The 72,089-nt window shown below is 44.5% G+C and overlaps 1 protein-coding gene across 1 annotated transcript; it reads left to right on the top strand.

The window, feature by feature from the left end:
• The first annotated feature begins 16,966 nt into the window (after positions 1 to 16,966).
• HTR7 (5-hydroxytryptamine receptor 7) lies at positions 16,967 to 52,663 on the top strand. Its single transcript, XM_033148064.1, has 4 exons — positions 16,967 to 16,970; positions 17,209 to 18,421; positions 43,910 to 44,659; positions 52,356 to 52,663. The coding sequence occupies exons 1-4, from the start codon at positions 16,967 to 16,969 to the stop codon at positions 52,396 to 52,398; spliced, it is 2,010 nt and encodes a 669-aa protein (XP_033003955.1). The 3' UTR covers positions 52,399 to 52,663.
• The last annotated feature ends 19,426 nt before the right edge of the window (positions 52,664 to 72,089 follow it).

Genomic DNA, 72,089 nt, shown 5'->3' with positions numbered 1-72,089 from the left:
CGCAGATGTTCACCAAACTGGACCTCCGAGGGGCCTACAACTTGATTCGGATCCGTGCTGGGGACGAGTGGAAGACTGCATTCGGGACCCGGTATGGGCAGTTTGAATACCTGGTTATGCCGTTCGGATTATGCAACGCACCCGCCGTGTTTCAACGGTACATCAACCACGTGTTCCAGGACTTGCTAGACAAATACGTGGTGGTGTACCTAGATGATATTCTGATTTATTCCCGTGACCCAGCCCGTCACGAGAGTCATGTTCGGTCCGTGTTGCAGCGCTTGCGGGAGCACCGCCTGTACGCCAAGCTCAGCAAGTGCGAGTTCCACCAGCGGTCAGTGGACTTCCTTGGACACCGACTCTCCCCTGACGGGGTGCAGATGGACCCTGGGAAGGTGGCTGCGGTTCGAGAGTGGGCAGCGCCCCGGAACCGCAAGGACTTACAGCGGTTCCTAGGGTTCGCCAACTATTACCGGACCTTCATTGCAGATTATGCTCATCGCACCACCCCATTAACCCGACTGCTGCGCCCCAAGACGCCCTTCTCCTGGGATGAGGAGGCTGAAGTGGCATTTCAGGGGTTGAAAGCCTGTTTCCAGAGGGCGCCGATTTTACAGCACCCTGATCCCTCTCGTCCCTTCGTGGTGGAGACTGATGCCTCCAGTACGGCTCTCGGTGCCATCCTGTCTCAGCAACACGGACCCGATGCGCCACTGTTACCCTGCGCTTACTACTCCCGGCAGCTCCTTCCGGCGGAGCGTAACTATACCGTGTGGGAGCGGGAACTACTGGCCATCAAGGTGGCCTTTGAGGTCTGGCGCCATCATCTGGAGGGGGCACGACACCCGGTGGAAGTGAGAACGGACCACCGGAATCTGGAGTACCTCCAGACCACCCGCAAGTTGAACCAAAGGCAGATCCGGTGGGCGCTGTTTTTCTCCCGGTTCCAGTTCCGGATCCGCTACATCCCTAGCTCCCAAAACCGGAAAGCGGATGCCCTGTCCCGGAAACCCGAGGACGTCGCAGACACTGTACAGCAGGCAGTACCGACGACTATCTTACCACCAGCCGCATTCCTGGCCACTCAGGAGGCCAAGCCGCTGCAGGCTCGGGTGCGAGAACAGCAACGGGTCGACGCTTGGGCACAGGAACGGCTCCGGGAACTGTCTGACGGGTCATGCCCTCGATATCCTGGGCTGGCCCTGCACCAGGGCCTACTGCTGCACCAGGGTCGTCTATACATCCCACCAGGACCATTGCGGGCTGAGGTTCTCCAGATGTCCCACGATGCCCCAGCAGCAGGGCACTTTGGGCGGTACCGGACCACCCATCTGGTAAGCCGGGAGTTCTGGTGGCCCCGCCTGAAGGCTGATGTGGCACGCTATGTTGCTGGTTGCGACGTCTGCCGGCGGGCCAAGGGTCCTACCGGGCGACCCCCCGGTCTGCTCCAGCCATTACCAGTCCCACCGCGTCCCTGGCACACGGTCTCGCTGGACTTTGTGGTGGACTTGCCCCCATCTCGTCACTGTACCTGCCTCCTGGTTTTCACGGACCATTTCACTAAGATGGTGCACTGTGCCCCCTGCCCGTCCATACCCACAGCTAAGGAAACGGCTCAGCTGTACTTGCAGCACATCTTCCGCCTGCATGGCCTGCCCGAGCGTGTGGTTTCTGACCGCGGCGTCCAGTTCACATCCCACTTCTGGCGAGCCCTGCACCAGACCCTTGGGACGGAGGTCTGTCTATCTTCGGCCCACCACCCGCAGACCGATGGCCAGACGGAAAGGGCAAATGCGGTGCTGGAGCAGTACCTCCGGTGTTACTGCAGTTTCCAGCAGGATGACTGGGTCGATCACTTGCCATTGGCGGAGTTCGCCTACAACAATGCAGTGAACGCCTCCACCCAGCAGACCCCGTTCCAGGCCTCCTACGGCTACCATCCTCGTTTGTTCCCGGACGTGCTGCCAGCTTCCGCGGTCCCCGCAGTGACAGACTGGCTTCAGGAGCTTCAGTCCCAGCAACAATTATTGATGGAGCAACTGCGCCAGGCCAAGGACGCATACAAGGCCCAGGCTGACCGACATCGTCAGGAGGGGCCAGAACTCCATGTTGGCGATCGGGTGTGGCTCTCTACCCGTCACCTGCATCCTTCTCGGCCCTCACGAAAGCTGGATGCACGGTTTGCCGGCCCATTCACCATCACTGCGCAGGTGTCGCCGGTGGCGTTTCGCCTCCAGTTACCTCCATCGCTCAAGGTTCACCCAGTATTCCACCGGTCCCTACTTAGTCCAGTCGCCCCGCCCGACGAGTTCCACCCGGACAATCCACGACCGCAGCCAGTTTTGGTTGAGGGGGAGCCTGAGTACGAGGTGGAGCGCATTCTCGACTCACGATACCGCAGGGGGAAGCTCCAATACCTCATTGACTGGAAGGGGTATGGGCCTGAGGATCGTTCATGGGAACCAGCGGGAAACGTCCACGCACCTGCCTGCCTCCGTGATTTCCATGCAACTTACCCCAGCAAGCCTGGTCCGGCCCCTCGGTTGAGGGGGAGGCCTGGGAGGGGGGATGGTGTGATGGCCTGGGAGTCAGACTCTGATGCTGAACCTGAGGGATCCCAGCCTGCACAGGATTCCCCGCCTCCAGAACCAGCTGAGCCGGGGCCAGGGCTTGAGCCTGAAGGATCCCCACCTGTGCTGGATCCCCAGGTGCAGGCATCAGCAGAGTCTGCTCTGGCTCCTGATGGGAGGGAGGACCCATTGCCTGCAGGTGCTCCACTCCCAGCCTCTGCAGAGGAAGCTGAGGCATCCCCTGGGTCCAGTAACCCACCAGCCTCTCCTGAGCTACAGAGGCTCAGGGCAGAGAGGCGAAGGGAGTTAAGTGTCTGCAGGAGGAGTGCTCGCCTCCAGGCCCGGAGGAGAGGCGAGTCTCCGGAGGATCGGGACCGCCCTAAGCATAGGGCCAGATAAAAGCCAGCCAGACCCAGCCCAAGTTGCGTGAGCAACTTAGTTGCAAGCGTGTGCTCAACCTGCAACCTTGTGCCTGAACCTGCCTTGGACCTTGACCTGCTCCCTGCCTTGCTCCCCGCCGGATTGACCTCCTTTGGACCCCTAGACCCAGGACTGGACTTGGACCTCGCTTCATGGACAAACCCTTGGGGCCAGCACACCCTCAGACCTTGGGGGGGGGGGGCTGGACTACATTTTTTTTGGGGGGGATGAATGAATTTCTATGCCCCACAAATAACCCAGAGATGCATTTTAAACAAAAGCACACATTCTACTCATGTAAAAACACCAGGCAGGCCCCACTAATAACACAGAGATGCATTTTAAATAAAAGGACACATTCTACTCATGTAAAAACACACTGATTCCTGGACCATCCGTGGGCCGGATTTAGAAGGCGATTGGGCCGGCTCTGGCTCCCGGGCCTTAGTTTGCCTACCCATGGGCTAGATGGTCCCTTGGTCTGATCTAGCAGGGCTCTTCCTGTGTTCTTAGGCAAAGGATTTAGGGTCCTGCATTTATTTTTCTTACATGAATTTAAAAGAGCACAACGGATTGCAGTATTGATGACTGCAAAACTATTACTTGGAAGTATTCCGAAGTATGCACACTATGTGCAGATGTGTCCATCTATGCATCTAGAGAAACTGATACATAGAAAAATGACCTCCTCTCAGATCCATAAAAAAGATATTTTGATTTCCCATTCCTACACACTGAGTCAGAATTTGTTTATATCAGCAAAACCTTTATTCCGCATTTAAATTGTCAAGACGTTGAAATGTATTTTGACAGTGCCAGAGAAGTGAGTTTTATTGCCGCCTCCTTCTGCTGCAAAGTGACGGAGATTTATTTGTGCAAAACGCAGAGATGGCAGCACAGGAGACAGCAGCTGCAACATCTCTCCTGGAAGCCAAACAAGAGCTGCATTTGATAAACAGTTCATGGTGGGAATCAATATCAAGCTAAAATATGACACAGCTTCAGAACTTACTTAAGACTTTCATTTTTAAAAAATGATAAATATTTAGACAACGTATCTCCAGCAGTTTTTGTTGTTTTCAGCTTACTATTGCTCATAATGGCAAGAATTTACATAACTTTAAAAGGAATTGTAGAGATTATGTTGTTTGTTGTCAGAAAAAGGGAAAGAGGGATAGGACAAATAAAGGAGGAAAGGAAGTAAGAATGAGACAGAGGACAAACTGGGTCACCCTCACATAGAGTGGGGGGGCAGTCTGTGGAATGATAATAAACTCCCACCTGAGACTAGACAAAGCCTTGGCATTTAAGAACATTATGCTAGCACCTATAAGGAAGTATGATGCAAAGGACACTAGTTTGTCCATTGCTAGCAGCCAGGAAGCAGTTGCAGTGAAAGAGGGGATGAAGCATGATAGTTTCTCAAGTTGCTACCTCCAGAGAATCAATTCCACATTGACGTGGATTACCAAACAATCCCATAAATGCCAGGTTTGGAGAGAAGCCTCTGCTACACCAGTGGAATCACTTCCAAATCCTATACAAGACGGTTTGAACAAATTACACTGGTCCTGGTCCGACTGCACTGGCTACCAAATAGTTTCCGGGCCCAATTCAAAGTGCTGGTTTTGACCTATAAGGCCTTAAACGGCTCAGGACCTCAGGACCTCAAGGACCACCTCTTTCCATATGAACCTACCCGGACCCTGAGATCATCTTCTGAGGCCCTCCTTCGTGTGCCTCCTCCTTGAGAGGTCCGGAGGGTGACAACATGAGAATGGGCCTTCTTTGCAGTGGCTCCCTGTCTATGGAACTTCCCCAGGGAAGTTCGCCTGGCACCTTCATTATACACCTCTAGGTACCAGGCAAAAATGTTCCTTTTTAACTAGGCCTTTGGTTGATTTGATTGACATCCTATGCCCTTTTTAAAATGTGGCTCTTTTTGGGGAGGGGTTGTTATTGGGCTGCGGTTTTTATTTTGATTATATTGTGGATTTATATGTTGATCTTGTTCCGTGAACTGCCCTGAGACCTCTGGGTATAGGGCGGTATATAAATTCTAATTCTAATTCTAATTCTAATATACAAGCTCAGCCCAGGAGGTGGAAAATACACAAGAAGAAAACCCAAACTTAGTGAAGGGGAAATGACAGACATGTCCCAAGTTTGCCTGAAAATGCCACCCCTAGTCATCAGTCAGGGACTGTGCCAGCAACAAGGCCCACATGCTGCCTGCAAGGGAAGCCAATGAACTGACCATAATGGGGGACCCTCCTCCTGCATCACAACACACATGGCACCTGAGATGATGTCCTTCTGGCAGCCTCCTCCTGCTGCCAGTCCTCAGGCATCCTTGCAATCTGACTCCCCTTCTGCTCCTTCATCCTAAGCTTCTCTACAGAAAACACAAAGGGAAGGAAAGCCCACAGTATCTACAGGAAGCCTGCACAGCCTCCTGGGGGCTTTGGGTTCAAGACCCATCCAGGGAGAGAAAAGGTTCCTTTTCAACAAGCAGCCAAGGGAAAGAGGCTAGGACTTTAGGGGCGCTTGTCCTGTTAGGGCCAATCCAGACATGCATGTTTGTGACGTGTCATGTACTTGTCATGTGGCATGCTGTTAATCTGAATGCATCCCCATGCAGGAAAAGATCTAGAAGAAGATAGTGCCTTCTATTCATCAGAACCGAGAGATTACGAGGCTGGGCGGCCATTTTCTTCTTGAACTTAGAATTATTCGTAGAAGGGTCTTCAGGTCCAACCCCCTGCAATGTAGAAATGTACCTTTCCATATTTGTTTTAAAGAAAGATGAGCAGGGTAGGAATGGGGCAAGACATTTATTTCCGTTTCGATTCCGTGTAGTGATTGGACATTATTCTTTCTGCCTTATTGAGGTGTGTTGCCATGAAGCTGAAAGGAGCCAAGAATCCTAGTGGCTCCCTCCAAACTCTTGATGCTATTTTAGTTATTATGGTTGACATAGCTCGATTTGATGCTGGAGAAAACTGGAGGCGCTAATGCCTTCTCTATGGGGAGTGTTGCTTGGCACAGGATGGAGAACAGCTTTTTGGGGGATAACTTGGCAGTACTCCACACTGTTGAGAGTCTTCGGTCCCCTTCTCCAGCATGGGAAGATGCAGCTGGGCTATTCGCTGTGAGCCAGGAGAAGCATTTGGTAAACTTGCTGGAACATTAACAAATTATTCTGCTTCAGGAGCTTTGTGAAACTTGAGGTCTGCAATGGTCCGATTACATTTCTGGAGGTGGAGGCGGCAGAGAGTTGGCTCCTGGGAAGGAGCAAAGTGGATTTTAAATATCTTCAGCATTCAAGGCTTTTCTTTTAAACAAAACGCAGCTGTAGAGAGAAGGGCACTGTGAGGACAGCTCCCCTTCATTTTGATGGGGCTCATGCAAAGCAAACGTCTCAAAGGAGTTAAGGCAGATAGATTCAGAGTAGCTTGGGGGGGTTGCATCCGAGATCTGCAGCAAGATTCTGCACCAAATTTCAATAATGTACATGTGCTCCTGGAGAAAAGTCATTTTACCAGGGGAAACTGGGAGAGGCCATAACAGCTGCAAGGTCCTAAATGTGGATGTCAGTGCCTCATACTTCATGTGAGGCTTAAGCTATGCAGTAGTTGAGATAGTAGAATATACCCTTATCTTTCTAGTTATAAGGAATCACACGTTTTGCATCATGGCCAGGTGTGGTGTGTGCATCTTTGATTAGTTTTATTCTTAGGAGTCCTAACCGCTGAAATAAAAAAAGGGGGGTATCTGGGGAGTGGGTGAGAAAGACAGCCTTTCCTCTCACTTTCCTTCCTTCAAGTGGCCTGAAAGCAGAGCAAAACACACACACACAGTAACAGTCAATCCGTTTTCCTTCCTCATCTGACAGCCATAGGCATCTTGGTCTGTGCTGGGTCACCAAGAGCTCCTGTGTGAAAACAGCTCAACTAGGAACGTCAGTGCAGGTGGCTGCTGAAAGCCTGTCTTGGGATTACAATGCAAGCAGAGAAAGATGCATTTTCAACTTTGCCAGAGAGAGACCCTGTCTGCCTTGCAAAGAGGCTCCTCCTGCTGGCTTTTTAGGCTCTTGGGGGAGTGAAGCAATGCTGTTCTGAGGCTGGGACTGTCTGTGCCTGTGGGCATCCTTGCTACCCATCGATTCAACCTGTACATTATAAAGAAACAGAATCAGTCTGTCCTCCCAGGAAACTAGCCATGCTGTAGGGCAATCCCAACTACGTATTAGCTGATCGTTGGTTATTTATTATTATAATTTTACTGCACTTGTAGGGTTTTGTGCCTCAGGTACTAAAATAATTTGACCTGTCTTGGGTATCATGCACTTCGCTGGGTTGGCAGGAGGACAACATCTGTTGTTCTACTTCCGGCAGTGGAGTCTGCTGGCTGGTCATGTCATGCTTGGATTCCCTGAAACATATTACTGTATTGTCCACGTGGGGAGCACAAAATCCTAGCCTGCTTGTCAAGTAGACTTAATAATAATAATTATTTTAGTTAGTGTCAGGAACAGGTGCCCAGAGCAGCTCAGCAATAAATCACACAATGCCGTGCAGCTAACTTTTTATTTAAGAAAAAAATGTTGCCTCAAGAGGCCAGGCCTATTGAAACCAATAGGACTTGCTTCTGTAAGATGGAGCTGAAAATGTTTGTTTGTTTGTTTGTTTAAATCTCAAAGGTCCCCCCCAAGCTTGCATGGATGCAGTGCTGCTGATTTAGTGACACAAAGAACAGTCGTTTTACCTCTCTAGGTTTGGAGTGAAATGTACTGTTTTTCATTTGGCCAGGCTGGGTAGAGGGAGAATGTGAGTTGTGGTCAGCATCTGCTTCCACAATCCCCCTCGTACATATCTCTTCCCGCTCACACCACCATCATAAGAGCCACTGCTGTCCAGGGCAAGACAGGAGGGGAAACCTGAATTGGCAGCCCATCAAACTTCAAAGTGGTAGATGGTAAGCATCCTTGAACTCTCATAGCGCAGATAAAAATGAGAGCAGCTAAAAATGGGAAATTGGAGAAGCAAGCCCTGAACAGATCCATTTTTATGAAGTGCTAGAAATGTTGCCGAAACACATGGCTCAATGCAAATTGCCAAATGTAGTGCAAGGCTCCCGAGGCTGTGAAATCCCACACCTCATTCGAACCAGAGTATGCCATCCGCTATACAACGACGAGGAATATTTCATTTAAGTGTCTTCCCTCTGTGCAACGATGTAGGAGGCACAGGCTGGCTCCCCATACACCCATGTACTTCTGTCTCTTTCCCCCCTTTTAAAAACAGTTCCATCTCTCTCTCTCTTGCACCCTTCAAAATCCTATCCAATTTTCAGAAAGAAGCACTCCAGAAATTAGAGTGCTTACTGTCTGTGCACAGCTTAAAAAGGAAGACAGCAAACTACCTTACACCAAGTCAGAATCATTGGTCCATCTAGTTCAGTATTGTCTACATGATTGGCAGCAGCTCTTTCGGGTTTCAGGGAGAGAGTCATTCCTGGCCCTATCTGGAGATGCTGGGAACTGAAGTTTGGACCTTCTACAAGCAAAGCAGATGGTCTGCCACTGAGCTATGGCCCTTCCTTGCACCAGCCTGTTTTGGTGTTCCCTGCCAGACCGCAGAGAGGGAACTGAGGGTCTCTCTCTCTCTCTCTCTCTCTCTCTCTCTCTCTCTCTCCACATGCCTTGCTGCTACACAGAGCACAGAAGCAGCCCAAGGCAAAGGCGCAAAGGGGATATTCAGGTGAAGATAGATGTAACATTACATTTCTATTACTGCTTTACACGGAGCAGGAAGCTCACTCACTGCTTCTTTAGAAAAGCCACACTTTTCAGAAAAAGCAACCCTTTCCCGCTATGGCAGCAGCACCTAATTTGGGATGTCAAACAGATGGGAAACCTGTTGGACTCCAACTCCCACCCCTCCCTCCCTCTTGGCCCTGTCTTTATGCATTTTATGCAAGAAGCCCTGTGGAACGTAGTCATCTGGTGGCACAGATAACTAATAAAATCTGTACGATTTCAGAAGTGTCTGAGCCCAGATCTATCCCCACTCACTGCCTGCATAGTCTATGTCTGCTGCTGGAGGCAACATGCCTCCCTATACCAGGTCCTGCTTGGGGGGCTTCTTATAGGTAAGAACAGGGCAATTGAATTAGGTCAGTGTTTCCCAAACTTGGGTCTCCAGCTGTTTTTGGACTACAATTCCCATCATCCCTGACGACTGGTCCTGCTAGCTAGGGACGATGGGAGCTGTAGTCCAAAAACAGCTGGCGACATGAGTTTGGGAAACACTGGACTAGATTTGGCCCAATCCAGCCAGGCTGGCTAGTTGTGATGCTAAGAAATGTTCTCTGAACCTTCTCAGTGGCGTTTCATTCTCTTCCTAATTGCTCCAGGTCTGCACTCCTGGCTCACGTAGACGATCTGTGTAGCTTTACACCGGTTTGCAAACGAGAATCTTAAAACTGCCATTAGCCAGAAAGTGAATTTGAATTCTGAATGCCTCCTTTCCACTTCCTCCTATTCTGCATTACTGAAGTCCACACACTCACATAAAAAACAGCAGGAGGGGCCCCAAAAGCAACTCTGAGGCTCGGATGCCACCCCAACCCCTTTTCAGCTGGCCTTAAAATAAAAAAAGAAAGATCCCCACATTCTTTATTTGAGGTCATTGAGCCTGGCCTAAATTGATATGGAGCCATCTCACTCCCACCCTCCAAACAATGGGAGCAGCTTCGCCTCTGAAAATGCTGCGTCCACCCAGTGGCAGGCCTCTTGTCAAATACAGCCTCGCCATTTCTCCTTTTCCTTATTGCAGTGCCCTTCCCTCCTTGTTCTTCACTTCCAGTTCCTTCGCACCTTGGTCTTCAGCTGCTGGCAGGGGTGCATGCGAGAAGGTGGGGATGCTGGGCTGAGGCATCGGAATTACCACAAATCACCACCCTGTGTGACTTCCGGTTAGGTGCCGAGTCAATGGCGGACGGGAGTCCGACGGCTCCGTCCTCCGTTAGGCGATAGGGAGCTCCGTGCCTGCGCCACGGGTCCCTTAAAGCCACGGGAAGAGCGTCCCGTGGACCGACAGCTTCGTGGGTCCCAGACGTGCTGTCTTCGCTCCCGATTTACCCTCGTAAGGGGGAGAATCGGGTGAGCGGAGCCCCAGCACGGGACTGAAGAAGCGGCTGCCTGCGGAGGATCAAAGCAGCGATCCCGCCAGACCCGAGCACCCGGCACTTCCTACATAGAAACTTCCAAAGAAACTCTGTAAGTCAAAATTTTGGATTATTTCACAAGTTTAAAGAGCACTGCTTGCAGAGGAAACTCTAAAAGGAAGCCTGTTCCCTTTGAACTGTTTGCGCGAGCTTGGTAGCGCTAAAGGATCAAAGCCGCGGCTAACGGGAAAGTTTTGCGAACTCTGCCAAACTTCTTAAAAGTGATTTAAAAGTTGTTTAAAGTTTGTTTAAAGTTCCAAAAACAGTTGATATGGCAAAAGAAGAAGCCCCTCACCCTCTGGATTAGGATTCCGGGTCAGTAGCGGGCTGGGTTATATTGTTGCCATTTTTTCTTTGTTGGTGTTCCAGTGTTACAGTGACTGTTTACCAGTGGAGATACTTTGACTCTTTTACAGCCAGATACAAGTTACTTTAAAGACTTGGTGGTTACACTGCAAGTGAGAAAACAGCTACTGGCTTGGGCTATTTAAAATAGACTCTTCTTGGCTTTAAGGAATTTACAATTCTGAAAAATCTGAACTCTTTGCCTAAAAGTTGGATTAATGGACTATTGTGGACTCCTGGCTCAGCAGCCTCTTTGTTCTCAGAAGGCTAGCTGCAGGCCACCTGGTGTTTACTTTTGGGACTGTTGGTCTTCTGCTGTGAATGTCTGAGATTGTTACTATAGCAACTGGAGTGACCTTGAGACTACAGTTACAGAGCCCACAAGGAATGGAACTTAGATCTAAAGGAACTGGCTCTGAAAAAAGGAAAGGCTCTGTTTCCTTAACTCTTCAGGAACAAATGGAGAAATTGGCTGCAAGTGTTGCAGAAATTGCAGAAGGCCTAAAAAGTGTCACCGAAGGGTTGAAGCAAACACAAGAATCGGTTAATGCTATTGGTGCATCAGTGAATACAACAGTCAACTCTGCAATAGAAAAGCTCCAAGTGGATATTAAGGCTGATATCAAAGCCTCCACCCAAACGTTAGAAAAATCGATTGGACAAATTGAGGAAAACGTAAGAAAGAACAGAGACGAAATTAATAAAATTGGGCAGGAGGTGACCACGTTAAAAAAAGACTCGGAGGAAATTAAAGTGGTCAGAGAAAAAATAAAAAAGGTGGAGGAAAAATTGGACAATTTAGATTTGGAGCAGATCGAAAATATTGGAACACGACAGAGGACTGTGGAAGAGTCTCTTGCTTTTTTGCAACTACATCAGAGAGAAGGAAACCTAAGAATAAGGGGTCTTCCAGAATTGGAGGGGGAAGACCTGAAAGCTTATATTGTGAAACTATTCTCGACTTTTTGGGAGTTGGAAGAGGTAAACGTCTCAGCACGCATAGTGAAGGCCTTCAGATTTGGACCAAGAGGTTCCAGAGGAAAGAAAAGCACTAAAACAGTCAGTGACTGTTTGATTGTGCTACACGATAGGCACGACAGAGACTATTTTCTGGACTTACACTATAGAAACAACCTGGTGGTACAGCAGAATAAAGTAATTTTTTACAAGGATATCCCCAGATTCTTTTTAGATAAAAGAGCTCCTTACAACGACCTGGTGACGGAGCTAAGAAGAAGAAAAATCTCCTTCAGTTGGGAATTTCCAGAAGGCCTGGCATTCACGTTTGAAGGAAAAAAGATAAGAATAAGGTCCTTGGCGGATAAGCAAAAGTTCCTGGACAAGCATCTGGAACATTTCAAAGGAACTCCATTGGATCCAGCACAGCTCTACAAGTTTCCAGAAGTATTCCCACCACCGCCGGGACCACCAGGACCAAGCCAAGATCCAGAACAAGATAAGAAAGGACAGGCAACTGGAGGAGAGGAATAAACAAAGAAATGGCGCTCAAGTTAATGACTTGGAATGTTCGGGGATTAAACCAGAGACCAAAGAGACGCAGAGTGTTTTACAGCATAGAAAAGAAGAATTTGGATATAATATGTCTACAGGAAACCCACATAGTTCGGCGTCACAGAAGATTGTTACAGAACAAAAAATTAGGCCAAGAATTCATATCATCGGACAAGGTCAAGAAGAGAGGAGTAGTGATTTACGCAAAGGAGAAATATAGCCCAAGACAGCTATTTAAAGATGAAGAAGGGAGATACATCGCAATTGAAATTAATGTACAAGGCGAAAAATTTTTAATCCTGGGACTCTACGCACCAAATGATGGAAAGTCGATTTTTTACAAAAAAATCCATGACTTGCTGTTGGATTATTTGGACTATAAGGTAGTTTGCCTTGGAGATTTTAATGGGGCAGTTTCCACATTAATGGACAGATCTCAAAGAACAAAATTAACAAATGACGGGAAACTCCCAAAGACTTTTTTTGAAATGGTGGACAATTTGAACTTGGTAGATTCTTGGAGATTAAAAAATCCCACAGAAACAGAGGCAACGTACTTCAGTGAATCTCAGCAGTCATGGTCGAGGATAGATTACATCTGGATCTCGAATGAATTGGCTCCAAAACTACAAAAAGCAGAAATCGGTCCTAAAACGCTTTCAGACCACAATCCGGTACAGGTAAACCTAAAAATGATTTCCAAGGATTCTTTTAGGTGGAGAATGGATGATGCATTGATGAGAGATACCAAGCTAGTAGAAAGAGCGGCGAAAAAGATGAAAGAATATTTTCAAATCAATTGGAACTCAGATGTGGAGAAAAGGATTGCCTGGGATGCAAGTAAGGCAGTAATGAGAGGATTCCTCATTAGTGAAAAGGCAAAAAAGAAGAAACAACAAAGTGCAGAGATGGAGAGATTGTTGAAATTAATCAAAGAAAAGGAAAAAGAACTAAGAGGACATCCTAGATGTGTTAAAATTCAAAAAGAAATCAAATACTTGCAATCCCAATACGCTAATATTATGAATCAAGATATCGAATGGAAAGTGAAAATGATGAAACAAAGAACATTTGAATCTGCAAATAAATGTGGAAAACTACTAGCTTGGCAATTAAAGAAAAGACAAAAGGCAAATGTCATCAGTAAATTGGTAGTAAATGGAAAAAATGTAGAGAAACCGGAGGAAATCAGATGGTGTTTCCAGAGATTCTATAAACAACTGTACAAGGAGGAGAAGATAGATGACGCAGAGATAGACCGATTCCTGGAGAAGAATGGACTGCAAAAGGTCCCAGAGGAAAAACTAATAACTCTCAACCACCCAATAACGACACAAGAAATAGAAGATGCAATAAACAACATGCAACTGGGGAAGGCTCCAGGACCGGATGGATTAACAGCAAAATATTACAAGATATTGAAAGACTGGCTATCACAGCCGTTAAGAGAAACTTGCAATAGAATACTAGAAGGAGATAGGGCACCAGAGACGTGGAAAGAAGCCTTTATCACACTGATTTTAAAACCAGATACTGACAAGACTCAAATGAAAAACTATCGTCCAATATCCCTTTTGAATGTGGATTATAAAATCTTTGCAAATGTTTTGGCTACAAGGTTGAAAAGAGTGTTGAAAGATTATATACATAGAGACCAAGCAGGTTTCTTGCCAGGAAGGCAAATAAGCAATAATACGAGGATCATTGTGGACATTTTAGAAAAACTGGAGAGAGACATAAACACAGATGCAGCACTATTGTTTGTGGACGCAGAGAAAGCTTTTGATAAAGTATCTTGGACATTCATGAAAAAGAATTTGGAAAAGATGGGAGTTGGAGAAAAATTTTTAAATGGCATAAAGGCCATTTATACAGAACAAAGAGCAAAAGTTATTGTAAACAGTGTGATATCGGAGGAGATCGAAGTAGAGAAAGGAACAAGACAAGGGTGCCCTATCTCCCCTTTACTTTTTATTACGGTCCTGGAAGTCCTTCTGAATATGATTCGGAAAGATAAACAGACAAAAGGAATTAAAGTGGGAGAGAAGGAATACAAATTACGTGCCTTCGCGGACGATCTGATGCTATCCCTGCAAGAACCAGAAGGCAGTGTCCCCAGAGCCTTGGAATTAATTGAACAATTCGGACTTGTAGCTGGCTTTAAACTAAATAAGCAGAAAACCAAAGTTCTAGGTAAAAATATGAGTGCAGAACAGATCCAAAGAATTCAAGAAGCCACAGGCCTCAATTTTGTCAAATCCGTAAAATATCTAGGTATCAATCTCACAAGTAAGAATTTGAACCTGTATAAGGACAATTATGAAAAACTGTGGATGGAGATAAAAAAAGACATGGAGATTTGGACAAGACTCAAACTGTCGTTAATGGGAAGAATAGCAGTGGTTAAAATGAATGTCCTACCAAGGATGCTGTTTTTATTCCAAGCCATACCAATTTTGGACAAATTAGACTGTTTCAAAAAATGGCAAAAGGACCTATCGAAATTTATATGGCAGGGCAAAAAGCCAAGAATAAAATTTAAGATTTTAACAGACTCTAAAGACAGAGGAGGCTTTGCCCTGCCGGACTTAAGGCTTTATTTTGAAGCTGCGGCCTTTTGCTGGTTAAAGGATTGGTTTAAATTAGAGAACGTGGATGTGTTGGACTTGGAGGGACACGATAATATGTTTGGTTGGCATGCATACCTTTGGTATGACAAGGCTAAAATCCACAGAACTTTTAAGTCTCATATTGTGAGAAAATCCCTATATCAGGTTTGGACTAGATACAAAGACTTGTTTGAGAGAAAGACTCCTAGATGGATCTCTCCAGTGGAGGCCAAGGCATATAAGAGACCGAATATGTCTGCAAACTGGTTAAGATATATGGACATATTGCAGCAGGAAGGGGACTCCTTTAAGCTAAAAAGCTATGATCAAGTAAAAAGTCAGGTCCCCGACTGGCTGCACTACTATCAGGTTTATGAAACATTTAAAATGGACAAAAAAATTGGTTTTCAAGTAGAAAAATCAAAACTGGAAACAGAACTGATAGAATCGAACTTTAAAAACCTTTCCAAAATGTATAATCTTTTGCTAGAGTGGCATACAAAAGATGAACTGGTTAAATCTTCAATGATAGATTGGGCAAAAGATCTCGGACATAATATTATGATGGATGACTGGGAGAGATTGTGGCAAAAAGGTATCAAATTTACTGCTTGTCATGGTTTAAGAGAGAATATAATGAAAATGGTTTATAGATGGTACTTGACACCAGTTAAGATTGCTAAGATGAATACCAAAATGTCAGATGTATGTTGGAAGTGTAAACATGCGAAAGGTACCTTTTTTCATATGTGGTGGTTGTGCCCAGTGGTTAGTGCCTTCTGGGACAAGATTTATAATGAGCTTAAGAAGGTAATGAAAGTTACCTTTTGTAAGAAACCAGAGGCATTTCTCCTGAGCATAACCAATGAAGAGATACCCAGTCAGGATAGAGTGTTTTTTATGTATGCCACAACAGCAGCTAGAATTTTATTGGCAAGAACATGGAAAGGTGAAGAGATACCAACGGTGGAGGAATGGCAGATGAAGATGATGGAATATATGGAACTCGCTGAACTGACCGTCAGAATCCGAGACCAGAGGGAGGGGAAGGCGTCGCAGGAGTGGAAAAAATTCAAAGACTATTTGGTTAAATCAGTTAAACTGAATATTTGAGCAGAATTAAACAGAACATCGGCTTTGGTAGATATGTGTTAGATATGAATGGTAAGGGGAATTGTTGTTATGTGAAAGATGTATATGTCAAAATATGTTAAGATAGGCTGTTAAGATAAGATACATAGTGATTGAGATATTTGACTAAGTGAAAGTTAAGTATATTAAAATTTGGGTAAAAGTGAATTGAATAATATATAAAGCTACCTTGAAGAAGTATATGTTTTCTGAAGACAGTGGAGGGAACGGGGGAAGTCCCCAAACAGAGAAGTTAGAAACAAGAAATATTCAAAGAAAGATATTGGTTAAGGTTTGTATATGTCATTTTTATGTTTTTATTGTTGTTATTGTTTTTAATGTTGATTATGTTTATTGTTTATTGCTGATTATGTTCAATGTTTATTGTGTTTTTTATTGTTGTTTATGCTATGTGTTGTTGTTATATTTTGTTCTCTTTTTTCTATTGGAAAATAATAAAATCTTATAAAAAAAAAAATAAAAAAAAAAATCACCACCCTGTTTCCTTCCCTTGTTTTTGTTTAAGCTTCAAAAACAAACAAACAAACAAACCGAAGGTAATTAAGAGAGTTTCTATTTTCAGGTGAGATTCAATCACATACACGCAAGTTCAGAGCGAGTCCTCATTAAATAGCAAACATTGTCGAAGCTCCCTGCAAACAATCGGGATTTCTCTCTCTCTCCCTCAGTTCTGGATTTCTGTGTGTTCCATGGACACTTGGAAAAGGAGATGGGAAAATCTGGATTGAAGGAGGGGAAAGTGGGGGAAGGCAGTGATTTGGAGGAGAACCTCATATGGGCAATAGAGAATTAATGGAAGTACGGAAAGCTGGAAGAAAATAAAAAGGGATAGTGCTGTCCCATTTAGGCACACATAGAGTGCAATTTTAAAGGAAAAGACTGTGGAGAATTCAGCACTCACTGGAACTCACACCATCTGTTACCCTTGCCTAATATCTGTATGGTTTAGCTTTCCTAACTTGTTTGGCTGCCAGGATTTTATAATCTGAATTGACAGAATTTCAATAGGTGCAACTTTTGGGAGGCTGGGGTGGGTGGGTGGAGTTGAGGAGATTCAGTGGTGTGAATAACCACACCCTGTTGGTTTTCTGCTGTCCAAAGTCCTGGAATCATGCGGGGAAGGGGGGGATGGGTAACAAGGCAGGATCACTTCACATCTGTATCGCGTGACATCTTCTTAGCGGTCGACCCCACCTAGCCACATGTGAATAGTTCAATCACAGCCTTCAATACCGCGTGGGCCGCGTGCGGCCGGCTTCAGACAGTCACCGCGTGGAATCCAGAAACGCGAACGCGTGAACCAGGCGCGGAGACGGAACAGCACCCTGAGTTCCCACAAGCGCGCAGTTCCGTCGGTGCACGTGTGTCAGGGTGCAACGTCGACGGCACGCGATATATATTCAGGGGTGGGGGGCAGCCAGCCCTGCCTTCGACGGAGCCCTGCCCCTGGGGGTCAGAGAGCGCACCACCACCACGCCTCCAACGGTGCTCTCGGTCGAGGGACACGGCTGCTTGCACAGAGGGCTGCAGTAGCGCCGCCGCCGCCGCCGCCGCCTCGAAACTTCCCGGCCCGGCCTCGACCGGCTCGTGTGGGGCTGTCGCGTCCCGCCTGTGGCTGAGCCAATGGGCTGGGCTGCGTCGGGGCTCACACTGCCCCCTGCGGAGGCGGACCTCGGCGGCGTCGAGCGGGAGCCGAGCGGACTATGCTAAAGCCCTCGGCGCCGGGGCAGCGGCTGCGGGATCTGCGCGGGGACCGTGCTGGTGGCGGCGGCGGGATCCCAGCCCGGGAGGGGGCGCGCGGCGGGGGTGGCTGGCGCCGAGGCAGAGGGAGAGCTCCCTGCCCGGGCAGGAGGAGCCCCTCGCCGCCGCCGCCAGAGCGCTGGGAGTCGCCGCGGCGGCGCGGAGAGGCGGCCATGCGGGGGGCTGGCTGCTGCTGGCTTGGTGGGCAGCCCTCCTCAATATGGTCCTCGACTTCCACGGCGCCGGCAGCTGCCCGCTCGTCTCCAGCCCGCGGCGCTGCTTCGCGCCCCACGCTCCCCGCCAGCTGGGCTCCGGCGGCGCGGCGGCGGCGGCGGCGATGATTTCGGGTTCGCTGCACCCGCCCCGCTTAGGGATAGGCGGCAAGCTCTTGCAAGGGGTCACGGTCAGCCCCGGGGGAGGCGGGCATGCGGGCAGCGGCGTCGGTAGCGGCGCCGGCAGCAGCAGCAGCCCCAGCCCGGGCTTCGTGGACGTGGGCAACGACACGCAGTGCGGGGAGCAGATCCTGAGCTACGGCAACGTGGAGAAAGTGGTCATCGGGGCCGCGCTGTCGCTCATCACCCTGCTGACCATCGCCGGCAACTGCCTGGTGGTCATCTCCGTCTGCTTCGTCAAGAAGCTCCGGCAGCCCTCCAACTATCTCATCGTGTCGCTGGCGCTGGCCGACCTGTCGGTGGCCGTGGCCGTCATGCCCTTCGTCAGCGTCACCGACCTCATCGGCGGCGAGTGGATCTTCGGCAGCTTCTTCTGCAATGTCTTCATCGCCATGGACGTGATGTGCTGCACCGCCTCCATCATGACCCTCTGCGTGATCAGCATCGACAGGTGAGCGGGCAGCGGGCGGCGCGCCGTCGAGGGAACCGGGGAGGGGGCTCCGCGTCGAAGCAGCTCAGGCTCGGGGTCGCGGGTGTGTGTGTGTTTGTAAAACTTGCTCGCGGGACGGCCGGCGGGTGCGTTCACACGTGCGAGCGCCTCAGGAGGCTGCTGCAGTGTGGGAAGCAGCAGATCAGGTCACCGCTCCAGACGCCGCGGTTTTTTCGCGTGGATCGGCGTGCAGGTGGGAAGATGCCATGAAATTCCGATTCGGAGTAGAGGAGGTGGAGGAATATTATGAGAGGGTTAGAGAGGAGTTTTTTCCCTAATCCACTCGGGAATGTGGATTAAGTTCGGATAATGGCAGGCTTCATATTTAGGATGAGCTATGAGAGTTCTGAAGAACTCAAAAAATTGATCACTATTTTGTGGTATGTTGGTTGGCCTAATTAAAAAAAAAAACACGTGTTGCCATACTGAGGATTTTGGGATTTGAAGTAGATTCTTTACTCTGCTTGCTGACCTTCATTCTGATATACATTTCACCAATGTGGTTTTAAGAATGATATGAGAGAGTGGATTTCTTCTTACCGGTCTCCCCATGCTTTTATGTTGACTGATGGCTCTGGTCTGTTTTAGCAATAGCAAGCTGTTCTAAAGATCACTTGACCTTTGTTTTCTACATAAGTTGTGAAAGAAATTGCTCAGAAACATTTGAGGTGAGCAACTGAACCCAAAACACATTTGCACAGGGTGGGTTTTATCCGTGTGTCTTACTTGGAGAGGTGATTCCAAGCTTTGTTAGGGAGAAACTGAGTTGAGAGTAATCGTTCTGGAGGAATTTAATCTAGAATAAAACAAGGCTTGGAACCAGGCTGTTGTGGTGCAGTATTTGTTCTGTTTCCAGAAGTAGGAAACCTTAGGTCTAAGACATATGTGTGCCCAGTCACTTTTCTACCTTTTAAATAAAGCCCACCCTTCACACCACCTGATTATGGATAGAGATTCTGCTTGTGTGCATCTTAAAGTTTCCCATTTTTTAAAAAAAAAGTTGCCTCTATTGATGCATGAGGACTAATCACAGCTTTGAGAAACTGAGTTGCCAAGACTGATGGAGGGACCTTGAGCGAAGTTAACCGATGCATTACGGCAAGGCTCTAAAAACTGAATGAAGTAGTAAATTGTCTGACTGGAGCAGAAAGGCAGGTTCTACAACCATTCCAGCAGGGGTCACTTTTGCTTTGTTTATCCACGTACCTGAGAAGTAAAAGAACAGATACACTGTGTAAAAAGTCAGAACAAACAAACAAACAAACTGCTGTTTAATGTGACTAGCAAGCTTCCCATATCTCCATTAATTTGCTGTCGCCCATATGATGTTCTCCTGCAAATATCTGCCCACTCACACTTTCTCCTCCCTCAATCTGGATTTCCACTTCTTTCTGGAGTATCCCTAGTATGAGAAAATCCAGAATGTGGAAAGGGGGAATTGTGGGCAAAGGTTGTGCTTTGCAGGAGGACATCATACACACAGACAAAGGACAATTAATGGAGGTCCTGGAAGCTTGCTAGTCACTTTAAACTGCAGTATGGGCGAGCCTTTAGTTGATTCTACCTGTCTCTGCCTCCTATCGGCCTCCCAACTTTGCAAAATGCTATAGTAAACAGGGTATTTCTGTCAGCCTCATCATGCAATTAGGCGTTCCCAAGTCTGTTAAATCAGCGGGCTTAAGCCTGCCTAATTCTGCACAGGGATGCAGTCTGTCAGAACTATTTCTCCATTTATACGAAGGCAACATGTGGCACTCCCTAAAGAGCTATTAAATCTTTGACACCTGCGCTTGTTTACAAATCGTCTTGCATTGGGTTACCTTTTAGTACTAGGATGCTGTGTAGGAATGTTTCAAAGCAGAAGTCTCTAGGTTATTCCCCTTACGCTGATAGTATATGGCTAATTGCAGTTGTCTCACAAACTGCTTCCTTTCCAGTGTAAGGATTTGCTTGGTTTTACTCTTGCAACATTTTGGCTATAGAAAAAGCCCTCACAATAGCTTACAAAAACAAAATATCAGCATCAATTAAAAAGAGCATTTACAGCCCATTTTAAAAGAGATGAAGGAAACCATAAACAAATAACCATTGCAAGTCTGGTGGAAGAAAAATAAAAGTCTTGACCCACTGCCTGAAGGACAACAGAGAAGGGGCCAGTTAAACCTCCCTTGAGAAAGAGCTTCACAGTTAGGGTGCCACAACCCAAAAGGCACTGCACTGTGTCCCTGCCAATTACACTTGCCTTGATGGTTGAATTTAGAGGTGGGCCTTGGAAGGGGAATGGAATTGATGAGGAAGAAGTGGTCCTTGAAATATCTGGTTCTGGATCCAAAGCTATTTTGTACAGTACTGTTAAAAATGTATCTCTAGATTAATTATTTATCCTTACACTTACTCCTAGGCCCAATCTAGCACTATTCTGCGCATGCACACACATGAATTGGAGGGTGGGTAGCCATATTGTGCTTGTGTATTAATAATAAAAATAATTTATTATTTGTACCCCGCCCATAGTCATATTTATTTATTTATTAATTAGAATCAATGTGTATGTTTTTATTTCCTAAGTGAAAGAGATGGATCCTTGGCCACGAGGAAGAAGGCAAAGTAGGAGAGAACGACAGATTTGGATAGCAGGCGGGTATTTGCTGCTTTTAAAAAAAAAACCAGGGCAGGTGAAGCTTTTTCTCGCCAGTATATCAATGCTCATCTGGACTGAATTCAGTGGAACTGACATCAACATGAATGAGATAAACTTTAAACTCATTCAATATTAGGTTAGCTGTATGCAGATCCTTCTCAGTCCCACGGAGAAGCTTTGAGCACATAGATCTCTACATGAACATTCCCTCTTTCATGCAGAAGCCAAGCATATGACTGCTGAGGGTATAGCTACTGTCCAGTGGACACACTGGAAGGCGCTGCTTACGGGTGCAATCCTGCAGCCCCCTATCAATTGTCAGAACAGCTTTTTTGTTTATCTTTTAATCTAACAAAATACATCGGTTGTGCCGAAGCAATGGACAGCAGTAGTGAGGAAAGTGGCTTTTTAATTTTATTGTGCTGAGCTGGAGCTAGGGCTTCAGCTGCGAACCTACAGAACATCTCCTAATTAAGTAGAAAGGAATGAACATGTCATATTGCTGACAGTGCAATTACTTTTCATCTTGCGTAAATAAAAATTGCTTCCACGAAAGAAGAGTAATTCTGGAGAAACGAATCCCCTGTGGTTTGTTTACTCCAGTGCACAGGTGGACAAATTTTCCTCTGCTACTTTCAGTGGGGCTCGGGCCTCAGAGCCCTGGGCTAGAGCCAATCTCAGGATTAAGAAAAGCCTAAAGGAAATTCCACATGACCTCGAGTTCCCCAGCCTGTTTCAGGTTTTGGAAGATGATGTCCGAAGAACCGCAGGCAAAGCAAACAACCGCCGGAATTCCAGACAGCATGTTGTTGCATACAGTTCTCTGGAACATGAGAATGAACTAGAAAGCAGGTCACTCAGATATCTGGGAATAGGGGGGTGGGGGGGGAGTGGCAGGATCCGGTGAGAATGGAGTATGAGACAGACAGGAAATAGATTCTACTGTTGAAGGAGCTTGAGCTTGCTACACAGCAATAGTCTCCATGGCCAATCAAATTGCAGCTGCTTGACAAACAGCTGGTCGGGCCAATAGCAGCTGGTGTAGTAGGGCAGAGCCTTGGAGCCACCCTCCCAACATGTGTGCTTCTGCAGCTTCCTTGGGTGGGGATGGGAATGGGATGAAGTAGGCCAGTTGTGAGGTGACCCGGAAACTATAACTAATCCAGAATGCGGCAGCTAGACTGGTGACTTGGAGCGGCCGCCGGGACCACATAACACCGGTCCTGAAAGACCTACATTGGGCTTCCAGTACATTTCCGAGCACAATTCAAAGTGTTGATGCTGACCTTTAAAGCCCTAAATGGCCTCAGCCTAATATATCTGAAGGAGTGTCTCCACCCCCATTGTTCAGCCTGGACACTGAGGTCCTTCTGGCGGTTCCCTCACTGCGAGAAGCGAAGTTACAAGGAACCAGGCAGAGGGCCTTCTCGGTTGTGGCGCTCGTCCTGTGGAATGCCCTCCCATCAGATGTCAAGGAAGTAAACAAGTATCTGACTTTTAGAAGAGATCTGAAGGCAGCCCTGTTTGGGGAAGTTTTTAATGTTTAATGTTTTATTGTATTTTTAATATTTTGTTGGAAGCTTCCCAGAGTGGCTGGGAAAGCCCAGCCAGATGGGTGGGGTATAAATAAATTATTATTATTATTATTATTATTATTATTATTATTATTATTATTATTATACTCCATAGTCTGACAGGTGATTTTTGTGACCCCCTGGGCCTGTTTCACCAACCCTTAGGTATGCCTCTGCTGACAGAGACACCTTAAAAATTATCAAAAATTGATTGATGGACTAAATGTTGCTTGCCTACTAATTAACTATTTTAATTACATTCATGGATTTAAAAGATTGATTAAAGCACACTGTATAGATGCATGATTTGAATCCAGGGAATGCAAAAGTTGGAAACATTTCACATAACCAGTGAAGGGGTGATGTGGCCCCATAGCACTGCCTGTGCACTGGGGTTTTTCATAGGGCAGAGCCAAACCACGCCTCCCCTTTGGCAACCCACATTTTTCAGTCTTCAAAGCAAATCTGAATTTATGTACTGATTGGTGGGGAGAAAATGGAACGTGAAGCTTCAGTTGTTCATTTCAAACCATAGTTATTCTGAAACATAGCCCCTGTTCATGGGTATCAAGAATCCTGCTTTTCTGTATAAAAGCAGCAACAACAGTGTATGCTTGGAGCAAGGCACCCATGGCCTCTTGTGGCTTATACATCTGCTGGAGAGCAAGAGGTAGCTGTCAGCGAGGCAGGAAGAAGAAAACACAAACAAAGAACATGTTTAATCTGGGGCTTCTCTTCCCTCGCCTGCCGTGACACACAGACGTCCTTTGGCGGCTCCATTCACAACATCACTTTGGAGCGTTTTTCTCTGTTTGCTGCGGCTGGCTGCAGCCCACTTCCTTGCACATCCACTTGACCTGCATCCACCCCACCCTCCAGCAAAGACATTTCGTATTGTGCACCCTCCTCTGAAAAGATTGCACTTCTGATTAATTGTGCTTGGAAGTCATAACAAAAAAGGGCAACTGGGAACAGGAGAGAAGAAACTTAACATTTATCCCTCTTATCTCCCACACTGCCCCCGAAACAAATGGGGCATTTGGGGGCGGGTGTAGGTGAAATTCAATAGTACATAGCAATTTATGTATATAGCACATGGATGGTGCTGTATATATAATCATAGTTTGCTCGCTTACAAGGCTTGTGTCTCACACCAGTGACAACTTTGTGCTAATGCGTAGATCAGCCTTTGCCAACCCAGATGCTTTTACAAATTTTTTATTATGTATTACTGGTAAGTTTGTATACTGCCCTTCACAGGGTGGTTCACAACATAATACAAAATGTGAATGTGAAATAAAACATAAAACAAACCAATAAACCTCTTCCCACAAACTTATTTAAAAGGCCATAATAATAATAATAATAATAATAATAATAATAATAATAATATTTATTATTTGTACCCCGCCCATCTGGCTGGATTTCCCCAGCCACTCTGGGCGGCTTCCAACAGAAATCAAATACAAAAATATCAAACATTAAAAACTTCCCTAAAAAGGGCTGCCTTCAGGTTTTTTCTGAATGTCAGGTAGTTGTTTATTTCCCTGACCTGTGATGGGAGGGCGTTCCACAGGGCGGGCGCCACTACCATAAAAGGTTTAATCAGCAAAAGGCCTGTCTCCTAAGGATATGTAATGAAGGCGCCAGGTGAGCTTCTCTGGGGAGAGCATTCTACAAATGGGGAACCACTGCAGAAAAGGCCCGTTCTCGTGTTGCCAACCTCCAGGCCTCTCATGAAGCGGCACATGAAAAAGGGCCTCAAATGATGATCGCAGGGTTTGAGTCAGTTCATATGTGGAGAGATGGTCTTTGAGGTATTGAAGTTTGTGGATGGGTATAAATGAATCCGTCAGTTTTGGTTTCTCGGGATCCCATTTCCCAGCCTGAAATTCAGTTCTCCACATTTTTACATCAAGTTGCTTTTTTTAAAAAAAACAAAAGAAGATTCATCAACAGTTTTGGTGTGAATTTCTCCTAATACACTTTCTTTTGTATGCAGTTTGGACTAATATGTACCTTTTTTGCTCCATCAGTTCTCCTTAATTTAATGCATTATTTTATTTAATATTATTTTGCAGGAAAATATTTTTATGTACGCTTTCTCCCAACAGAGGCATTTTGGAGAACTGCAACATAAAATCTGGAGACGTACAAATTTTGGAGGACTGTGGTGCGCTTGTTTTGCACATTGGTTTGAGAAATGTGACTGCTAGCAGTTTCCGATTAAAATGCGAACATAATTGATACCCCACCCCCCATCCCTAGCTACAACTCCCATTAACCCCAGTCAGCACAGCCGCCATGCCGGCTGGGGCTGATGGGAGATATAGTGCAAAACATCTGGAGGGCACCAGGTTGGCAAACCCTGACATAAAAGTTCAGTCGAAGACTGTGAATCTAGGTTCCCTAACCATGCTGCAGATGCCATTGATCTTGGTGGGGGCTGAGGGCTTACTTCTGAGTAAACATGCACATTGTTAGGTTTTGCAGATTTGGATCTTGACTTTGGGTCTTGCGAAGCTTTTCTTTTTGAAGGACCATAATGCTTCCCAAGGAGGCGTGCTGCCTTAACCCCCCACAACTGTGGGTGCCTGGTGTGTGCTGATGTCACCGCGACAAGCACTTGTGATGCCAGGAGGTTCCGTGGCATAGAACCTTGGGGGGGGGCAGACACTTCGTTTAAAATTTGTATGTGCCCGGGTACCCAGGGCCCTGCATAGTTAGCACCTATAGTCCCAAGTGAAGCCATTTGCTGATACGTAAAATGCAAGGGGCCCTATTTACTAGAGAGGGGAGAATGGTGCCGAATATATTTGCGTAATATGTAGCTTATTGAGGAAGAACTTCAGTGCATAGCAAGTGAAAGAATACTGAAGGGCTGGGTGGGGGGGGGGTAAAGGGGCAGTAGTCTAATGTGGCTGTATATTTTATTAAAGCATCGCTAAGTAATTTGGCTCTCTTGCTAGAGGCATACAAGGCATATATCAGATGCAAGACAGCCTACAATTTGTCTTTTCCCACCCCTGGGCTCCGATTTTTCACAATACAGGTCCCTGAATATACCCACTTCTGGCTCTTTGGATCAGCATGTCAACATTTATGTGCCTGTTTTATCATTCAGATGTGGGATTTAAGATCCCTGTTATTAGAATTATCTTCCCTGGGGACTCTAAAAGGAAGTCCATGCTTTGCATATCGTAGCACCATTCCAGCGTTCAGTGAATAGTTTTAAAAGGCCTGTTAGAGATTGCCCTCTAGGTATCTGGAATAGATGCATCAATCATACTAGGGCTGCACAGATTGCTCGCTTATAGATTGGCAGGGATAATCTTCTTATTCTTTATCTGGTAGTAACCTCAGAGCCCAGAGTGTGTTCTTTTTGCTACGGAGTATGGAGAAGACCCTTGAACTCATGTCCCTTTATATATAGATGCTAGTTCCCCAAGAATCTTTCCACATGTGATTGAAAAGTTTCACATGATAGGTGGACACACCATGTGAGCATGGTCAATTTGTATATACAGTGAACAAATGCAAAGCCTGTAAGACTACCAAATCTTGCAGTAAATAAAATCTAATATATTTGTGAGTCCAGAAAAAAGCCTTGTAAGTAAGCCCACAAAACTTACTTGCCTGAAAAAAACAACAACCAGCAAATCAGCAAGGGAACAAAAACCTACCACATTGATTTTCCTGCCTTATTTTAGTGCAGGGGTTGCCAATGTTGTTCCTTCCAGATGCTGTTGGACTACAGCTCCCATCATCCCTGACTAATGGTTGTGCTCGCTAGGGATGATGGGAATTGTAGAAGTTGTTTCCTTTTTGTTTTCCAGTGTATCAATTAAAAAATGGGGGGAAAGCTTGAGAACCACTGCTCTAATCAACTGTAGACCTTGACATGTGAAATATGTGCATGGAGGCAGCGTCCTGAGAATTGCTTTCACACTCTTTTGTTGGAAAGTGCAGACTGGGGCAGTGTGTGAACTGGCCTTTGGAGTAATGCCACTGCATGAGTACCAGAGCCATAACCTGATTTATTTGTTTGTTGAAGGGGGACAGCGTGTTTGTCCACCCTCTTCCACCGTGCCCTTGCAGCAGCATGAAAGTGCTGTGTCTGAATAATGTTTCCCCTTCTTCTGAGTCCCTTCTCTTGGGAGTAATTCTGGTCTGGAATTTCTGAGTGTTGACAGGAAAGGCAGCAAGCACTGAGCATTGTGGGGTGCCAAACACGGTATTCTTTAAGGGCACATGAAAACAGGCCGCACAATACATCCCGCTTTCACAAGGTGTTAACTCCAGGGAAATGTAGGCCTTGGTCATTTTTTAGGAATTGAATTCCTCCCCCCACCCCTTCCTGTCAGTCAACCTCTTTTGGGTCACCTCTTGTGCTATTTCAGCCCTTCTCAGTTTGAACAGTTTCTGGCTGTTTGTTGCTTGTTGGTGACTCCATTTTTGTATTTCTGTCCTGAGGAACAGGCGGTGCCCAGAAGAGGCATATTTCATGTCTAGTGAAGGGCGGCTGCTGATGTTAGAACAGTAACTAGCAAGGAATTGCATCAGAGACAACTCAAAGGAAGACGACACACAATCAAGAGCCCTGTTAGCCTTTTGGGAATGAACTGCCTCCGAAGGAAATGTAGAAATGGCCTCTGCATGAGGTTGTGTCCATAATCAGCTTGACTAATTACTGATTGCCACGGAAATGTCTTATGAGTTTGCATAATCTCTCTTTATTTTTTTTTGAAACCATGTGCAGCAGTGTCTGTCTATATGTATTAGCTGCTATACAAACAGTAACAGATTATCAAAAGCTTACTTGATTATTTTTCTAATACCACAGAGGGCGTGTGCGCGAGAGAATGAAAATTGCTGGCCAGGCATCTCTCTCTTTGGCGATCGCTCATAGCCGAGTAAGATTGTCTTCCATAAACATGGTTTTAACAGTCAGTCCGTAAGTGACTGTGGAGGCCAATTCTGGATCCACACGTCCTTCCACAGTGGGGACATAGGTTTCCGGGCGGGAGCTGATCATGGTGAGGGTTTGCCACAGTAAGCCAAGTACCAGTACTTGAAAACAGATACACACAGTGGTTTTGCAACTCCTGTGAACTGGACATTGTGTCTGAGTGAGACAGTGCATGTATTTTTATTCAGACACGCTGTCTTCTCAGCAGTTAGAAAGCAAACCTTCCCCAAACCAGAGTCAATATTAGGATGGCAGGAGATGGATAGCTATGAGACCCCTATTCCCCTGCCAGAGCTACAATTCCCAGGGATTGATTTTTAAACTGCTCTGGGAATTGTAGCTCTGTGAGGGGAATCGGGGAATCACATAACAGCTCTCAGCGCCCTTAACAAACTACAGTTCCCAGGATTCTTTGGAGGAAGCCAAAGACTGCTCATAGTGGTATGATACTACCACTATGGGGCAGTTTACTGGTTATTCCAAAACAGACCATTTATGGCCGGAAAGAAAGACATTTGGAGGCATTGCTGTCTCCTTAACAGTGGAGGATGGAGAAAGAAGCGAATCCTTATTGAGAAAGGGAGGCAGCCACAGCAAATATTGTTGTTTTCTGTTTCATGTTGTTCCAAACAGGGCTGTGTGTTATGCAGCTGCCTGAGGTAACTTTACGCAAGCCATATCTCTTAGTCATGCTTCTCTTAAATCAGGCCACATTTCAGCTACTTTTCACTGTTGGTCTCAGCAGAGAGAGTCCTAGATAATAAACAGGCCACAACGACTGGGTCAAGGTAACCTTGGGATACGCTTATGTGATACCTTGTTGTTGTAGATAGAAGGGGGGCGTGCCATTCTGCTTGATCTCTGAGGGGCTGCAGCAGCAACAAGTATCATTTGTCAGTATCCTGCTTTAAATAACTGTGATGGGGCTGTTCCCTTTCCCTTGGTAGCTTGAGAGTGAGAAAAGAAAACCACTCTTTCCAGATCCGGTGTGTCACATTAGTTTCTCTGTCCTGCCCATGTCTTCTGGTATTAAATTATACCTGTACAAATCTGTATCTTTTCCTCTCCCCGCTTTTTAAATAAATGAAGCCAAAAGAGAGACAACAGTGCTTTAAATGTACAGACGTTTAAATGCACTTACTTGCAAGCATGCTAAGAACTAGCATTTCGAACTCGATTTCATTAGGAGGGAGGGAGGGAGCTGAAGCATAAAAACTGCAGTTAACTCTTCAAAAAGAAGAAGAAGAAGAAGAAGAAGAAGAAGAAGAAGAAGAAGAAGAAGAAGAACGTAGCATACACTTCAGTGATCATCTTCTGCAATGCCAGGGTTCTCCATAGCGAAAGATTGCTGTGAAACTTGAAAGCACTGCAGATTCCTATCCAGCAGTTGGCTCATGAGACTTATCACCTTGCTTAATCCTTCTTGCAAGCCACGCAGCGAGAGCACTCACTATAACAAATTGCTAAGTTTCTGCAGTGCTTAAAAATAGTTGCAAACACTTCATAAACCGAGGCCAAGGCATTTCGCTCGGCAGGAAATGCTGCAACCCGCAGTTTCACTTATCTCTCCAAAAGGTCATGATATTTCCCAGCAATGATTACTTTATAACAAGTCTCTGCCCTTTGTGTACGTATTGATATGAAGATGCCCCAACTTGTTTGAAAGTTACGGGACCGATAGGAAAGGGCTGCAGAATTCACACCATTGACAAAACTCCCCACACCACTTAGATTGAGGTTTATGTTCTTCCAAGATACTCCCAAGAAAAGAGTACGTTAAATACATCTCACATCATGCTGTGCTCGGAGAAGGCTCAGCACAGAGAACATCATATTATTTTATTGTCAAGTTTCAGTTGCTCTGATTACTTGGTCGAGCTCGTTGCAGAATGTTCTGGAACTAGACCGCAGTCCAGCACAATGAAGAGCTCTTAAGCCTAGTTGTCTTCAGCGGTCGGTTTCCTCTGTGTTCGACTGGAGCCATAAACCTCTTGAAAATAAAACTAATTGTTTCAGGATGCTGCATGTGGATGTAAGCTCCTGAAAAAGAACTGAGGGTTCATGCACTTAAATTGGCAAAGTTAATCCTTCTGAGAATCTAGATCTTTTCTAGCTGCCCTTGGCCAAAATCTCCAACAAGGCTGCGCATAATAGACACTGTGTCATCTGTATTAAGTGCATTGAAATGTAATTTAATCCATAAATGTAGATGTAGTTGGGAAAAGGCTTTTCTTTCAGATCAGATTGGCTAGTAACCATGAAGTGGAATATGGTGGGTTTTGTTTTTGTTTTTTTGTTTTTTAGGAGGCCAAGGCGAGCTTTTATCCAGAGCTCATTTGAGTTTCCTGGGACTGTCTGTGCCATTTTAGTCCTGCATAATTTGTTCCAGTGCATTCTTTGCTTAAATGGCACACTGTAGCATAGTTTGTGTGGAATGATCCTTGGAGGGTCTGGTTATCCTACTACGTACAGGAATTTTCTTCCTTTTTATCAATGGTAAAATGGAATTGCTCTGCTGCTTCATTTCTGTGTATCGGGTACAGTGAAGGGAGCCTTCAGGCTTCTGAGATCTATTTTGATGTTTACTAGAATCCCGAGGTCCACCAACCAGAGCCAAGTACAGAATAGTGGCTGGATAATGAGAGCACAGCTATCAGTGCTTGACTTCCGGTTGAGCCCAGTCAGGCCTCTGTAGCACAAGGGTCAACCGACATTAAAAACACCTCAACACTATATACTGCTGCAGCTTTTCTTCACAGAGTTCAGAATGCAGGCTTCCTTCCAGTCCAAAGGTTGGGCTCACTCAAAAGGCCTGAGACTTGACAGCTTTCTCTCCTTTATACTCTTACCCACACACCTTTTGGCCACATTTACAGTGTGCTTTTAAAGCACTACAATACCATTTTAAACAGTCATGGCTTTCCATGGGAATCCTGGGAGCTGTAGTTTGTTAAGGGTGGTTATTGCTGTTAGGAGGCTCCTGTTTCCATCCCAGAGGTACAGTGGTTTAAGCATCACAGGGAACTCTGGGAATTGTAGCTCTGGAAGAGGGAAAAGGGGTCTCCTAACTTCTCTCAGCACTGGCCTTAATACACTACAGCTTCCACAATGGGGATGCTGTTACAGTTTTTAGAGTGGCATTTTCAGCAAGACTTATAATGGCACTTTGTAAACCTTTTGCAAGAGCTTTGTCCCTGACTACACCACACCCCTTCACCACCGATGTGGGACTTGGGATACTTGCACCAGTTGAAAGGCACAGCTCAAGTCACCCGTGGTCACAGTGGCCCATGGGTATTTTAAAGGAGCCCAAACGTTCGTCAGAACTTGCCATTTCACAAGGCCAAGATTAACTAAGGGTGTTTCTTGGAACAGCCCCACACCTCCCTTGGGAGTCTGCCTGATTCCTGCCACATTTGTTGTTCTCCTTTGTTGTCAGGATAGGAAACATTGGCCGCAATAAAAGCCCAGCAGCCTTGGATGTATCTTTCTAAGGGATGTCTCAGCTCTGCTGCCCATTCAAAATAAAGGGATATTTTTTCTTTCCAAAAGCCCTCATAAGTTGCACAGGCAATCTGGCACCTAACTAGACCAGAGACTACATTCACCTTTGCATTTGATGTGCAGATTTATATATATATATATTTATATATATTTAAAAAAGTGAATTGCAATGACTGGGGTAGAAACATAATTAATTATATTTCAGGAATTATCAGCCTTCTCCCAGTTTTGCAGCCTGCATTTTTAAAAGCCCACATGATGCATTTTATGCCCTATTTAATTTGACCCCTAGGCCACTAGCATTCTCTTAATCTGATTTTATTTTGTTTTAAAAGACTTGGCTGCTATATTCCTTAGTGCTATGCTGAAAGAAAAAAAACACCCCCTCCCTGAGATACATGCCCCTTAGCCGGCTTCTTTATGAAAGTATCCGAAAACTCAGTTTATCAACTCCAGGCTGTAACTGTGAAGATCGATTCTAGAAAATCTTTAGGTGATTTAACAGGGAATGATTTTCCTCAGCCTCATTTTCTTTCACTGTTCTTTACACTGAGAAGAAGGGTAACGAAACAGTTTTAACATTTGTGCAGGAGTAGAGAAAGCCAAGTTATAGTACAAATGAGAGACTAGTTGAGCCTCTATTTCCAGTCAGCAATTAAATATTTTTAAATTAAACATGTCAGTGGGTTGTTTTAAAAGTAATAAACTATTTTTAGCATGGGAGAAACATCCTGTAAGATTATGGAGGAGATATATCATTCCACTGGTCTGGGGGATATTATTCATCAGGAAACAAAAACAAAGGTATGTGTGTTGAAGTATTGTTGTTTAAAAGAGAAATATGGTCAACAGTTAAAGGTTCAACAATTTACTGGGGTTGCCAATCCCAACCCAAAGAAACTACCTGTAACTTTGAGAGCTTTTTTTTTTTGTAGTGCTGATGTCTTTGATCTAAAGTTGTTAGCTTAATTTTTATTCCTTCTTTTTTCTCCACCCACCCCAGTTCATTCCGTTATGGCACTTCAGACATAAGGTTCCCAAGCAGTTTCCACAGGCCCAGTGTTAGAAATTAGCCAGGCGCCAGGTGCGTTTTGCAACTAGTGCGGGTCCAGTCGCAACCACGTGGAGATCTCTAGATCTCTAGATGCTAGATTGGTGACTGGGAAAGGTAAAGGTAAAGACGACCAAAGCTAAAGGTAAAGGACCCCTGGAAGGTTAAGTCCAGTCAAAGGTGACTATGGGGTGCGGTGCTCATCTCACTTTTCAGGCTGAGGGAGCCAGTGTTTGTCCCCAGACATCTTTCCGGGTCATGTGGCCAGCATGACTAAACTGCTTCTGGCACAACGGGACACTGTGATGGAAGGCAGAGAGCAGGGAAACACCGTTTACCTTCCCGCCACAGCGGTACCTATTTATCTACTTGCACTGGTGTGCTTTTGAACTATTAGGTTCGCAGGAGCTGGGAAAGAGCAATGGGAGCTCACCCTGTTGTGCGGATTCAAACTGCCGACCTTCTGATCAGCGTGCCTAAGCGGCTCAGTGTTTAGACCACAGCGCCACCTGTAACCCAGGTTTATGGTGCCATTTAGCGATTAGATTATATACCTGAGTTTCTAACACTGTCCACTTCTCTGCTCCTTGCTTACAGTAGCGCTCCCTACATCCCTCCAAAAGTGGCCCCTGTAGTTTGGGCTCTGGCATGGCACTCTGTTAGACAAAGTGGGCCCCTACAGTAGATGTGGAGGACCTATGGCCCTCCAGATGTTGCTGGACTTCATCTCCCATATTTTCCCTGCCATTGGCCATGCTTGTTGGGACTGATGGAAGTTATAGTCCGGTAACACCTAGAGGGTCAAAGATTCCCCACACCTGTTCTAGAGGGAGATTTTTGAATTCCTGCATGTACACTAAGGTGCTACTGTGATCCTGTATTTTGTTGCTTCAGCACAGTCTAACTCCAGTAGGGGAGTTTCTGCATAGTATTGTCTCAAGTTCACTCATTCGTATTGTTTTCTGTGCTATGTATATTTGGAAAATGGCACCATTGTTCGATGCTGGGGTTATATTTCTGGGTTCCTTTCCCTTCCTCCCCATGGTGGAAAGAAGCACTCCTGTATCATTAACTTAGTGTTTTCTTGTGTTTTTATTGCCTTTTAATGGGAACATACAGCAATAATTGGCACTTAGAAAAATATTATGCTTTTAAGCAGCATGTATAACAATGGGAAAACATTCCATCCCAAAATATTGCCGTCTTTCTCTGTTCCTCTTTTGCTAATGAACGTAAAAGCTCTTTCCAAATTTCAAATGGTGACTCTGACTGCATTCCAAATGAGTCTTTGACTTAATTTTAGCTTTTGATATGCTTTAGCGCAATTAATATGTTTTGGCCTGGTTTCTAGCTGGGTTTTCAAATGTGGCTATTGGTTACTTTCAGCTGTAGTCACTGAGTAGTTTTGCGAGTGGCTAAGGTGTGCTTGGGGGCATCTGCAGGCCCCACATTGGTGACCCCTGAGCTATGGCATATATTTGTGAACCTCTCTTAAAATGTCCTCTGGTCTTGATTTGGCAGTGGAATGCCTCTGGCTGATATCTCTAGTAAAAGTAGAAAAATCTCCATTCAACTCTTAACAGCTGGGCTTTTCCACTTGGAGGATGATTGATGCCAACATATAATTTGTATATTATGCTGGCTGTGTGACTTTCATTGTGAGTTATGGGGATTAAAGTGGATTTGCAGCTGGGTTCCTCACATCTAAATACCAACACTCTATGGCCTCATTGGCCCTTAAGTTATGGACTCTGAAGCACCCTTCATTTTTGTGGGACTCGGAAAGTTCCAGGTTCAATCCCGGCATCTCCAGGTGGGGCTGAGAGTCCATGCCTGAAACTGTGGAGAGCTCCTGCCAGTCAGTGTAGAGTCCCAGGGGTCAGCAACTTTTTTCAGCCATGGGCTGGTCCACCATCCCTCAGACCTTGTGGGGGGCCAGACTATATTTTGGAGGGAAAAAAATGAACGAATTCCTATGCTCCACAAATAACCCAGAGATGCATTTAAAATAAAAGCACACATTCTACTCATGTAAAAACACCAGGCAGACCCCATAAATAACCCAGAGATGCATTTTAAATAAAAGGACACATTCTACTCATGTAAAAACACGCTGATTCCCGGACCATCCGCGGGCCAGATTTAGAAGGCGATTGGGCCGGAACTGGCCCCCGGGCCTTAGTTTGCCTACCCATGGTGTAGACAGTACTGAGCTTGATGAATCAATGGTCTGACTCATTGTAAGGCAGTGTCCTTGTATCTGAGCAGGTATGTCTGCTTCCTGTGCCATTTTGGTAAAATCTGGAGGGAATCAACATGGGGGTGGAATGACGGATCCTATTAGTTGTCATGCCAGCTTCATAGGGTGATACAAGAATTGAGCTTCTATTCTGTGACATCATAGAAAGAAGGCATACTGTTTTATTGTAAAGATTGGCCACACAGTTATTCCCACACCCTTTATACCAAGGGTGGGAGCCAAACAGATCTCCAGGCCTCTATAGTCAGGGCTTGTTTTTCAGCTGGAACTCACTGGAACTGTGTTCCAGCACCTATTTTGTGTGTTGTGGCAGCCCCATAGTATTGTGGTGCTATCCCCACTAAGGGCTGTGCAACGTGGGCAGCGGGCAGGGTGAGCCAGTGAAGAAGAGAAGTCCCACCCCCCTAAAGAAAGCTCAACAACTTTGGGTGGGCGCTCCCTGCAAAGTCCCAACACCTCTTTTTCTAGAAAAAAGCCCTTTCTATAGCTTTTGTTTGTTTATATCATTTCCTTATGCCAGAAGGCCTCAATGTGACTTACAGCAAACAGTAGAAAAGGTTCAAATCCCCACTCAGCCATGAAGCAAACTGGGTGACCTTGGGCCAGTCACTGCCTCTCAGCCTAACCTACCTCGGGCGCCCCCGCGAGCCCTCCGGCATACCGGGTTCCCCCTCCCCAACCTGCCCCCGCCCCCACAGACGGGCGGGCACTCGCGCGCCGGCAGGCGGGCGGGCTGCAAGCTGGCCACCCTCGCCTCCCGGAGCCCCAGCTGGAGCGCTGGAGCGGCGTGGGGCTTTGCGCGCCCTTCCAGCACTCCAGCTGGGGCTCCGGGAGGCGAGGGTGGCTGGCTTGCAGCCTGCTTGCCCGCCGGCGCGCAAGTGCCCGCCCGCCCCTCATCCCCCGCCCGCCGGCGTGTGAGCACCCGCTCCAACGCCACACCCCTCATCCCCCGCTCGCCCACCCCCCCTCTCTCGAGGGGCGGCCAGCGCAGGAGGGAGGCGGGCGGAGAGGCGGCAGGCCGGGGGCGCCGAGGGATCGCCGCGCCGTGGCCGATCCCTCTAAGATGGCCCTGGTTGGAAGTGTAGATTTTGGCAAATTTTGCAGCAACTTTTGTGTCCGCACTTTCACCTTTTGAAATATGGCAACTCTACCTAGTCTATCTCAGCGTGACCACCGTATGAATGAAGAAAGCCGATAAATAGTCCTCACTAGCCTGTTCCACAACCTCCTTGAGTGCATTTGGCCTGGCTTGAATGTCTCCTTGAAGTGTGACAAGGTCTCTTGCTTTTGGTCTGGTTAGACAATGGGGGGGGGGGTGTTGTAGGCGCCTCTGGAAAACAGCCTACTGTACAAAGTTCAGGTCATAGTCATAACATTCCCCCCCCCCGCCCCCCCGGAAGATTGTCCATTGGGGAAAGTTTCCCCTTCCTGCTTTATTCACTTATTTCGTGTCCTGAGTGATTTGCGACCTTCCACAGTGTCGATTGTGCTTCTATGGATGGCTCTCGAATTACAGGCATAGTTCAAGGCTTTATATTTTCTGTGTTTGCTCAGGGAAGAACAAAGGCAAGTAATGGATAAAACAGCGCACTGAAAATGACTCCACTTCTCCAAAGATAAATATTGTTACAGCTTTATCATCCAAGCTATGAAGTAGGCTGAGAAGGCTGCATTCATCATCTCCTACATAATTTGCATTCTAGGGAGTTTTCTTTTCAAAAGTCTTAGCATATTTCCACCCCCCTAACCTTTCAGAAACTTAAATATATTGAGGAAAGGAGGAAGAATTGTTGGATATTAAATCCGTTACTACCAACAAAGCGAGGGTCGGGGGGGGGGAGAAACTGGAACTGGTCCATAGGCCCAATATCATTATCTTCCCCACCTTTCAGCCACCTGACATCATGTCCGGTGGCCTTTATTTCTGCCTGCAGGGGTCAACAGAAGCCCCTTTCAAAGCACTGTCTTGAAAGCCTTTCCCAGCGGGCTGGGGTGCCAGAGGTTCCCCACCCTTGGACTAACAGACAGTGTATGTGTGTGTGTGTGCGCGCGCGAGATTTCGAAACCCAGCTTTTATTTCTGGGAGAAAAGGGTTTCTATGGTTTCCACCTTCCTCCTTTGCCCCATGAGTGTGAAGACAAATGGCCTCTGTGTGAGAGCGAGAACACAAGATGGTTTTATACAGCTCTCCTCAGAATTAGCCGCCATAGAGCTTTCATAGTGGCCCCTCCTAACTTAGCTTTGCAGTCTGCATTGACATGTTCTGCCATAGCCTTTCCCCTTCACAAAGGGGTCAGGAAATGGTTCTGCCTCAACTGGGCCCTAGTTTTCCCCACTATCTGCTTTAACTGGTGGAGCGGACTTCATCCTGGCCGGCTACGTTTAACAGATGGTGCGGTTATTGCTTAAGACGGTAGGAAGACAGAGGAACAAAATGACAGCAGGTCCCAGAAATCCAAGTTGGTGCATCACACTGTATACTTATTGATTTTGGGGCCAGGAATATTCATTGAACACGAGGCATGCTAACTGCAGTGCTGCTGGGGGAACCTGATCCAAGCTGGCCAGTAGCCTCTTCATTATTTTCCTGGCGAAACCCATGCTTGTCATGTCACCACTGCAGTCATAATCCTCTCTCTGTGTGTGTGCTGTCCATGCCATTGTTTGTGTGCATATATTTCACAATAAACCACACTGCACTGAAACAATCTACTAAACAAAGGCAGCTGTTCAAACAGCTCAGGACTCGAGGAGTGTGTGCTTGTAGTGTTGGACGTTGCTCTTGGCAACTACATCTTGTTTGACTTGGGCTACAATCCACTCGCTTTCTCCTGCTGAATGTCACAAGGCAGAACCCACAATTGGATCTCCTCTCTCTTGTCACTTAAGGGAAGCCATTCTGTATCACCTGTGGTGAAGGGTGAGCAAGAAATGACTGGAAAGCATGTGGAGAATTTTGTGCTTTGAAAGGGAAGGGCGCTAGCTCAGCTTTGGATGGTGAAGGCCTCAGATTCAATCCCTGGCGTCTCCAGGCAGGACACAGAGAGAACCCTGTCAGAAACCCAGTCAGTCAGTATGGACAATGCCAGTGGCGTAGCGTGGGTTGCCAGTGCCCGGGGCTGCGTGGAGGAGGGGTGGGATGGAGTACACACACACATTCAACTGCCTAATGGTGTCTGTATCACCCAGAAGATTGCAGGTGCTGAGATAAGAAGAGTCATCTGGAGAAGTCACTTCCTAGTTTGCATAGAGAAGCATTTTCAGCTTCTCATGCTCCTATGTAAGAATAACAGATAAATAAGCAGGGGAATCTATGGGCAAAGATGAAGATGTGTCCATTATGAGAGGGTTTAAAAAAATCTTTATTCCACTTCATTATAAACATAGATACAAATATATATTCCAAGAAAAATGGTGAAAAACCAATAAGCACCTGCATGAATAAGAGAGGGGTTGGAAAAGCTCACTAGTGCAGAAAACAGAAAAAGGATAAGGAAAGGAGGCACAACAATTATTTGCAGTAGACATATTGGAAGTTAGAAGTAAATGGTTTCAAAACTCGGCATCTGAGGAAAGAAAGGGCAAAGGAGAAACCCTGCTGTGGAAGTACCTCCGCTGCCAGATTATAAACGACTTTTGAATGAAAGCAGAATGAAGAAAGATCTCAAAAGGGATGAAACGCTTATTTCTGAAGACGGAAATGAGGAAAATGAATAGCCAAGGAAACATACAGAGAGGTAAAAGGAAAATAAATGGAAAGCCATGAGCAGTAGGGGAGCCAAATGAGAAGCGTGTGGATGACAGATAAATGGAGTAAATATATGCACGCACACACACACACACACACACACACACGGCTTTTAAAAAGCCATTTGCAAGATAGGGGACTCATTAAATAGACAATCACAGGGACAAAGAAAAGAACACAGGAAGTACAAAAAGACATCATATTAAAATCAGGAAAGGGAAAAAAAAAAAAACCACACCTGATGATGGAGTTGATGCTAAAACTGAGATTTGGAGGGGGGGGAAGGTCCCCTGTGTGTAATGTTTGCAAGGTCTGCTTTGATACTGTGTTTTGGTTTTATTGCATCAGAATCTGGAGGTATTCCAGTCCAGGTTTTATCAGCTGCCTAAACAAAAAGTCTCTCTCCACTGGTTGGACTTCAGAACCAGGCAGTGATGACAAATTCTGGTATGCTTCATTCTACATTTCCACATTGAACACTTCTAGGTAGTCGTGCTTGAGTCCAAGAAGCACACCATCCCATAGAACATAATGTTTGTGATGGTATGGGCACTAGTCTGGTTTTGGTAAAGAAAAGAAGAAAAATGGTGCCTCTCAAGCTCATGAAGTAAATACTGTAAATCAATATATACAGTTGTAACTTGGTTTTCGAACAGCTTAGTTCTCGAACGTTTTGGCTCCCGAACACCACAAACCCGGAAGTGGCTGTTCCAGTTTGCAAAATATTTTTTTGGAAGCCGAATGTCCGACGTGGCTTCTGTGGCTTCTGATTGGCTGCAGGAGCTTCCTGCAGCCAATCAGAAGCTGCACTTGGTTTCCGAACGTTTGGGAAGTCGAACAGACTTCTGGAACGGATTCCGTTTGACTTCCAAGGTACGACTGTATTGCAACTCTGTGAGGGGTAAACTACAGTTTCCAGGATTCTTTAGGAGGGGAGAAAATGTGTCAATTTGCAGATCCTCTCTCAGTGATTTTCTGCGTGGGCTGGTATATAGGGGTGTACAAATCTGCCAGTTTTCGTTCTCTTAAGTTCTCATTTTTTCAGTCTTAAACACAGCGCTCTACATTTCTGCAGCAATCTGTGGTGTCCCCCCCAGCCCCGATACCTAATGAAAATTCAACAGTGTTTCAGTGCAAATTTCTCCTAATACACATATCTTTGTATGCAATTTTGATTAACATAATGTATTTTTGCAAGCAATTTTCTCCAATATATATAATGCATTTTTCTATATTATTTCCACCAATATATGCAATTTTTTTGCACATTTCCCCCTAATATATGCATTTTCTGTACTTACTGTATGGTAGGAAAACTGCATTGCAAAATTTGGAGAAGTGAGAATATCAAAGAATAGTGTTTCATTTCACATATTGGTTCAATAACTGCAAATGAGGTAGATTCTCATTAAAAAGCAAACAAAAATCAAAATTCTTCCTTATGCATACTGATACATGTATGTATTTCTGTTCAGCTATTCTGCACACTTCTTGCAGAGTATGCAACTGAATTATTTACTTTGTGTTAAAGAAGAATCTTAATTTTCAAGGTTAATCGAATGTATATATTGAGGCGAATGGTCTGAGGCATACAAGATTGATGCTTTTTTATCTTGCAGCTGAAATAGAAGTATTAGTGAGACTAGTTTGATGTATTTTTATGTAGATTAATGTGTTTTAATTTCAGATAGCATATTTTGTGGAACCAATATAGTTTTGCACTGACATGTCTTTCTCAATCTAATGCATTTTAATCATGTCGCTCTGTTGCTTGTGCGATTTCTAAAAAAATACCTGAACGCATTAACTATCATTGGTGGGCACTTCAGAAATATATAATATACATATGATTAACCTTAAATGGGACCGTTTTTAACCCTTGGCCACTTATATTAAAAAAAATAAAACCCTGTTAGGAAATGGCTAGATGTTCATTAACCTTCCTAAACAGAAGTTTAAAAAATAAAGGATTGGTGGACATTTAACTACCCCAAGCCAAATTCTAATGTATCTAATGTGCTGCTAGTGTGTGAAAACAGCCAAGGTCCAAGTATTCCCAGGCATGCACCTCCAGATGGTGGAGACATTGGGTGCCATTCTGGTCCCTGGGCATCTTCGCTTGGCCTCAAGTGGTTGATAAAGGTAAAAGTAAAGGACCCCTGACAGTTAAGTCCAGTTGCGAACGACTCTGGGGTTGTGGCACTCATCTCGCTTTACTGGCCGAGGGAGCTGGTGTTTGTCCGCAGACAGTTTTTCCAGGTCATGTTGCCAGCACGACTAAGCCGCTTCTGGCGAACCAGAGCAGCGCACGCAAACACCGTTTACCTTCCCGCCGGAGCGTTACCTATTTATCTACTTGCTCTTGACTTGCTTTCGAACTGCTAGGTGGGCAGGAGCTGGGATTGAACAATGGGAGCTCACCCTGTCGCGGGGATTCGAACCGCCGACCTTCCAATCGGCAAGCCCTAGGCTCAGCCAGATGCAAAATGTGCCTGGTGCCTGGTGATTTTCTAATGCTGTTGGACTCCCGATTTCCATCATTCCTGACCACTGGCTGGGATGGGAACCCCAAAAAACATCTAGATGGCATCACATTGGCTTAGCTTCTAAAGTGCCACAAGATTCTTGGTTGTTTTTGCAGGGACAGACGGGCGCTGCTTTCCCTCTGAACATAATTCCAAACTGTTGAACTGTCCCATCAGTCTGTCATGGCAAAACTGTCGAGAAACATGTGGAACTGCAGATGAAACATTAGCATTTGTTTTATTCTTACCCTATTCCAGTGTTTTTCAACCACTGTTCCGCGGCACACTAGTGTGCCGCGAGATGTTGCCTGGTGTGCCGTGGGAAAAATTGTGTTTATTTGATTCCTATTCAAGAGAATTACTTTATATATAGTCAATATAGGCACAGAGTTAATTTTTTTAGCATTTTCTAATGGTGGTGTGCCTCGTGATTTTTTTCATGAAACAAGTGTGCCTTTGCCCAAAAAAGGTTGAAAAACACTGCCCTATTCCAAAATCCGCCTGTTCCTTAACAGCAGGGAAGGGCTTACCTGTGGCTTTTCAGATATTGTTGGACTCCAACTCCCATCAGCACCAGCCAGCATGGACAGCAGCCAGAGATTATGGGATTTGTAGCTGTAGATGGAAGACGCCAAGTTACCCACCTGCTGCTGAGTAGCATTATAAATGGTGTTAGCTTCATGAATTCTTCCACCTTGTAAAGCTTCTTTTTAATCCTGTGGGTGGGATGGAATCTAAAAACACTTGGACACATTTTATTTAACATAGAAACTATTGATATGAGAATTAAAGCAAGCACCTCTTTCTTGCAGTGAAATGACCACCGAATGCTCCTTTGTTTCAAGTCATTGTAAGCTAATCAAACCGTGGAAGAAATCTGCGCGTTCCAAAATAGTCCCTGTAAGAAGCGTGACTCGATAATGCTGTGAAATGCCTTTATTCATTTAAGCAGAATGAAAACATTTAACTCTCTTTGAAATTGATTTTGCCGCATTTAGAACATTTATAAATACCAAAGACTAACATTTTCATTGAAGCTGTTGCTTTATTCTGCTTTGAAGAATCAAACCCCCTCAACCCCCACTCCACCCACATGCAAATTTTTAAAGGCAAGGTTTGAAATGGTTTTTTTTTGGGGGGGGGGGGGGAAGCCCACAGAAGTATTAGGGAGAATGAACTCAAACCAAACTTGGAATGAAAACCGGACCCAATCTTTGTTCCTGAATCAGAACCAGTGGAGACTGACCCATCAGGGAGAATCTGGCATTGCCCCACGAGCCTCAGCCAGCCCCCACGTGCCTGCCTTCTTACTTTATTTTTTATATAATATTTTTTATTAAATTTTACATATATTCTTTTAAATATCTATTAGTATTCATCTCTTATACATGTTTTTGACTTCCATCAACCACATCTCAAGATTTTCAAATTTCTTAATTTCTTCTTATATTTCCAACTTCACTATTACTTTTTATCACAACAATTAATTATTACCATCCAAAATTATTTCTGTAATATTTCCTAAAATTAACCTTACAAAACTTCTTGTAAGCCTAGTAGCGTGATTTGTTGTTTACAATTGTCTTTCAAATACTTCTCAAATTTAGTCCAATCTTTCAGGAATCCCTGGTCCTGCCGGTTTCGAATTCTTACTGTCATCTTGTCTAATTCTACATAGTCCATTAGTTTTATCTGCCATTCTTCAATCGTCGGCCTGCCTTCTTACTTTCAACTTTTCTAAGGAGTGGCACTTGGCCCTCCTTCATCTCAGCTTTGTCCTTATCTATCTTAGCAGGAAGAAGGACGGGAACAAATGTTGCCTGTCAGTCACTCTGGCTCCACCTCCTCTTGGCCTCCCTTCCAATCACCTTACCAGTCCCAATGGCTACTACTGGCCGCCACTGTCCTGAAGTCCTCTCTGTAGAGCCTAAAATAATAGTTATTGGTGCCAATGTGGATTTCCCCCCAAGGCAAAACCAGTTTCAAAGGAGGATTATCCTCGGGACAAAGGCAGGGAAGGAAAGGTCTATATTTTCCCACCCTGTGCCCATGTTTGTCTGAACTTGGTAATGATCATCCTTCCAAACGCATGCTAGCTATCAGTCTTTTGGAGAGGTGCACTTGGCGCAACCCTGATCCTGAGGGCATTAAACCGGGGCCAGAAGAAAGTCAATCGGGCAGTGCACAAGATGGTCCTACAGTGGAATGGCAGGGTGATTGAACACCCCGACATTACTTTCAACTGAGAGTCCTTATGCTGGCCAGATAGGGCGCACTTGTCAGGGGAGGGGAACGAGATCTGGTTGTCTGACATATAACAGGGCCTAAAATCTGGGTGGCAGATGTAGGGGTTTGGCAGCAAGCCTTTTGGCTCCAGTGGCAATTTAGGCATTAGGTAACCTCAGCATTGGTTGGAGGGGGTTGTACCCTCGCCTTCCCTTCCAGAAATAGGGTATCCTGTTAAAAAGATCCGTGATGGAGTTGCTTCTGTCCATTTGCCCAGATGGGGGGCTTGGGTCTCGGTGCTCCTAAAGGCAGGGATCCCCCTATTTGATGTAAGTCATAGGAATCCCCACTGCCGGGTTGACCCTGATGTCATTTCCGGTAGGCAGCCTGGAAATAAATGGGGACACAATGCCTATGCCAATCCATCTGTAGTCAATAAAGTTGTGGCCTGATTCGATCACATTCTACTGCGTGGTCTCCTTTATTGGTAGCTCACCTGAGCAGTAGAATTGGGGAGTGCGCGTCCTGGGCCTGCAATTAATCATTCTTCCCAGGGAACTCTGAGAATTGTAGCTCCCTGTCCAGTTTTCAGCCATTAGGCCAAACCCCTGTAAACGGGTTGCTGTAAAGCACACTAAAAAAAGCTGTGCAAGAGAAACCAAAAATTGGAATTGTTTCATGCAAAAGAGAGAGAATAAAATCTGGTTGGTGCATGCATTACTTTTTACTCTCCTGCTTGCTAGTTAACCTAGAAATTGTGTGTTTTAAAGAACCATGCTGGTATGAAATGCAAACTTCTTGTTTCATCTTTTGTTTGCAGGTCAGATTATTATTACTAGCTACAGTTCAGCCTGTGGCGCTCCCCGCAGCAAGTTACAGCAGCAGTGGTTTTGCCGCAAACTTTGTAACTAACGAAAGGCACACTAACACTGCTTTCTCTCTGCTTTCTAGGTACCTTGGAATCACCAGGCCTCTCACGTATCCCGTAAGGCAGAATGGGAAGTGTATGGCTAAAATGATCCTGAGCGTGTGGCTGCTGTCGGCTTCAATTACTTTGCCGCCCCTCTTTGGCTGGGCTCAGAATATCAATGACGACAAAGTTTGCCTCATCAGCCAAGACTTTGGTTACACCATTTATTCCACGGCGGTGGCGTTTTACATTCCCATGTCCGTGATGCTTTTCATGTACTACCAGATCTTCAAAGCCGCCAAGAAGAGTGCGGCCAAACATAAATTCGCCGGTTTCCCCCGCCCCGAAGAAAACGAAGGGATCGTTTCGGCAAACGGCATCGTGAAACTACACAAGGAATCGGAAGAGTGCACAAATTTTTCGCGGCTGCTTAAGCACGAGCGGAAGAACATCTCCATCTTCAAGAGGGAGCAGAAAGCTGCCACCACCTTGGGGATTGTTGTCGGGGCGTTTACGGTGTGCTGGCTGCCGTTTTTCATACTTTCCACCGCCAGACCCTTTATCTGCGGGACGTCTTGCAGTTGTATCCCGCTGTGGGTCGAAAGGACATTTCTCTGGTTGGGTTATGCAAACTCTCTCATCAACCCCTTTATATATGCCTTCTTCAATCGGGACCTGAGGACAACCTATCGCAATCTGCTGCAATGCAGATATAGGAATATCAACCGTAAGCTATCGGCCGCAGGCATGCACGAGGCCCTGAAGCTTGCTGAAAAGCCAGAGTTTGTTCTGTAAGGTCATTTTGCCTTTTATTATACTTATTTGCTGGTTCTTTGTGTAAGCTTTCTCTTCCAAGTAACACCAAATACAGATAAGAATGATTGTGTTTCAGTCTTATCCCAGTTTGTTGTGGCTTTCCCCTCAAGAATCTGGAGAGAATGCTAAGAATTAGAGTTCCCTTTCTCTACCCAACTACAGTTGCCCCATGAAGGCAGAATAACAACTAAATAAGCTCATGTGTGATTGCTTAGCATCATTGTAGTATTTGGATACCCCAGTGCCAAAAATCTTTGTATTAAAGCAGTTGTATGTGAAGAGGGTGGGTTTTTTTTTTTTTTAAAAAAAAAGATAGTGAGAATCTTAAATTAGGATCTCTGTCTGAAGATCTTCTAGTGTGTAGCTATTCAAAACTGTGTTACTCCAAACTTGGTAGCTGCTTATACTTTTTTCCCCCAGGAGAGCATAACCACAAATTAGCTATCAGGGCTAATAGTTGTGGGCACATAGCTGTTGTTTTTAAAGCTCTGTGATTGGATGCTGCCATTGATTGGCTCCCATTGTTATTTCCTGCACTCCTCAGATTACCAGCAAAATCTGGTGAATGATCCATGGAGCATTTTGCCCGAATGATTAGGTGCATGCCTGCTTGGTGTCTTCTAGGCTTATTTTTCACTGCTTCTTGAAGTTTAACTTGACATGTGTTTAGAAAGCATAAGAGTTTTGGAGAACGGATGGACCCCAAATAAACAATGGTTTTGCTGATCACAACCTACAAGCAGAATCTCAACATTATTTACTTTGGGGCAGTCCCAAAGACTTTTTATAGAACAATAAGTGGCTTTGGGATTGCAGGGTCCGCTGAGGCTAACTGTTGCAAAAGGTGCGTCTTTGAACCCTGGGACCTTGACCAAAATCCTTGTTGATCCTGTATTGAAGTTGAGAAGCTAACAAAAAGAAGCAGTGCTATCTTGAGAGCTTTGGTACGTTTGAAATCATTGGAAAGACAAACATAGACAACAGGGTGAATTGTACAGTGGTACCTCTGGTTGCGAACACGATCTGTTCCGGGGTGCCGTTTGCACCCCGAAAAGTCCACAACCAGAGCGGTGCTTTTGCGCATGCGAGAAGTGCGCAGAACGCTTCTGCACATCCGCAAACTGCACAGAATGCTTTTGTGCGTGCGTGTCCAGCGAAACCCGGAAGCAAACACTTCCGGGTTTGCCGCGTTCTTAACCCGAAAAAACGCACCATAAAGCGTTCGCAAGAAGAGGTATGACTGTATAACAGGTGAGGAACTTTTGGTCCTCCAGATGGCGTTAGACGCCAACTCCCATCAGCCCCAGGCAGCATGGCCAATAGTAACCAATGATAGGAGTTGGAGTTCAGCAGGAGGGCCACAGGTTCCACTGCCCCATTGTATATGATGTGATTCAGAGGGCCCTTTTAGGCATGTACAAATACATGCACATTTGCAGTAGAGCATAGATAGCCAATGCTGCTGTCTAAAACTCCCATCATCCCTGATTATTGGCTATAATCTCAGAGCTGATGGGAGTTGTAGTCCAAAAAATCTGAAGGTATTACATTGGCTTACCCCTGCACTACGATATCATTTTCTCTCCCTTTCTTTTCCTTTTGGCAGCAGAACTTGGTACTCTGCTGGGCTATTTCTGATGCTACCCTGCATTTGGGGAACAATCTGTTCAGTAGCACAGTGGTCTCAAAAGCCTGACTGCACATACCAACTTCTCTGCACAGCCCTCTGTCCATATTGTGTTGTTAAGGAACACGATGACTCCCTCCTCTGCTGTTAGTGGGAATGAGATCTGTTCAGGTGTTTGCTCAGGTGGTCTATTGGCAGGACTTTGCTGAGAGCATCTGCTTCTTTGTAGGAAAATTGGCCCCGTGTGCTCTCTCACTTTGCCATATTTCTAAAGAAAGGAAGTTATTGTGCTCTCCCTCTTTCCCTTATTGGGGGCATGAAAGCTATCAAGTGAAAGTAACACTAGGCACCAGAACATGATGAACAATGGCAGGAGTGATGTAAGGGTTGCTGCTTTCAGATCATTTTTGTTTTATGTTTTGCCCAGGTAGGGTTTCTTGGGGGTGTGGGGCAGGGGGATTTGCTTTTGCATTGTTGTATTTTGATATATTTATTTACTGTTGTTTTATTGCATTAGTTTTATTTTATTTTATACTTTTGTGCACTGCTCTGGAATATTTTGAAGGGTGGTTAATAAATATTTCAAACCCTAATATGTATTTAGAAAGACGTCTATTTAGAAACACAAGTTGGTTTCCTTAAAACAGTGTTTTTCAACCAGTGTTCCGCGGCACACTAGTGTGCCGCGAGATGTTGCCTGGTGTGCCGTGGGAAAAATTGAAAAATTCAAGAGAATTACTTTATATATAGTCAATATAGGCACAGAGTTAAATTTTTTAACATTTTCTAATGGTGGTGTGCCTCGTGATTTTTTTCATGAAACAAGTGTGCCTTTGCCCAAAAAAGGTTGAAAAACACTGCCTTAAAACATGCAGTTTCTCTGCATTGCTTTCATGGGTGGTCTTGAGAAAACCTCATTGGCTTTGGACATCCCTAGAAAGTGGGATGGGGGTGGGGGGATCCCTGGAACAGTGAGTGGCATGGCTACCATCCAGCAGCATCGCCCAGGCACTCCTGCTGCCCTTTGCCTGGCAATTTCAGCCACTAAACTCAGCCTGCCAGTGTCCACAGGTTTCATCTGTTCATGAATAGCCACCACTTTTCTTCCATCACCTTCGAGCACATACACGCATGATTTGTCTCGACCACATCCAAACACACACACAAAACCCATGCCAGCTGACTTCATGAAGAATGCCAAAGGACTCGTGCACTCATATTTCATGCTCCACTCATTCACATTAGTACTCTGGCTTCAACTCACAAATAACCACTGGCTTCTGTTGATGGACTTCTGAAGATGAGCTTCAACCAAGTTTACATCTGCAAACATCAGCTTGCTTCCTAGCAGCTTCCGAATGCGAACTCCACTGGCTTCCATCCACCAACATCTGCCAGCTTCTGCTAGGTCCCTTGCCAGACATCGGCTTCCTACCGTGGATATCAGCCACCTTCCCATGATCCCACTCGGTTGCAATCCCAATCAGCAAGCAAATTTGCCTTATTACAGCACTCTGCAGCCAGGTGACCACCACCTTCCATTTGCCCACTCGCTTCCTCCACATGGAAGAAGACCAGGCAATGAGGCATGCCACAGCGGGGTTATTTGAGACCACCCTAAAACTTAGCACCATGGAGGAAGATCACCCGGAAAGTATGTAGTATGTAGACGCAAGTGGGGATGCTGGTGAAATTCTTCACATTCATTTTTCAAGTTATCTCCACCTATTTGTTTACATTGGTGTTTAGACCACATGCAAGCATAGCTTTTGATTTTCCACTCCACAGATGGTGTTCCATATTTGTTCGGGGTAAGAGACGTGCCAAATGATTTGAAATAAATCTGCTGCAGGCAGTCGCTGAGCTGAGGATTTGCTTATTAAATGGATGAAGCCGTTGCTTTATCAGAGGCACTTGTTGGCAGGAAAGGGGGAAGACCGCAGTACTTGTTTTCTTTTTAAAAATGCTAAATGATTCCTGCCGAGCTTCAAAATTCATTGTGGGTCCTGAAGGTAGGATTTATCAGGGCCTACTATCCTGCAGAGTTCATGGCTTGGCTCTTTAGGTAAACAAGCCAAGCTTTTTAATTCAAAGATAGTTTGGGGAAAGTAGGGAAACTCAAATAAACCTGTGTTGTATGAAAAAGAACCTGTTTCAGCCCACAATGCAGCTCCTTCTATCATTCCTTTTGGAAACGTGGACAATCCTGGTGTGCGGAAGAACTGCAGCCGAGGGATTCCCACACTGCCCATGTAGTTTTGGGAAAGGCCCGTTCTTCCAGATTTGAGTGGCCTCTTTTTTAATTTCTCAGCCTTACATCCAGGATGTTCTGCTTGTAATCTACAGCTGCTACCTTCCTGAGACTGTCAGCCTTGGCTCCTCCTCTGCTGGACTCAGGCCTGGGTCGCTCACCAGGGCTTTCCCAAAGGGACAGCTTCTGTCCTTTGCATGCATTACTTGGGAGTAAGCCCCATTGAACTTGCAGCCCAACCCTATGCAGGTTTTACTTGGAAAAGAAGTAAGCCTGCATAAGCTGGCAGCCTCCGTGAGACTTTGCTTCTGAGTAAAGATGCGTAGAGTTGTAAGAGATCTAGAGTAGGCCAGAAATCCTGTTCCAGCCAGTGGTGCCATCAATGGAATACTTGGGGGCAAATTTCCAAGACTCGCAAGGCAGCAGGGCTAGCTTATACCACATTCTCAGTAGTAAGTAAAGTAATGCAAAGTTACCTAACTGCAACCCTTGTTCTTTCTGGAATGATAAGCTTTGTATAAGAACATATTTCAATTTCTAACAGGCAAACATATGGTTTTTACTGATGGTCAGTCATTCTTAACATTAAACGGTAAAAAAGTACTTTTTTGGTCCATTATTTCTTGTTTCATTTACTGACCTTTATTATTTATTATTCCTTCCTTCTGAAACTAGTTTTGACCTTGGATAAAACCACATGGTTAGTTAATTTCATTTTTAATGCCTATTTTCGTTTTGATTTCAAAACTTAAGCTTTTCTATTTTTCTAATAAAATGAAAGCCAAACCCTGTGTGCATCGTATTCTGACGTCTCTTGTAAATCTTCATCCTTCAGTGTGCTTGGTCGTGTATCACCTCCTGCCCTTCCCCACCAGAGTAGGATGCTTAGACTGATGGGGGTACCAAAGAACATACTGTGTGTATGTCTGCTTGTTTGTGTTCTTTAGGGCAAAACTACACCTTACTACAAAGAACATGGAGCTGCTGCTGAACACACCATCCCTGGGTTGACTCTTGTCCCCGTTCCCCCCCGGCTTTAACATTTCACTCAACCCATATCCCTACTTCATTGCAGTGTGCATTTCTCCAGCCCACTCAAAACTTACCCGCTGATGGAAGGAAATGCACCTTGTGGGCACAGCACATGTTAAACCAGATGTTTATATGGAGAGAAAAGGAAGCCCCATTTTCTGTGTAGCATGTACTGTAGTTCTCCCCTTAGGGCTAAATCCTGAATCTCTGTACATCCAAGTGCCTGGGCGTTGGGCAGTGAAACACTTGCCCTCTGTCAGAGAATGCATGCCATCTCCTCTGTTTCCTCGAAAAAGTAAGCAGAGAGAAATGTATTCCACCTTCAAAGGACCGTTGGTAGGCTTGAATGACAGAATACTCGGTAGCCTCGAGGACAAAGAATGTTGCATATGGGGGGGGGATTCTGTGTGCAAAATATTGTTGCACACGAAACTGCAAATATTCCTCCATATTGACTCAGCTCAATCTTGGTGGGTTTTTGCTGGAGAAAGTGGCAGGATTTGGCCTTTATCTTCTTTCACTATTGTGACAGTGTTGCTCTACGTATGTCAGTAAAGAGAGCTAGAAAAGTACTTCCAGTTCCTAAGTGTCCACACCAGAGGTTTAAGTGCCTTGCAACGCAACTGAGGGCTTGTCCAAGAGGTTTCCCCCTTGCGCCACTCCTTTCCAAGGGAAAAGCTGCTCTTTCGTGATAGGGCAGAACAACTTGCAATCTGGGGGAAACTTGAATTGCTGTTTGCTCTGACTGAGCAGCAAAGAGCAGTTTTCCATGGGGGAAAGCAGTAAGACAAGAAGAAGTGTGGGTAAGCCCTCAGTGCTTATTTGCTCAGAAGAAAGTTTCACTGTGTCTGGTGGGTCTTACTCCATCCCTTGCAAACATGTTTTGGACCACAGCCTTAAATGTCTTTTGAGCTCTACCCACAATTGTTGGGCACTATTTACATGCTATTATTAGATGAACAATAATTATTTTCAACACCTCTGTGTTGGCACTTAGTTTCAGTGGGAGGAAGTCTTTCTTCGTGCCAACCTAGCAAGAAATCTTTCCATACAGGAACTTTCCAGAAAGCTGAACTCCATGTTGCCACAAGCAAGTCCATGTTTCCAAACGTGTGACTGTCGAGCTTAGCATAGGAGCAGGGCAATTAGCAAAGAGAAGGTGCTTCCAGGACCACTGTTTTCCCTAAATAAATGCCCATCTTGGGATGTTTATTCCACCCCTGCCAAAAATCAGTGTATTTCTATTCTTGGGGTACAGTTGGAGGGAAAACAGGTTTAATGGAAAGTATTAAACATCTCCTGAGGACCCATCTATTTCAAAAGGTTTCTATGGCTCATAAGACTGATCACACAGCTCTATTTTATTATTTATTGATATTTAACAGAATGTTTTATTCCTGTGTTCTTTGGTTTTACTTATGTATTTCTTTGTATTTCTGCTTATAATGTTGAATATAGAGGTGGGGAATCCCACTCATTCTACACTGAAAAATGTAACCCTTTCATTAGTGTTACAGGGCAAACACACAGCTGGGATTCCTGGGTTGCATCCAAAGATACATTTAAGGAAGTTCGTGGAAGGAGAGTGTTTCTAATAAGATACATAATAAGACACATTGAATAGGTTAAGGCTTAATCTATTGATCATTAATGACATGCTATGAAGCAATGAGAGGTGTGGATCTTAAGGCAAATTAACTTGAAATTCACAGAAGGAAAGTTTCCCATTTCCTCCTCTTCTCTGAACCTGTTTATGCCCCCCCAACCTCTGAAGAGTCCTTCTGAATAATGTGGGTTGTGATACCAGTGTGCGTGTGTGTTTGTGTGTGTCCTGGGGGAAGGAGGTCTAGGAAACATCTGTAAATTCAATTAAGTCAACATATTTTGGATTTAAGCCTGATTTGGGGAGCTTGTTTCTAAGCAATTTTGCTTTCTTTCCACATAACTTTGTCTCAGTCTGTAGTCTGCTTTCTTGTTTTCGTTTTACAAAAATTCCTAGAAACCACTGTTATCCAAGACACCTACAGAATCCTACTTCTCTAGCCCCTCAACTAAGTTCTGTGTCTTGGTCACATAAAAATGTGACAAAGAGACCAGAATACACACATACACACACACACACACACACACACACACACACACACACACATATACAGGCAACTCCCCGTTTGCGTGGGGGTTGAGACCATTGATAAGTAAAGGCCTGCAACATTTCTGAGCTGATGTTTGGCTGGGTAAGTCAGGAGCATCGCAGCTCTATCCTCTGTCCTTCCTCCTCCCTTTCCCCCTTGCAGTCATCACTCAGAAAACCCCCATTGACTGATTTTCACCTTAGACAAATAATCCCCACTTGTGTTGTGTTGTGATTGTCCCCAGCCTCCCAGAAATCAACCAGGAAGGGACACATCCATCAAGTGGGAACTTCTGATCAGAACCTGCAGTGATAGCTATCTCCTAAGCATTGTTCTCTCACCTATCCATTTAACCTTTAGATCACTTCACCTTCTTCTTGAACAATTCTGAGAAGGCTTCCTGTTGATCACACCTTGCTTTCTGAACCAACCAAATTCTGTCTGTATCCTACTTGACCTCCATCTTTCAGAGGGCTGGTTCCTAAAAGTCTCCTATGACCTGTCATGCCTATCCTTGACACGTCATAGGACTCCCCGAAGGGACAGGGAATCTTCTTCTGTACGCTATGATTATAAGTTAAAGAACGTTCATCTTGATACATTTCTGTGGTTTTTATTTCTTTAAACAGGAGGAGCTCTGATTACTCAAGAAAAAAGAGCCATGACTTATGACTGGATGCAGATGAAACAGTCATATGATGAATAAGGCACTGCTGCGCAAGGAACAGCATTGAAGATTCAACCTGCAAGGAGAATGTGATGGGCTCAGGAAACACACAGGGTCTTCTTGGGAAGGGGATACTGTAAAGAAAGTCAATGAGCTTGGTATATTGTATTAAATGTACTTCAGCGGAATACAGTGATATCTCTTTTAATCGCCTTTTCTTTTCTTCAGCTGAACCGATGACCATTGTGTACAAATAAACCATTTTCTTTGTTGGGGAGGGGGGGGGGGGAAGAGAAGACGACAAGATTGCATAGGCAATAAGCAGTTTGATGCATGACTGAAATGGCGAGGGAGCTCCCTCTCAGGTGTGCCTTATTTTGAGGGGCTCGCCAACCCGATGACTTTGCCAACTGTCCCTGTTAGTTGTTCTTGCAACCCCCCAACCTTTCAACAAGAGCAGGCAAAATTTCACCCTGGGTATCAATATTTCCCTCGCAAGGAGAAACAATCGAAAAGCTGTGGCAACAGAAGAAACTATAGATGGGAACTGGAGGCTGAGGCCTGTATCCAATGCAATGCTAAGTAGCCATCATCCCCTCAGCACCATTTGTGTAATTAGACTTCCCCTCCCACCTTCCTCAAATCTGCTCTGGAGATTTGAGGGAAACCCCAGATCAGATTTAGGGGGTGCACAGGGGGAGGAAAGCGGGGAAAGTCCCATTATGCAAGTGGAACTCCTTGTGTGGATGGGACGGTTGCTTAGTCCTGCATTGGATAAAAGTCTTTGCAACCTTTCATCTTTATCAGTCAATGTAAATTATAAAGACCACTTGGTTACAGTTTTTTAACAACTTGTTTCTGACCAGGAAGACAAAGTAGGAAGGGTAACAACACAGCTTTAGTTTATTTTTTGCACATTCCACCTCAGCCCCCTTTTTTGCTCACTTCCTTCCCAACTTCCTCCTCTTCCTGTTGCTGAGAATCATGGGAAGTGTAGACACCACTAGATTTATATTATATAAGCTTTCTTGGAAGTCTATGCTTTCCAACCTGTCCATGGTTTGCAAATACAAATGGGAAATAAACTTGTAGCGTTTTAAATATACCAGTTTCCTAATGCTGTGAATATTCAGGAAGGGACTATGATACAGAATGTATTTTGCAGGGTTGTTAATGTTTTCCAAGCAAAGGATTATGGTTGTGAAGATGCTTGCCACTGCAAGGTGCGAAATATTCTGGGCTGGCTCCAATGCACAAAAGGTTAGCCAAGCTTGTCTCAGATGAGAAGATGCAGCACAAGCCTAACCATGGTTTACTCAAAAGGATGTCCAGATTTACTCCCAAGTAAGTATGCTTAGGCTTAGAACCATACAGCGAAAAGAGATCTTAATTGTGTATAAAGAAATTAAAGTGCATGCTTCAAAAATTTAATTAGCTGCTGCAGAGGGGACAGAATTAGAACTCACCAACACTGCAGTCCTGTAAGAAATTATCCCCAGTGCTTCCCTGGGATGGAAGTTTCCATTTAAAGATTTTTGTCAGAACTGTGGTGAAACACCCCTTCCTGTGGTTCTTACCTAGCTCAATGACCCACCCACCCAAGACATGGCAGCTATTTAAATTGTTTAAAAGATCCACATTAACTCCTTGGATGCAGTTAACATCGTATCTAGTTTGACCCTTGGCTAACATGTCCCATTGATTTCCTTTGGGCTTTAGTGCAACTGATATCGAGCTGGTTCACATGTAATGCTAAGAGAACGAAGGCATAGCCTGAATGCATAAACTCCCTGGGAAGGAGATTGTGGCTGCTTCACTCTTCCTTGCTGCTGTGTTGCTATGAGCTAAGCCATGGTTAGGCATAGCATTTTACCACATGGTTTGTCTTGCTCCAGACAAGGATGAGCTGTGACCAAGGTTTGTTCTTGGTTTTACAGCTCATGCTTTGTCTGGAGGAGATGTACCATGAGCCTGAATTAGGAAGGCACACCGTAGCTTAGCTGCAAGCTGTGTGGCCCGCAGGAGGACCAAGGGAGGTTTGTGTTCTGTGTGAATTGGCTCATTCTCTATATTTGCCCAACGTCTGGCTAAAGAAAAAGGGACAAAAGGATAATGAGATCTACCCAAAAGCAGCCATCAGGTCTAAAATAGGAAAATCATTTCTCTTTGACATAGAAGGTAATTTAAATGGAGATAGTGAATCACTGGACTATATTAGGAAAATATAGGGCTACAGTGAATTCGTTGTGGATGATTCAACAAGCAAAACCCAATATATTCAACGCAACCCTTAATTTATGTGTCTGTTATCCTATTTCAATGTCATTTTGGGGTGTGCTAAAATGTGTTAATAAATTATATGAATGGTGGTATGATTTCAGCAGCTTTCTGTGTACTGTATTTCCTGTTCTTATGTGTAGATACCCCTTTTTTCACAGAGAACCATGTTTGTTGCCTTGAACTTCATGAGACCGAGGGTCACACCTGTCCTTTGTAGTGATAACAATAAATAATATTACCCAGGCAACATTCTGTCAAAGCTTGCCAGGAATGCATCCATACTTCATTATCAGCATTCATTGCACTGGTTCCTGCATACATAAATGAATGCCTCTTGCTAATTCACACTGATTTCCTCAAAGGAATGGGTTACATTGCAGATGGATCTGAATGGATTCCATGATGTGAGAGTGATAGAATAAGTGTCTGTCAGCCTTAATATTTCCATACAGGAAAATGGGAAAGCTCTGATCAGGCAGACTGAGAACAACAGCAGAACAGCCTTCTTGCAATGGGCTCCCACATCCAAGATTAAATGTGGGTACCATATTGTATTATGAAAGAGAGGAAATCAAAAAGCTGCACCTCTAGAATGATCTGTGCCATGGTCATTCAGCACAGAGTGGTCCTTGCACAGCTGTCACTGTCATCATGGACCATTCAAAGAGCACCAATAAAAGGAAAGCTGTCTGGTTGTTGTTGTTAATTGCATTCTACATCTGTATCACAAGGTGGCGAACAAAATATAGTGAAAATGGTCAAATATAGTTAAAAACAACAGAAGTGGAATTTTAAAAGCAATACAAAATGGACACCCAAAGCAGAGACCTATTCATATTCAACTAAGAAAGCTTGTTGGATCAAGCAAACAAAAATATCCAGTTTGTTTCCAGGAAGTGCAGGTAGTTGCAGAATTTCAACCCAGCTGTGTTGGATTTCTAACCTCTCATTCCCAAGGCAAAACAATGTCCTTTCAAGGGGTGCAAAATGAACTTGTACTACTTGTTCAAAGCTTGTATTCCTTATTCTGCAGCTCTGGTGAAAGCTTAAAAAAACAAACCAAAACCTTAACAGGGCCATTCCTTTCTCTTTTATTACATGATCCTAAGAACATTGGGCCACATTTAGTGAACCTGGTGATGCACAAAGTTTCATAGCCAATGGAATTTTACCAGTAAAGGCAAAAAAAGCAACATATTGTCCTAGTTCTTAAGTCGTGATGTAGCTCTAGTTGTTCCAGAATGCACACTAGATGTGTATCAGAATGTCCATTCCAGCATATACCCCACTGAGATCAATGGAGAGACCATAGAGGTGTTCACCAAATTGCCCCCTGCAGTCAATTAATGTGGGGGACTAAGGGGAATGTGCTTACCGGCCATACCACCGCTGCTCACATTCAGTGTTAATGCAGAATGGGTCTTATGCACACATAGTTCCTCCACCAGTCTGGGAAGTCTAGCTGATCAAGACTTTGTACACAACACGCTGGGAGTAAAGCAACAGCACTTGCAGTAAGTTACCTGAACCAGTCATAGTAACTACTTTCCCAGCTTTTACTTCCTGCTTTTTCTCCAAGTCAGTTCCAGCCAGTTACAGTAGGAGATAGTATGTGCTCATGCCTCCATATCAGCCACAAGCAGAACAAGCCTGTACAGCCGTACCTTGGTTGCCAAACACCTTGGAACTCCTACATTTCGGCTCCCAAACAATCAAAAACTGGAAGTGAGTGTTCCGGTTTTCGAATGATTTTCGAAAGCCGGACATCCGGCACGGCTTCCGATTGGCTGCAGGAGCTTCCCGCAGCCAATCAGAAGCTGCGTTTTGGTTTCCAAATGTTTTGGAAGTCGAACGGACTTCCGGAACGGATTCCGTTCTACTTCCAAGGTACCACTGTACTCAGAATGGCTTTGTTTGCCGATAAACCTCATGTTTCTTTATCCTTCCAACCAGAAGCCTTACCAGACCCTGTCTGTACAGCGCTGCACTATAGTTACCAAACTCTCAACACACCCAGAGAATCCTGGGAACTGCTAGGAATTGTAACTCAGTGAGTGGAAATGATAGTTCCCATGATTCTTTGTAGCTGGTGTGTGCCCTCAATATATGCTGTGCATGCAGCCCAACAGTTCTGACTGGGCAAAGGAGGCAGATGCATATGCAGCCTTGTGCAACTTTCTTCTGCCAAAGACATGGCTGCCAGGAGGTGGCCAGGGTACAGGATGGCTTGGGAGAGATGTGGCTTGTGGGCACATTCCTGCTACCCACTTAAAACATCAGCTCAACTTCTCTGCACTTGAGTGCCCCAAGAAGCTAATACTCATTGCTGCATTACCTTCATTTCATTGCCTCGGTTGCCAAGGCAACAGGGATACTTTCCCCTTTCCCTTCCCTAAACACTTCCCTAACTTTTTGAGCACTCTCTGAAAATTTGCCAAAAATGAGCATTTGAAAGGTGCACAAAAAAAACGTTCTCGAAACTCAGTGGCCCGGTTTGGCTCCGATCTAGCTTTTTTATAGATTGCCATGGAAACAGGAATTGGAAAGATTACTCCTTGCCAACCATTTGTGGTGGGTCTTATTCATTTATTTAATAGAAGTGCTACATCCAGCTCAGGCATGCCCTCCAGATGTTGTTGGACTCCAACTCCCATCAGCCCCCCAGCGGGCATGGACAATGGTCAGGAATGATGAGAGTTGGAGTCCAACAATGTCTTGAGGACAAAAAACCCATTTCTGAGCTTGATGTAACACTTCTATTAAAGAAATGAATAGGATCTTATTATAAATAAAGCACACACAAAAGAGTAGTCCTTCACAAAGTTGTTGTTTTTTAACTCTGAAATCTACATCCAGAGAGGGACAACAAATTGTACCAAAGGAAATCATGAGACTTTGTTGAAAGAAGGAGAGAATTGTGGTTCATATTGTCAGAACCCAATCTAGACTTGACCATAACTTGGTGATTCCACCTTGCATGACAAGGACAGCCTACTGCTGGGCTGTGGTCTGGGGATCTGATGATCAGATGCTGAACAGAAAGGTCCACAGCACTCAATTCTCCTCCACTCAATGGGGGAACATGTCAGGAAGATGCTTGAAGATGGTGAATAGGATTCCCTTGAGCTTGCTCATAGCAGCCCTCTTGTGCATGGGTGGTGCCATTCTGACTGCATAAGGATCAGCATGGAGAGAATGAGCTTACTACTGGTAGGATGAAAATGAAATTGGATAAACAACTGAATGGAAGCAGTTTGCATTCCAGCGTGGGCTTCAACTTGCAGCCACAAAACACTACATTCCAGTGGTGCTTAAATTGAATGAGTACATATCCATTTTTTAAATGAAACACTCTTTAGATATATAAGGAGGGGGTGTAAACAAGTGTAAATAATTTTAAATAAATCTGGTTTTCTGTTTTAAAGAGGAAGAGCGAGACTGGGATGCCAGGGACTCTGGACAGGAAAGGGTTGCGTGCCTGTTCACATACTGTAAATTAGAACATGCTTTTTTGAGACTATTAAAAAAAGAACTCTGAGATTAATGCAGGAACAGGGCAGAAGATTGGGAAATGACATGGAATGGAAACAAGAAAGATTTGTTCAACCCTAATCCCACCATTCCTGGCTATGGATTTTTGTGTGCTGCCTAGTTGACCCTGAATACAACTAGCAGCAATTCCTGTGATTGTGGCACTGGCAGGGGCATGTTGCTCTGATTGCAGAATTGTGGCCAGCTGTATACATGGTTACCCAATTCATATCTGCCTGCCTGGAGACGACCCGAGAGGGAAGAAAATATCCATGCACTCTGCGGACCTTACATTTCTGCTAACGGTGGATTATTTCTGCTGTGTTCTGTTCTTTTCACACCTCTGATCTCAAGCCTCCCTTGAGTTTTCTGAACAGGCCCATTTAATTCGTAATGAAAATGAAGAAGAAAGCAACATAAAAATCTCTCTCACACTTGCAATTCAGTCCAGTCTTGATCCTATATTTATACGAGCATCTAGCTAATATTTCAGCATCGTATTATAGATTGAGGATGGAGGGCTTGTCTGAGCTTTATTGCATAGAATGTACACTTCGTCATCACACAAACATTTATTTCCACTCTTCCTTAACATCAGGGTGATTTGTATTTTTCTTATGTTCAGAGCTGAAGAAAAATAAAGTATATTTAAAAAAAAGAGATTATTTCAGCATTATCTGTACACGTTAAGAAAAGAGATTCAATTAGAAAAGAGATTCAATTAGATATAATTTGACAAGAACTGGGCTCTGGGCAGACATTGATATAATGGAATTCATGATCCATCATCTTTGGGAGCTGGAGCATTAGGCAATGAGCAGAAACAGAACCGATTTGGGACTTTGCATATGTATGTGTGCTTGTATAAAAAATTCCCTTTTCCTGACTGAAATTCAAATGAAACATTTAGTTTTATCCCTAATTAGCGCAACAGCTTAACATAATCAGCCTGCAACAGAAAAGAATTGCATTAATTCCCAAATCCTTCAGTAAACATGGTGAAAAGTGTTAAACGAATGCCCATGGCTACAATACCGAACTCATCATTTGAAGTAGGATATGCAAGTGCAGAACCTCAGCCACATTTATTTATTTAGAAAGACTTATAAACTACATGATATGGGTATGAGAGAGTGAGTACACATGCACAAATAATTAAAACACTGTTAAAAATCAGTATACATTTTTAAAAACTAATACAGATAACGAAATTATATGCATTGACAAAATGGAAAAGTTTTTAGCCAGGGCCAGAGATTGGGTAGTTGGCTCCTGCTGAGGCCCACGCCCACGGTTGAAAACTCCCTCCCTTTCAGTTGTCAGCATTGCACATGATTTCCAACTAGAGGTGAGGACATTCTTAACATGCATCTAACTGTTTTTCACTTCCCCAGGCAATATGCAAACCAAAATATAGCTATGCGCTGAAATACACATTTCTATGGATTTTGCAATAAAGTTCTCCAGGCATGAAAAATATGTACATTGATCCACTGATCATTATTTCTCTCCCGCACTTCCCTTTGGGCTCTGATGGAGCAAGCAAGTGAGCAACAGTGCAGTGAAGGGCAGGAGAAGAAACAGCATTTCCTGTCACCTGCCTGCTCTCTGCCTGACTCCCTGGCAACAACTGTGAGAAGATAGAGGAGCAACCGGTGGAATTAGGGGTGAGACAGTGAGCCTACTGAGAGAGGCAGGAGGGCTGGCAATGTGAGGAGGGATGGGACCCCGCTGGGAGTGACTTGTCTGTCGAATTCTTTCCTTCCAGGGCCTGCACCAAAGGACTAAATTGGCACGGCACAGCTTCCTATCGCAGGTGGTAAGTAGGTTGGCAATGTAGGCATGGCTAATGTTGAGCTCTACCAGGCATATGCTTAAAGGGCTTGAACTCACGGAAAGGCCACGGCATTAATTAGAAAAATGAACAAAAGGTAATTACTTTGGAGACTTGGCAATGCAAACCTATCATTTGATAATTCTCTCCTTGTGGCTGGCACGTGACTTGGAAGTGTGGGGATGCTGGCTTGGGGTGATTTTTAATTTAGATGAACGGGAAGGGCTTCTAATTGGTGAGGCATTCTGAATAGAGTGCACTTTGCTTAAAACTCCCATACTTGCCAGAATGCAAGATACAGGAAATTGTTTTGATCCAGTGAGAATTTGAAAATACTGAGAAAAGTTTCTTTCCCAGCAACTTTGCGCACACTGATACAGCTTCCCAAGAAGTTCAGTTCAGCAGAGTTCAGATATTTCGACCTTGGCTATAGACCTGCGGTAAATACAAGATACACATGGGCCTCATCAGCTTTGAAGGGTGCCTGTGTCTACTCTTTCCATCTTGTCCCTTTCAAATGCATGGAAATTGGAATCACAGGAAGAAAGAGCATTTCTGTGGACAATTTACTCCAGTATATGCATTTGTTGTTGTTCTATTTATTCATTTATTTATTAAATTTAGATCCCACTTCTCCTCCCAAAGGATCCCAGGGCAGCAAACAACGAGAGATAAAACAATATAAAAGCATTTTAGAAACATCTTCGGGACATCTTTAAATTAACCCCATTACAGATACACACAGTGAAAAATCTCAACTTACAAGATTTATTGAAAGAGGAAAATCTTCAGCGGGTGCTGAAAAGACAGCACCTACTCATCTTCAAGGGGAGGGAACTATCCAAGGGGCAGGTGGAACAATCCTAAAGCCCTGGTTCCTACATTGTGCAGAATGGACCTCCTTATAAGATGGTCTCTGCAGGAGGCCTTCACCTGCAGAGTGCTCTGGTTGATTGGGTATATAAGGGATGAGATTATCTTTCAGGTATTCTGGTCCCAAGCTGTATACATATGGCTTTAACCAGCACTATGAACTTAGACTGATAGGTTGTTGTTTTTTTGTACACATTACAAGCTGGAGAACTGCACTGCAAAAATGGGAGAAGTGCAAATTTTGAAGGATGGCTGTGTCTCAGATCCCTTATTGTTTCAGAAAGTACAAATTCAGCAGGTTCACCTTCAAATGCAAACTGAACTGAATTTTCCATCCAGAATTTCACAGAAAACAAGCTAATGCACTTCCCATCCAAATCTCCCACCTTCAGTAAATGCACTTTCCATTCATTACCCACTCAAATATCTTCAGGTCTCTTATTCTATTTGCTCTCCACCCTGGAATCTCAGATCAGTTTCTTTTTGTGTAGCCCACCCCAAGTGAATTCAAACCAACTGCCCTTCAATTAATTGCCCCATTCAGGCCTCATCACCCCACAATCACCCCTAAATAAATTACATTCCTCTTAAACAGGATGGGGTGGAATTTATTATGGCTTCAGGTTTCATGGATAGGAGTCCAGTTTGTCAGCTGCAGGAAGGAATGCCCCTTACGATGCATGGAGTTATCTGGGAAGATTGAACTCTGTATGAAATACTAAGCTGCCACAAACAGTCTTGGAGAACAAACAGGGAGCATGTTTGCTTCAGTGCTTGTTACCCCAACCCCTTAGAAACCCACCATCCTTTTATATTATTTTCCAAACAAATCTGCTTGCGGAGGCAATCACTCTTTAGTTTGTTGACCATTTGAACCTGTTCCCAAAGACTGCTGTGCCAAGCAAACCAGCAACTTTGCTTGAATGGATTCCAGTGGCTGTTTTGACCTCCAGCTCAACATTTGGAGAAAACTAATTAATTTCAATGGTCACTTGGCCTCATTCTTCTAAATATGAATAACAGTTTATGGGAAATGAGAAAAGGGAGTGGGATCTCATACCCCTCAACTGTCCTGGAAAAACCGGGACATCCCATTTTTTCCTCATGAGAGCATGGCAGCCATTTTAGGTGCTGTTATTGTGCACAATTTCATACCACAATTTCTCCCCGAAAAGCACTTTTTTCAGGGTTGTGATATCATGTGGTGCCCCAAAACACACATTTTTGGATGCTATGCCCGAAGAAAGCCTTTTTTTCAGGGGGAAATTGCGGCACGAAATCACACGGGATCATGACACTCAAAATGGCCTCTGTGCCTTTGTGAGAAAAAAATGGGTCGATGGTGTCCTGGAAGGGGTGTTTCAGTTTTTCCCTTCAATGTGTTGGAGGATATGGGATCATTCCTCTAATCCCATGTGTTTTCAGCTGCTGCTACACAACAGTTACTAGCAAATGGATTATGACTCGCAACAAGGCAGCCCTGCCTCATTCAGTCCTGGGCTATCTTCTTCTAGTGACCCCACCCTGCCTGTTTCTGACATTTTGGTTCCAGGTGGAGGTGCATCACTGAGAGGCTCTTACTAAGAGATGAGGTGGCTGACCAAATGGTCTTTCTACTTCTTCTTCATTCATCCTTGTTCTGAGAAATGATGGTATGATGAACCATGGTTTCTGTTCTCATTTGTATGGGGGAAAGTGGCTGCTCTTAGGATGCAGTGTCCCTGGCAATGAAAACAAGGGTATATGACCATGCCCTTTTGTTTTGCAAGGACATTTGAGGTTTCAATGTGAACAGTGCAGAAAGCTGGGTTGATAAAGAAGCAAAATTAAGAAAAACCAGGCACCCCATCTAATAGTAAGAGCAGGTGAGATGTGGTGGGTCTAGTAAAATCAGGTGCTGCACTGAACATATGGGGACATGGGAGACTGGCCAGGACATCACTTGAATACTGGACTGTTCAGTTTTGAAAAGGGCATCTTCCACAGGCCAAGCTTTGCTCCAAAGTGTCCCCTGACCAAATGTGAATAAACAAATCACAAGAGTTTGACCGTGACCGTATAAAATCAAGTTGCTGTGTCAAATGGAAGCCTGACAAGCAAAGCAGTGCTCTCCGACACTGCTTCATTAAGGTTGTGAAATGAGATGACACTTGTGATTTTAATCCAATAGTTATGCTAAAGTTAATATCTATTTCTGGCAGCTGGCAGGGAAGTCTGTGATTGCTGTCATGTCTGGCATCTTGCCTCTGGTGACAGACAAGCTAGACATTCCACGAAATGTTGCAGTGTATCTAAACATCCTTTGCGGGAGTGCTTCTGACCAGGGTCCCCGCAAGCCTGCAGTGCCTTCTGCTCAGATACTGTTGAGGAGCTCAAGCAAGACATTCCATCCCTTCTCCTTCCCTGGTTTTCCAGATTTCTTTTCCAGGCAATGTTCTGTGGCTACTGTGCATGCTCAGTTCTTTGTAGGCACTTTGGGTTGTGGTAGTTGTGCTGGAGTAGTCCTTATCCCCCTACTCCTTTTTGCACTTCTACAAATGTCAACGTTTCCACACAGCACACTTATATCTTGAATCAGTGGCTCCATTTTGGCTAACAATAATCTGCCTTCACCATTTTTTATTATGTATGACAACCTGAACAACCTCCACCCTGCGCTCGCTCTCTCTCTCTCTCTCTCTCTCTCTCTCCCTCCTTCTTCTTCTTCTGAATTAGTGCTGAAGATGAGGGAACAGATGTTTCATCTCCAGGTAGGGTTAGGAGAAACCCCCTCCCTGAAACCCTGCAGAGCCTCTGCCAGCTATGTCTGACTCAGTATAAAGCAACTCTTTAAAGGCAGGTACCAATACATTAATGTAATGAACACCATAAGAAGTAGTGTTGGCTATCAACTTGTGTGGGTTCAAAAGAGGATTAGGCAAATTCACAGCGAATAAGACTAAATGGTTGCTAGCCATGATGTCTATGCTGCACCTCCACTGACAGAGGCAATATGTGGGCTTCCCATAGGCATCTGGTTGGCTGCTGTGAGAACGAGATGTGGGACAAGATGGAGCTTTGGCCTGATCCAACAGCTCTTTTCTTATGTTCTTTGAATTGTGCTCAGAAAACCGAAGCAGAACTGTACTCCCAAAGCAACTGGTGTGATTCCATGCTTAGAGTGAGAGGCCGCCCCCCCCAATCTTTACATTTTATACGTTTCTACCAATTTGTCAAAAGTAGATTTTTTAAAATGAAAAACTCCTAGTCATTTATCAGCAGTGGAGCTTTAGACTTCAAATGTTCCTGTGTGGAAACTGATTGTCTTCTTTTGAAGAGTCTGCTCAAATTAAATCCCAGAGCAGATTTCCCAATATTTCTTCTGAACCGCTATGTCGTTACAAATTAACACGGTGACCTTTTAAATTGATGAGGCCTATCCACAGGTCCTCATTGAAAGCTCTCCGGTTTTTGGCAGTATGCGGGTATGCCACTTAGCTTTTTAAATTACAGTCGTAAAAGGGGCTCTGTTATAGAAGGACTGAACTGAGCCTTGATTCAGCAACTCACCCCAGCTAATCAGCCAGTTAATATTTACACAGCAGTCTGCTAGCAGGTACCTTGCGAGGGGCGGGGGACTCCTTCCATTGTAACAGGCACAAGTTTCTTCTGTATTGAAGCAGGAAGGGCTATGGCTGAATGACAGAGCCTTTTCTTTGCATGCAAAAGGTCCCAGGTTCAATCCCTGCCACATATCCAGGTAGGGCTGGAAATGACTACCTGAAACCCCGAAGAGCTGCTGCCAGCCTGTGTAGACAATATTGAGTGAGATGGACCAAGGGTGTGACCTGCATTGTAAATTGTAATTGGGAAATTAAGACATGTAGAGTAGTTCCCCTGGACCACCTTACTATGCATTAGCCAATGATGCAGGGGAGACTGTTATGCTGAGTGTGTGTGTAGCCTCATAGTTGTATACTAGTTAGAAGAGGTAGATGGGGCTCATCAACTTCCTAGCCCATCTAGGAGAAGGAAAACTCTGATCCTAAACTTCCATTGCCTTGTGGTTGTGGGATATCTTCAGGAGAAAAAAGACTAAGGTTTCCTTCTGGCAACTCAAGCTGGTGCCAAATGCAATAATAATATAATAATAATTTTTAATTTCTATACCGCCTTTCTATCTTACGATACTCAAGGCGGTTTACAAGCAGAAGAAACAGAAAATGTACATCTTATAACAATCTAATGCAATACAAAAATGTGATAAGAAAAAAAACCCTTTAAAATAAGCAACCTACATCAAACAGTAACATTCAACAACAACAACAACAACAACAACATATTATTTATACCCCGCCCATCTGGCCGGGTCTCCCCAGCCACTCTGGGTATCAGAGTAATATAAAATAATATCAACATATAAAAGTTAAACAGAAATCCACTCAACATTTACAATAAACAATTTCTAAACTAATCAATAAAACAACGGCAAGCCACAGTACATAAAATAATACAATACAAATTGAGAAGCAAAGACTAGAGGGTGGGGCAAGGCAGGTGGAAGAAGGCCTTGCCTGATGGAGTCTCTCCCCTCACAGTTCTTCCTTCAGGAACAGCTCCCTTATGAAGAGTACAAATGTACTGCTCTGCTTTCCTTTGGATCACATCAACAAGGCGGGGGGGGGGCGTTGTCAACTGGGCAGCACAGGACCTCCATACACACTGCCCAGGCTAGCGACTTTGGCACTGCTAACGCAGTGCTTTGACTTCACCCTCAGAGGCGTATTATCTCTCAAGACAGATGGGTGCCAACAACAACAGAGAGCCAGACTAGGACTGAGGAGATCCACTCAGTTATTAATCTCACTGGATGACCTGAACTGGGTGATAGAGCAGGGTCCCTAAATGCAAGAAGTAGTTCCACATAGACCCTCCTCACATAACATGGAGAAGGTTGGGGACAGAGTGGAGGACAACAACATTTACAAAAGTGTTGGAGGTTGGGATTGCTTGTGGTCCCCCACCACCCCACCCTACGCATTTTGACACTTGCCTACTCAGGCAAATGTCTGGACGTGTCTATAATGACTGGTATCTGAGGAGCTACCTTCTTCCACGTGAACTTGTCAGTTCATGGAGGTCCTTCTTTGAGGCCAGGTACATTTGGAGACTAGGTTGGTAGCTACCAAATGTGGTGTTTTCTTTGCGTGCGCCAGTTACATAATGTTCTCAGAGAGATGTTGCCCCTGTCTTTTAGGCATTGAGTCAAAACCAATTTATTTATTTTTTTGGTCAAGAATAACACGGGGTTGTATCCAGTGGCGTTGTCTTGTTAGTGCAAAGACTTCTGCTTATGCAACGGGACTTCTTCTCCTTCCCCTCTGCCTGTGGGCTCCTGTCTCTCCCTGCTCCCCCCTAATCTATTCTGGGTTTTTACTTAGGTTTCTGGCACACATTGAAGGTTTCCAGAGGCCACAAGGGGAGAGGAAAGGAAGAAGTCTATCCACTAAGAGGATGGCTCTATTGGATATAACCCCTGATATTCATGCCTTTTCTTGCCCGCCTGTTTTGCTAGTGGTGGATCTCGTTCCTGGCTTGTGCCTGTGTTTTTAAAACTTTCTTTAGTCTATGACTCCGTTTTATTGCAGCTCATAAGCTGCGTTGATCACCTTGCAGTGGAAACGTAGGTATTATACTGTTTCAAATTAAATATTAAATAAGTACATTAAAATTATGTTCCTCCAGTTTTCATGAACCCCGAATTACAAAGCCCTTGTAACATCAGCTCCTAAAATTAGGATACTGCTGCAGAATATTCTCCTCCAATCCCTTTAGAAATGCAGCTTAGCACCCTTGAGGTGCAGCTAAGTCTGGGGGAGGGGGGCAAAATCAGCCTAAAAGCTTAAGAACCTAATAAACTGGTATTAATTTTTAAAATCCTATAATTTTGGAGTGCCTGCCTCACAATTTACGGATGCTTGTGGGTAGCAGAACAGTTAATCCCTTCTCTTCCCTACTTTCCTTCAACGAATGCTTAAGAGCTAATGAAGTAGAATCAGTTTAATTCCTCAGTTTAATTCCTCTATATCCTGCTGTAAGAGAGGCAGGGACTTAATGAACTAATGGATCTTTGCAACAACTCGAAAGGACAGTGTGATAGCCTGACTCTCATATTTCACTGGTTAGAACTTTTGTTCATTAAACAGGAAAAATAAGCCATTCCACAAACCAGTTGAACTGAGGAACTTGGGATTTAAGAACTTGGATTCAAGACTGCTTTATACCTCTGGCAATACTTGGTTTAAATCAGCATAGAACATGCCCAGACTTCAGGCCTGTCTTCTGAATGACCCGCTAAAGAAAATCGCATGAGGATTTGGCACTGCGTACATTGTCACTGTGTTTGCATTGCACTTTCAGGAGCTGTGTGTGCAAAAATTGTACTTCATTTATAGAGAGGTGTACATTTCCTCAGATTTTGTCTGAACAAAATATTTCCTCATATTTTATCTCTACCTGGCCATTGCATTACTGGAATGGTTGCAGGAAGGGTCGTAGTTCAGTTGTAGGACATCTGTTTTGTATGTATTAAGTCCCAGGTTCAAACCTTAGCCAGGAAAGACTCTTGGCTAAGATCCTAAAGAGCTACTGCCAGTCATTGTAGCTGATAATAAGCTAGATCACAGAACTGTAGAGTTTAAAGGACCCCTAAGGGCCATCTAGTCCAACCCTCCGCATTGCATAGACCAGGGGTCAGCAAACTTTTTTCAGCAGGGGGCCGGTCCACTGTCCCTCAGACCTTGTGGGGGGCAGGACTATATTTTTTTGGGGGAGGGAATGAACTAATTCCTATGCCCTACAAATAACCCGGAGATGTATTTTATGTAAAAGGACACATTCTACTCATGTAAAAACACAGTGATTCCTGGACCATCCGCAGGCCAGATTTAGAAGGCAATTTGGCCAGATCCGACCCCCAGATCTTAGTTTGCCTATCCAATAGTCAATTGCAAGTATTTTAAGACCATTATATTCTAGTCAGTGGGAACGATTGAGGGAGTGCTTTGCATGGGTGGAGGTGGCAGCAAGGTGGCAAATATTTATTCCCGACCCCCTCCCTGAAAAAGAAACTCGGCGAGAACTGGATTTGCATAAAATTACCATATGCTAATTTATAGGTATAGATGCAGATTTGGAAATAGCTACTGTACTGTAATTTAAATAGAAATATATCACACAGTGGGGCCAGATGCATTTTGTGCTTGCTTAGTCTGCTGTCCTGGCCTCTGTTGATTGACAAGCCCCACCTTCTGCTGCTCTGCATTCCTTTGGTTCTTAGTATTTAAACCAGATTTGGGCGGCAGCCCGTCAAAGAGAGGGCTGTCATCTCACAGCTCTATAAATAGAGGACTGTAGTTATCTGCAAAGTAGGACAAAGTGGCCACCCTAGAGACAGGAGAGTGTGTTTTATGGTAAGGAAAGTTCAGGCTCCTTGCTGTAGAAAACAAAGCAATTTCTGGCCGTTGCAATTATTTCCCTCAGCACAATAAATGGCATTTGACTAAAGAGGTCTTCAAAGCAACCGATTAATTTACAACCATGGTGTCATTTTCATAAATGTCTATTAAACAGTGTGCATTCGGCATTATATTATGAACTTGTCATTTTCATTATAACACGAATGAGCGTGAGATTTACTGGCAAATGGGCAGCCAATAATGTCAGGCTGCTGCATGCCTTTATTTTATTTTATTTTATTTTATTTTTAAAAACCACACACATGGAAATCATTCTGAGGGCTTCTGCTCTTTGAGGGATGTTACATCTCATTTCTTGTAGTCCTACTTCATTATAGCTGCATGCATGATATGGACACATGCAGTCAAACAGAGAGATATATTAACAGCACGATGCTTAGGACAAGTCTGTAGGGCAAGGATTGGGATCCTGTGCTGGACCCCAACTCTCATCAGCCTTAGCTAGCCTTTCCGATAGTCTGGGATGAAGAGAGCTGCACTCCAGCAATTTCTGGGTGGCCAGAGTTTTACCATTCTTGCCTTTGGCCATACAAAATAAAGTACGCCAAGGTTTTGGAGTCTTCCCTCTCTAGCCAATGAGAGGTAAAGGGCTGTGCCCCAGCAGACCTTGATTGGCAATGTAACTGCTGCCTGGTAAACCTGAATCGAGGGCTTCCATCAGTGCTGGTGAGATTTGATAGACTGCTGGACCCTCAAAACTGCCAGAGAATGCTGAGTGCTGCTACTGATCCAGCAAACTCTCCTCCACCGAGCATTGGGAACAAATATCACTTTGCATGGATCAAATGATCTGTAAAACACCAAATACTGGCTTGTTTGTTCTTTTTTTTTTAAAAAAAAACCCAAATTACTTACGAAAAGAGAAAGTAACGATTCAGCTGCTAATGCTGTTCTGTGCAACAACCCCACCTATAAGTCAATGATCATGCGCGCACACCTGTTCCTAGCTTGCACCTGCCTGTTCTAGCACTTTTAAAAAGGAAAGTGTGGCTCTGACTTACGGGAAGGAAAAGACACGGTGGGCAAATCTGATTAGTTCACTCTCAGTTCTGAGCCAGGTCAAGTCTTATTTACAAGATTTTATGAGGCTCTTCTCCCCCCCCCCAAAAAAACCACACCAAGGTGACATTTAACAAGTCGATAAAAGGCAGACATATTAAAAACAATCAATTTTTAAAAGTTAATTAAGGTATTTTAAATCAGTAGCAAAATAGCCCTACAGCAAAAAGCTTTAAAAGCAAAGAGGATCTTTTTTTAAAAAAAAAAAAAAGCTGAAGGGCTGCATTTTAATAAAGTGCTTTTAATAGTACTGCTGTTTTTACTATCTGCACATTAAATTTCTTGCTACATTGTTTTAATTCAATTATAGTTTAGTTGCTTTTTAACTATTCTGTTTTATATGTTTTTAACTTTTTGTGTTTTATCCATGCTTGTTCTAAATTCCGTGCGCCATCTTGAGTCCTGGTTCTGAGAAAAAGATGGCAACCGCTGCCATTTCCAACAAGCGCACACTGGCCTCTCAAGTTTCTGCTTTCTGCTGTGAAAGCTCTGCAGTTTATATTCCCAGCGATGAGTCATCAGGTAGCTTAACTCATTGTAATGGAAAAATATCAGCCTTTTCTGACGCTTTTGCCAGAGTGGAACCTCTTGCCTAAGGTAAACTTCCCTTTACAGCATTTTAAATACAATGTATTCAAGCACACATTAGACATATAATTTTAACACAATGGACTGGGTCAGCCACTGTCAAATGCTGCAATGTACTTGGGAGAACTTCAAGTAATGAGCTTTCCAGTGCTTTCCATACTGTGCTGTCATCCAGGTCAATTCAACTCAGGCTGCTGCAGGTACATATCAAAGTATCCATGGATACAGGCAAGTAGCTTTGGTGCTACATGCAAAGCGAACAGAACTGGGCTGCCTTGAATTGATTGAATTCCTTCTTTCCTGGTGAAGTAGACCATCATGAAGCAACTGAAATGAACTCCACAAGATGAAAAACTAAACACAGGAATAATAAAGTCAGTGATCAGGGCTGAGTTCTATCCTGTTATTGTGCTTCTGGGGATTTCAGATAACTGTTTTATTGCTTTAAGCCTCTGCAGTTTCAATTACATTTTAAAGATGCAAAGTTTATTGAACTTTCCCCCTCCTAATTTGTTATCAACAGGGTACTAGAAGTCAATGGTCTCATAATAAGATTGTAGCAGAATTATATAGCTTCCCATCCTCTTTACCACCTTTCCTTCTACGTGCACAAAAGTGAACAGTCAAATAAGAATCGTTCAATACCCATGAAGACTCTTGGATCTAAATTGTTCTCATTTAATCAGAATGCTTACCCATACACATGAGTGGCATTTCCAGCTGTAGTAGAACTTAAAAGTTTAAAGTACCTTGAGTTCCATTATTCTTTCCTTCATGTTTATTTTATGTGGCAGCTGATGAGTGAGAGAAGAGGAAGCGCATGCAGAAAGGTGTCCTTTTCTTAGTTTAAAACATGTTATAAATGCGTTATAACATTGTGACACCAGATGGCGCTGTAGAGTCTTTCAGCAACATAATTTCCCATTATGGTGTTTACAACACATTTTCCTGAATTTTTTTTTTTTAAATGTGTCTGGATCCAGCCTCTGTTAACATTAGGGATCACCAGCTCAGTCTGTTTCCAGAGCACTGCTGTTTTGCATATGTCCATTCTTGCCCTTTTTATTCCCCCCCCCCAAAAAAATTAACATGAAATAACACCCCCCGCCAACATTACCCCCTTCCCAAACCCCAACCCTCCAAATGCAGGTTCCTTAAGGGAAAACATTGTTCCAAAGTGTAATGTGTCATGTGGGAGTCCAATGGGTGCCATTGTGTGTTATATAAGGCTGTTGTGTCCCTTTCCCACACCAATACAATTTTTTGAAATACACGCACACAAAAATTCACATTATTTTCACTGCATTTCATCCTAAACTGCAAATATTCTTGTATGCATTTTATCCTAAAATATGCAGGGGGGAGTAGCTTAGAAATACACCACAAAATTCAGACAAGTGCAGAAACTGTAGGATAACTGTATTCCAAACCTTGTAGTTACTGCAAATCATGCTGTTTGCATAAAACTGCATGCTGAACAAAATATTCAAGCTTCCCTAGTTAACATACCAGCAAATCCGCCCTTAGAGCTTCTTTGGGTCATCTAATCAACCCTTACAATGAGATGCTTGATGTATGATTAGCATCCCAAAGAGATACCAGCTCGTTCTGTTCTGCTTCATCAAAATACAGCTACAGTATAGGCCAAAGGTATGCAGGCAGTAGTAACACAAGCTAGGAGCAGGGATGAGCAAGGTACATGGGGGAATTCCTTTCCTCTGTCAAATGTGGTGTTGCAAGAGTGAAAAAGAAGCCACCCCCTAAAACTGTCACAATAAACTGTTTGTTAGAGTTGTAGTGCATCTGTTGGATCAAGACTGTGGTCCTCTCAATTTGTTTGTGAGTATAACCATTTCTTTGTTTCATTTAGATAATGTTTACTCATACCATTAGACCATGCCTGAGGCACCAGACTAATAAAAGAAACAAGGGGGTACATTAATATTCCTGTTTTGTGATATTATACACACATTTTATACATGCATATGACTGAATTTCCCCAGTAATGGACCCA

The sequence above is a fragment of the Lacerta agilis genome, chromosome 5 (genome assembly GCF_009819535.1).
Source record: "Lacerta agilis isolate rLacAgi1 chromosome 5, rLacAgi1.pri, whole genome shotgun sequence".
NCBI classification, from domain to species: Eukaryota; Metazoa; Chordata; class Lepidosauria; order Squamata; family Lacertidae; genus Lacerta; species Lacerta agilis.
Note: the sequence above shows the minus strand (reverse complement) of the source record. Positions and strands in the feature narration are given on the sequence as shown.

What these genes read in the sequence shown, in the direction of transcription:
- HTR7 (XM_033148064.1), top strand. An exon ending in TGCGTGATCAGCATCGACAG is followed by an intron (nt 18,422 to 43,909) that starts GTGAGCGGGCAG and finishes TCTGCTTTCTAG; the next exon opens with GTACCTTGGAATCACCAGGC. An exon ending in GAAAAGCCAGAGTTTGTTCT is followed by an intron (nt 44,660 to 52,355) that starts GTAAGGTCATTT and finishes TTCTTTAAACAG; the next exon opens with GAGGAGCTCTGATTACTCAA.